This window comes from Triturus cristatus, chromosome 9 (assembly GCF_964204655.1).
Source record: "Triturus cristatus chromosome 9, aTriCri1.1, whole genome shotgun sequence".
In the NCBI taxonomy this organism is placed as follows: domain Eukaryota; kingdom Metazoa; phylum Chordata; class Amphibia; order Caudata; family Salamandridae; genus Triturus; species Triturus cristatus.
Genome location: NC_140592.1, coordinates 1,060,852,756 through 1,060,924,844, shown reverse-complemented (window position 1 = coordinate 1,060,924,844; position 72,089 = coordinate 1,060,852,756).

Sequence of the window (72,089 nt, the reverse complement as noted above, 5' to 3'; positions counted from 1 at the left end):
ATTTCTAAGGTTTTTCAAATTCTATTTCGTAACTATAACGTCCCTGTATACTTTGGTTTTTTAAGTGAATTTCTATGGTTTTTAACTAGTAGTCATGTTTGCAGAGTACTGGAGAAAGAGGGTGGGGCCTCCAACAAGCTCCCAGGAATCCTGCTGTGTTGGGCTTACTGGAGTTAACAGGAGGACTTATTGGCCCTCAAGAACCCTCAGCATCCAAAAGGACTTCATCCCACAACCAGCAGCGCACCAAGAGGCAGGTTTGCAGAGTGGTGGGGAAAGGGGGCGTGGCCCCCAAACACTCAGCAATTTCACTGTGTGAGACTTACTGCAAGGAACAGGAGGGCTTGTTGGCCCCCAAGGACACTCTAGAGCCAAGGGGACTTCATCTCCAAACAACAGTGCACCAGGAGGTGCGTTTCCCCAGTGATAGGCAAAAGGGAGCGTGGCCTCAGAAGTCCTCTCAGGAATCGAGCTCTGTGGGACTTACTGGTGGTAACAAGAGGGTTTGTTGGCCCTCAGGGACCCTCTGGAGCCAAGGGAACATCATCCACCAACCAGCAGTCAAGGTGTGTTTGCAGAGTGGTGGAAAAGGGGGCATGGCCTCAAAGGTCCTCTAGGCAATTCGCTATCTGTAGGACTTACTATAGGTAACAGGAGGGCGTGTTGCCCCCCAAGGACCCAAAAGAGCCAAGGGGATGTCATACCCCAACCTGACGTGCCCCAGGTGCATTTGCAGAGTGGTGGGGAAACGGGGCATGGCCTCCAAAGTCCTCTCAGCAGTTGAATCTCTGGGACTTACTGGAGGCAACAAGAGGGCTTGTTGGCCCCAATAACCCTCTGGAGTCAAGGGCACTTTATCACCCAACCAGAAGTGTGCCCGGAGGTGTGTTTGCAGAGTGGTGGTAAAAGGGGGCAGTGCCTCCGGCAACTTGCCTGTCCCTTTTTTTTGGGGGGGGGGGGCTGTAATTGGGAGGAGGCTGCATGGCTCCCCCTTCCCTGGGCTGATTTTGGCCCCAGAGACCCCATCCCCCCAGGCCAGGCCATTTCTGAATGAAGGACGGGGGTAACACCCCTCATCAGCCAGGCTAGCTTGAATCTAGTGGCACTGTGAGCAAGGGACCCACATCTGGGCATACCCATCCCACTTAGGGCAAAAAGTGCCCCAAAACCAGTCCCAGGATGCTTGGTTCTGGTCCAGGGTCAAGGCTGATTTGCATATGACTGTGGCCAAACTGGGGTGGCGTAGTGAGCAAAAGGGCAATGGATTTAACCCAGATCTCTGGACTCGGGGTGAATGTTTGATTCATTCATCATTCCGTCCTTCATTTGTTGCTGCAGCACTTTTTGCCCTAAGTAGTATGGGTATGCCCAGACGTGGACCAATTGCAGGTGACAGCCTCTGGGGCTGTAGGGGCCATGTGGCCCCACATTTTCCTTTTTACCATTAGCTCTGGGGAGGTAGTGGTCACCAGGGCTGCAGGCGGCCGCGTGGCACCTGCATTAATTTCATAATTTGCCCCGGGGATGTGGCGGCCCCAGGGGCTGCGAGAGGGTCAGACAGGCATCCTCACATTAATAAAACATTTGCCCTCGGGAGGTGGCAGTCCCTAGGGCATGGGGGTTGCCCAGGACAACCCCACATAAGTTATTAAGAATTGCCCGGGAAGGTAGCAGTCCCTGGGGTTTTTGGGCCTGCCCCTAGGACCTGGGACCTGGCCCACCTGGTGGCTGATTAGAAACAAAGCGCAGGAGCCCGCTCTATGTTTTAAAAAAATATTTCTGCGGGATTCGTGGAAACAGCGTGACTCTTGCTCAATTTGTTTTAAAAAATGATTTTTTGGCCCTGCAGGGTCCCTGTAGGACACCCCCAAGAGGCCAAGGGAGTCCAGGTGTTTCTACACTCCCCCTTTACTTTAAAAAAAAAAAAAATTCTGTGACTCAGTTCAACTGAGTCACAAGATGGCTGCCAACACTTTCTGGTTTGAAGTGTTGGCAGCCAATCAGATCTCAGCAAGAGATCAGTAGAGATCACGGTTCCACCACGTCCACCAGATATACAAATTTGGATTTTCCTTAATATTTTTTAAACTACTGAACAAATTTACACCATTTAACAAAAAGGTTGCTTTCTGGCCCAACAGCTATCTCTCTGCCAAATTTGATGTAATTCCGTTCCACAGTTTGGGCTGTGGGCATGTCTAAAGTTTCCTATGGAAATTACCATGGGGAAAAAATGTTATGGGACCCCGCTTTTTCTCAGCTCCCGTTTGACCGATCACCCTGAAACTTTCAAAACAGCAGTTGAAGTGAGTGGCAAATTTGTTTTGAAAATTTCGGGAGGATTCACATGATATATGTTAGAAGAAATATTACTCAGTAGTAGTGCGGCTAGTAAACTTTTTAAACTTTTGCAGTAGGTTAGTGTATATTTTATACCCATAAACTCTTAAAAACACTTACACTCACTTGATGATGTCATCAGTGATGTCATTTGAGATAATAATAATAAGGGAATTTTATAAAGCGCATGGTTACGCTCAAAGCGTGTCCCCGCGCTATAATCAGTGATGCCACTAACCATGTCATGAGTGATGTTATATGTGAGTTAATGAGCAGTGCATTGCGGGGTCCCGGTAACCTTTGTTTTTTCATGTATATATATATATTCACTGAAAAAACCATAGGTTTCACACATGTTATAGTTAGCTGGACATTTTACTGATAAAAAACCTATGAAATTCCCCCGTTATAGTTAGTGCAGGCAACTATAACTCACGCGACCGCAATCCTCTGCTGATGCTAATACTGTATTTAGACACTTATTTACCCATGTCTTCTTCCATAAATTTTTAGCTATACATATATTACAAATTTTTTTTTTACATAAAGACACATATGTCATCAGCAGAGGATTGCGGTCGCGTGAGTTATAGTTGCCTGCACTAACTATAACGGGGGAATTTCATAGGTTTTTTATCAGTAAAATGTCCAGCTAACTATAACATGTGTGAAACCTATGGTTTTTTCAGTGAATATATATATATATATAACAGTTACAATACAGGATCACTGGGGCTCTTCATCTGCTTTCCCTGTGGTTGTGTTTGTCGGGTCCGTGGGGCTCCTGAGGTCGCTGAGTCCTGGCCTCCTTTTTTAGGGTTCCTCTAGGCTTCTGTTTTGGAGCCCCAGGGGCACTTCTTCTGGGTCCCTTTGGCTCCTACTGCGGGGTCTTTGAATCTCATGTTCTGTGGTGCCCTCTGTACTTTCACTCTGGGGTCCTCCTGTATGTTCCTTTTTTGAGGTCCCACTGCACACCTCTTCAACAGCCTGTGTGTTCTTATTGTAGGTCCCCTGTCCGCTACACATCTTCGGTTCCCAACATATTCTCTTGTGTAATGGTTATCTGTTAAATACCCTTAGGTAGAACACTGGTTGAACCTTCATAATTCCAATACGTTTTTTGGGGGGGGTCCTTCTAGCCTGGATGACAGGGGGAGAGAGTGATGGTAGTAAAAGGGAGGGGGCGGCATTTTTCAATTCTCGCCTAGGGCAGCAAAGCACCTAGAAACGGCCCTGTTACGACCCCTAGTCGCAGGACCATGAAGACAGTGACAGAAACAGAAAGTGAAAAGGGCTCCAAGACCTTCTTACCAGACGGTCTGAAAATATGCTGTATTTTCCCTACACCCAAAGTTACCAAAACAGGGATACCGGCGGCGGTAACTCAGGAGATGGTGGAAATTCAACCCATGAGGAATTGGTCCTTGAAGGTCTACTAAGAAATGAAGGATCACTGAGGGAGTTGGTAATTCCTGGTGTAATTCCCTCAGTCATTCCTCATTTTGGGTCACTCCTTCACACTAAGCTTCCAGTTTCTGATAACTTCAAATTACAGTAATAAAAAACGTGATTCCGATGAGGCTGGTAATGTAATGCTAATCCCCCAGCCCTGGCCTTTTGCTGACCCATCGCTGATACCTCTGGCCCTGGCAAGTGTGGAGGCTGGCGCTCAGGTATTTCTTGCTTCTCCAAAGGATCAGCAACTTTGGGAACTGCGTCCCTGCAGCACAGGTGACTCACAGGTGAAGGTGTTTGCCTTGCCTCCTGGAGACACAGGTAAATACCACTATTTGAGCACAAAGGGATTGGAGCCCACACCTTATGAACATGATACGATTATGAGGCATACATGGATGAAAGAAAAATAAATTCCCGTCAAACCACAGCTCTCTCTCTCCATTAATTTCACATTTTGACCCTGACTCCCTCTGTTATCAGTTGTTAAACAAAGCTAATGTTTTCTGAGCTTGGGTTGTAAAATAAGCCTGAATGTATTATTGACAAAAGAGGTAGCCTTGTTTGACGTGTAGGTTTCAAATGTGTATGTTTTTCACAGATTATGTAAATATGTAGGGTGTCTTGCTGTTAGCGTATATATTTAAACCAATGTTTGCTCCTTTCTCTAATACGTGTCCTCTTTCGAAGAAACGCGTGAGTGATATTAAGATGATCATGGCTTCAAAGAATTGCAGTTTTGAATATAAACTGGCCCAAAAGTGCTTACATGACAAATAACCTCGGTGCACACTATGAGCTCACTTACAATATATCGACCATATTTCTTTTTTCTAGGATTATGGGGCAGATTTACAAGCCCCTTGCGCCACTTTTGCTTCATTTTTAACATGGGAAAAATGACGCAAAAGTGGCGCAGGGGGCTTGTAAATCTGCCCCTATATCTCTCCCTCTCCTGTCTTAAGTACTCCCTCATCATGGTCCCAGGGCCGTTTCTACCATTAGGCAAGACTAGGCGGCCGCCTAGGGCGGCAAAAGGGAGAGGGCGGCATAAAATATGAGTTTGGGAACCCCAGCCAAGTGAATCGGGAGTGGCGCCTTTCCTGTATTACTATTTTTCAGCAAGGAACTGCCTGGTGCTACCGCACCCACTCCTGCTTAGTGTTAGTGCCACTGATATGACACCTTTTGACGGCCCTGTGGCATTATTTGCAGAAGATCACACTGTTCTTTCATCTTGAATTGGCGCCCTCTGCCAGAGTAGGGCAGCTGGCGCCTGTCAGGTCGGTGCACTTGGACAGACTCTGTCAGACTATGACCCACCCCCAACGCATGGCTGCGCCCCGGAGACTACTGACTTCGTAAGAGTTGCAAGCAGCGTGACGCAGTCATGCAGCGAGTCGTGTTCGGACAAAGTGCGCTTTTATTTCAAAATGTCAGCCTGCTGCCTGAACCAAACCCCCTGTCTCTTCAGACTTGGCCGAGCCCCGAGGGAGGCGAATGGAGGTTCGTGCCCCAGGTGAAGCACCTCACCCTCCACTAAGGAGAGAGCGGGGGCGTGCGGGGTGTTTGGTACCCGGAAAACTGGAGCCGCTCACCTTGTACTGGGCTATCTTCCGCAACTGGGAGGAGGCGGCCGCGGATCTCCGGCGGGCAGGTGAGTTGAGGGCAGAGGGGCACGCAATGCAAGTATGTCCAGGACAGCAGGCGACGCAACGCAGAGTGTCCTAATGGAAAGCAGTGCACAGTGTGTACAGGATACGTGTGGCCTGCAGTGCAAGTGTGTCCAGTGCGCAGTGTGAGTTCAGGGTACTAGGGCATGCTGGGCCTGCAATGCAAGTGTGTCCAGTGCGCAGTGTGAGTTCAGAGTAGTAGGGCATGCTGGGCCTGCAGTGTAAGTGTGTTTAGTGCGCAGTGTGGGTTCAGGGTAGTAGGGCCCGCTGGGCCCACAGTGCAAGTGTGTCCACTGCGCAGTGTGAGTCCAGCTAGGGCCCGCCGGGCCTGCAGTGCAAGTGTACCCAGTGCACAGTGTGAGTTCAGGGTAGTAGGACCCACAGTGTAAGTGTGTCCAGTGCGCAGTGGGGGTTCAGGGCAGAGGGGCACGCAGGTCTGTATGTCCATGATAGCACGCAACGCAACGCAGAGTGTGTCCAGGATAATGTGGCCTGCAGTGCAAGTGTGTCCAGTGCGCCGTGTCAGTCCAGGGTAGTAGGGCCCGCTGGGCCTGCAGTGCAAGTGTGTCCAGGACGGGAAACAACCTTAACAACATAGTCATTACATCGCACTACATTTACAACGCAGTCATTACATCGCAACATCCTTTACAACGCATGTCACTACAATGCAGTCATTACATTGCATGTCACAACAACACATGACACTACAACGCATGTCACTACAACGCAGGCATTAAATTGCAAGTCATTACAACGCATACCATTAGAACGCATAGTACCCTTACACTATCCACCACTTACCCTACTATTGCACCCCCTGGAGTTAGAGTAGTCATTTTTACCCCTACACTATCCAACACTTACCCTAATGTTGCAACCCCTGGAGTTAGAAAAGTCATTTTACACCTACACTATCCAACACTTACCTTAAATGCAATGTAATGGTATGCGTTGTAATGGTATGCGTTGTAAAGGTATAATGCGATGTAATGGAATGTGTTGTAAATGTAGTTTTAAAAAATTTGTTATAGTGGCATGCGATGTAAATGTATGCGTTGTAAAGGATGTTGCGATTTAAAAACTGCGTTGTAAAGGCATGCATTGTAAATGTATGCGTTGTAACGTCATACATTCGTCCAGGCCAGCAAGGCCCGTAAGTACAGCGTGTGTCCAAGATAACAGGGCATGCCGGGCAGGGTGTCCAGGGTGTCAAGTCCCGCAGTCAGTGTGTGTCCGGGATAGCTAGTAAGGCAGGGCAGAGTGTGCTCAGGATAGAACATGAATTGCAGAATTTGTCCTGACTAGAATAAACGTGACGGCGGTATTAAAACGCCCTTGCATCCGGACAGGGTTCTCAGGGGACCTCCTCAGCAGCGCTGCCCTGCAAAGGCCCCTCTCGCATCTCACTACCCGGATCTGGCAGGACTTCCAGTCTGGAGATCTCCTCAGCGTGTGCAGGTAGGAGTCCCGTCACAGTGTGACACGCTCACGCTCACATTATTCTAATTTCTGCATCCTGTCTATCCTACCTGGACTTGGAGCACTCATTTTCACCTTTCTTATTAGGCGCTGCGTCCCATCACATGATAACCGCACCTCACCTCGGTGGTCATCACACATGACAGGGAAATACTTCCCACATAGGATAAAAAAACATCGACAAAACCCTTCCAACCACACACCATACATGGCTTAGCTTCTGCCCATGTAGATGAGTGCTTCAGTGCCCCACATAAGGGTAGTAAGCGCTATATATTGGGGAGAGGATGTAGCCTTACGGCTAGAGCGGTCGACCTCGAAGCTGGGGAACCGGGTTTGAGTCTCGGCAAGGACGCTCAACATCCTGTGATTCTGGGCAAATCACTTAATCTCCCTGTGCCTAACAGAAACAAAAATGAATGTGTCCATCTGTAACTAAACTGGCGCTCATGTAAAGCGCTCTGAAACCTGATATCCTCGGGTCTAGTTGTCTAGTTCGCGCTATATAAAACTCTAAAAAAAAAATATATATATATATATATTCACTGAAAAAACCATAGGTTTCACACATGTTATAGTTAGCTGGACATTTTACTGATAAAAAACCAATGAAATTCCCCCGTTATAGTTACTGTAGGCAACTATAACTCACGCGACCGCAATCCTCTGCTGATGCTAATACTGTATTTAGACACTTATTTGCCCATATCTTCTTCCATTAAATTTTAGCTATACATATATTACAAATATTTTTTTTTCATAAAGACACATATGTCATCAGCAGAGGATTACGGTCGCGTGAGTTATAGTTGCCTACAGTAACTATAACGGGGGAATTTCATTGGTTTTTTATCAGTAAAATGTCCAGCTAACTATAACATGTGTGAAACCTATGGTTTTTTCAGTGAATTAGCAAGGTTTTTTAAATGCTATTTCCTAACTATAACGTGTGTGAAACCTATGGTTTTTTCAGTGAATTTGTACGGTTTTTTAAATGCTAAGTTACTTTACGCCATTTGTGGCGTGCGCGCCCACTTAACGCAGTTCGTTCCGTGCACGGTTTTTATCAACTTTAATAAGCCCTGTACATTTGGTGGCCTTCGGCCACCAAAAGCACAGAGGGTGAGGTCAATGTGGATAGTGTTTTTTTTATTTCGATTTTATAATTTCATGTTGCCAAAATTACGTTTTTTTTCTCTATTAATAAGCCCTGCACATTTGGTGGCCTGCGTCCACCAAAAGCACAGGGGGTGGGGTAAGTGTGGATAGTGTTTTTTTTATTTTTATTTTTTTACCGTAAGCGTACGGTAAGCTTACGGTAAGCGTACGGTAAGCGTACGGTAAGCGTACCCCGCGAAATTGCCGAAAAAAAAATAAAACCGTTTTTGCTCTTGGGGGATGTTTGGGGACTCCCTCAACATGACTATGTGGGAGGGAGTTGTCAAAACAGCCCCGTAACATGTTTTTGGCCATCATGTTTGATAAACAACACTCAGTGCGGGAGACAAAATGGCGGACGCCGCTTCCTGGTTTCGGCCGATTCGAATGTTTACTAAGATCTAAGAGCCAATCAGAATCGCGCTCGCGCACGCCACCGTAAGCTTACGGTAAGCGTACGGTAAGCGTACCGTAAGCGTACCGTAAGCGGGCTCAGATATATATATTGATTTAAAGGCTATTTTCTCAGAATCTACTGAACAGATTTACACCAAACCTACAAAAGGCACTTCCTTGACCTAGGGACTACCTCTCTGCCAAATTTCTAGTAATTCTGTTCAGCCGTTCGGGCTGTAGCTCGTTCTAAAGGTCCTATGGAAAAATGCATGGGAAAAACGCGTTTTGGGACCCCCCTTTTATCTCAGCCCCCGCTTGACGAATCCCCCCGAGACTTTCAGGGTAGGAGCGGAGCGTAGCGCCCCACCTATTTTGAGAAATTCGCGAGGATTCGTCGACCGGCGCCAAAGTTATTCAAAATAGAATGTTGAGGTTTTCCTATGGAAACGTGGTCCTAACTATAACTACCTACTGGCGACCGCCAGTAGGTAATATATATATATATATATTCGAAAAACAACACCGCCCCACTCCGTTGCTCTCAGCAGTGCGGGTGCGCCACTTGCGCGGGCGATAGCGCAATCTATTACTGCCAAACACCACGTTTCTAGAAAGAACGTGCACCGCAGCAGTAGCGAAAATGCTACTTTTAGCCTTCCCCCCACTCACTTGTGATGGTGGTCCGCGGCGAGGTGGCAAACCTCTCAATATTCAACCGACGCTGTAATCCCTCCTTCCTCGAATCACCAGCAACCCCGGACACCGATGAGCTTCAAAACGGTCTTTAATTAGAGCATAAGGCAAAACAACTTACTCTACGCGTTTCGGGATAACACTCCCTTGTTCACGAGTAAAGTGAAAGTCAACCAGGAAGTATAATAAATAGTCATGTGATTTCCTTATGATAAACAAAGAAAACAGACTTAGAGAGGCTTCTCGTTACTTCACGAGGCCACTTTTTTCTTCAATGCAACTTTAACATGATTTGAATTCACAACTAATGCATTGCGAAGAACTGAGACAAAAAATGGTTTAAGACTGATACTATAGTGCATTGTAGGAAAAATAAATGGCAGTTATCATCCTTTTGGATCGTAAAGGTTAAGCATACACCTTTAAACACCAGTTCCAATTGAACCGTGGTTTCATTTAAACATAGTTCACAACATTGACAATTAGAGCCCATGTGGGCATTGATATCAAATGCCAATGATCTCAATTTTTACATCATGATATTGTCCTACTCGGCATGTTAACTAAAATGCCATAATAAATCAATGCATCTTTAGTTAATACTTCTTGCCCCAGTGGGCTTATAAAAGATACTCAAGATCTTCTGCACGTCACCAGAATAGACCAAAGTTTTGCATCTACAAGAAAAAACAAATAAATCAATCAACCACTGATCGAAAGGAATCACTAAAAATACATTCCCTGAAACGTTACACATAACAAAATATTAAACGCGCTGAAGCAGCAGACAGGATGTTTGACAATGCAGAGACTGTGGAGACAGTTGAAAACAGACCGTCAACAAGCAATGACATACCGACATCGAGTAAACGACAATTATGGGATCAATTGTGGAAGGCGTTAAAAACGGAGCAGAACAAATGGTGGGAAGCCACCACCCTACAAAAATACATCGACGTGGGTAGAATACCCAGAGGGTTACGTATCTTCATTACACCTACCTTCAGTGATCCCGACCCTGAATTGGTGAATGACTGGGCGAGCAACAACCATAACTGCTCAACCAACATGTTGACGTTATTGGTCAAATACGCCAAGAAAGATTGTGAAAGATTGGCAGACACTATTGACAATTTAACTGAACAGATCAAAGCGCTCTGTGAACATGATGAATTCAAAAAAGAAATGGACAAAATGGAAAGAAATTTGGAAAAGATAGAAGATGACATCAAATTAAAAAAACAGAGAAAGTTTCAAAGAGATTTGGTGGATTACCAAAAAGGACAAATTCTAACCTTTGCAAAAAAATATGACCAACTTCGGAAAAATCCCCCCGTGGAAAGGCCAATGGTGGAGAACACTAACAGAGGAACCAATATACAAGAAGAACTAACAGACACTGAACCCCAAACTGACGGAAGTATCGCTAGTAGTAGTGAAGTCTCGAATATTTCTAATTTCGATGGGGCAAAAACCAGCATTTTAACAGAATTCAACATGATGGCCAAGGGGAGACAAACCAACAACAAACAAGGAAATGCACGAGGTCGTGGAAGAGGAAACAAAGGCGCAAGAAGAGGAAACAAGCCAACACGGAAAGACACTATGAGCCCAGTGGGAAGTCGTACAAGGGGCCAAAGCAAGACGAAGTAATGGATAAGAAAACGGTAATTAATCTATCGGACAGAGTGGTTAGTGATTTCGAAGTAGAACTACTCTCCCTTGGACTCACCTTTTGTCCATCCAATGACTTCAATTACACGCAAAGTCGAATAGATCTTTTCCATTTTACCAGGAAATTACGTATAAAAAAATGGTTTGCTACCAAGGTTGAAACAAAAGTAAAAAACATCAGAGATAATCCAAGCACAGTGAGTATTAATGATGCCGAGTTACTTCACACAGCCAATGTTTTGGCTGGCATAGCAACGAATAACGATAATCCATTTTCCGATTTTGAGAATGATAATGTCATCCTTAATTTGAATGCTAGAAATCCTTTTAAACCAAAGTCCATTTTTTTGCCACAAATTAAAAACGATGCGATTGAGGTATTTGAGAGAGGAGTTACACAAGAGTTAATGAAACTTTCAAAGAAAAAATGGTATGGGTGGAATAATGTTACGTCAACACAAAGAGATGCTATTAACAGTTTGAAAAACGAGAACACCATAGTTATTAAAAAATCAGACAAAGGGGGAAATGTGGTTGTTCAATCACGGAAGAAATATATAGATGAAGGCTTGCAACAACTCGCAGACACTGAAAAATACCAAAGAAGCAATAGGATGGAGTATGAACATTCTATAAGATTGTTCCAGGCAAGCTTAGAGAAATGGAAAAAAGATGGGGTATTAGAGAAAAATTAATTTGATTTTTTGATGTGTAAACATCCAAGATTACCAGCTCTATACCTATTACCTAAGATTCATAAAAATCCAACAGACCCTCCCGGAAGACCGATTGTCTCTTCTAGAGGCAGCTGTATGGAAAACACTTCCAAATATGTTGATTTTTTCTTGCAACCTTTTGTCACAAAACTTCCATCATACATTAAGGACACGGGTCATTTTTTGAAAGTAATTGAAAATCTTGAGTGGAAAAAAGAATTTTCACTCCTATCCGTAGATGTTACAAGTCTCTACACATGTATACCACACGAGTTAGGACTTGCAGCATGCAAATACTATTTGAATGAAAGATCCATCTCATATCTCCGACACACTGAGATGCTTGTTGAAATGATGACTTCTTGTTTAACACAAAACTTTTTTATTTTTGACGGCAAAGTCTACAGACAATCCCTCGGTACTTCAATGGGGACTTGCTTTGCTCCTTGCTTTGCAGGTCTCTATTTGGGGTACTGGGAGGAAAAGGTTGTCAAAGAACATGAGGTTTTCAATGAAAAAGTAGTGAAGTGGGTAAGATACATAGATGACATCCTTTGCATTTGGAATGGCAGTGAGACCGAAGCAAATTTGTTTGTGGAGAGTCTCAATGATAATATTTTCAATCTTCATTTTACAAGTCAATGGTCACAAACTAACATTGAGTTTTTGGATCTTTCCCTCACCATCCAAAATGATAGCTTAAAAAGCTGTCTATTTAGGAAAAAAACAGCCGGGAATAGCCTTCTGCACGCACGTAGCTGTCACCCAAAACCTCTGTTAGACAGTATCCCTTTGGGAGAACTTTTGCGAGCGAAGCGCAACTGCAGCTCATTGGAAGACTATGAAAGGGAAGAAAAGGTGATGATTCTAAGATTTTTAGAAAGAGGATACTCCAAAACTGTTGTTAACAAAGCGAAGGCAGAAGTGGCTAAAAGATCAAGGGAATCATTATTAACCGATAAGGTTGAAAAAAATGATGAAGAGACAGAGAAAATAAGGTTCATTACCACCTACAATAATCAGGCCATAGATTTTCGCAAAAGCCTCAACACTTTTTGGCCAGTGTTACACACTGACAGTGACCTTTCAAAGAGTGTGGAAATGTTTCCACAGGTCACGTACAGAAAGGCGAAATCATTAAAAGACACATTGTGCAGAGCCATTGAACCGACACATGTCAACATTTTAGGGGTACAAGGTTTTTACACATGCAGAAAATGTAAGGCATGCAAACATAGCAAAAACTGCAAAGAATGTATTCTTTCCCCAAACAACAAGCCCTACAAAATTTTGAAGCACACATCATGTAACACAGATTTTGCGGTTTATGCCCTGTTTTGTCCCTGTAAGAAAGCTTACATCGGCAGCACCATACATAAAGCTAAAATCAGGATTTTAGAACATCTTCGCGCTATAAAACATGGCGACAAACAATACCCTGTTGCACGCCACTTCTTGAGTCACCACAGTCAGAACAGTGATTTGCTTAGTTTTTGTGTTCTTGACTCAATAAAGGTTAATGAAAGAGGAGGCAATAGGGTTCAAGATCTTAGACGGTTGGAGTCTAAACTCATAATTCAGTATGGAACTCTGGCCCCCATTGGTCATAACTGTGACGAAGAATTGGCAGTGCACTTAGGGTGAAAGAATTCGTAGGTATTTTTGTCTAATCTTCACAGTCCTGCATTGTCTAACGAGAGTCAGCAGCTATTCATTTTATGAATGTAATTGCCAAAAATGTTTTTAAATATTTTGTTATGTGTAAAGTTTCAGGGAATGTATTTTTAGTGATTCCTTTCGATCAGTGGTTGATTGATTTATTTGTTTTTTCTTGTAGATGCAAAACTTTGGTCTATTCTGGTGACGTGCAGAAGATCTTGAGTATCTTTTATAAGCCCACTGGGGCAAGAAGTATTAACTAAAGATGCATTGATTTATTATGGCATTTTAGTTAACATGCCGAGTAGGACAATATCATGATGTAAAAATTGAGATCATTGGCATTTGATATCAATGCCCACATGGGCTCTAATTGTCAATGTTGTGAACTATGTTTAAATGAAACCACGGTTCAATTGGACCTGGTGTTTAAAGGTGTATGCTTAACCTTTACGATCCAAAAGGATGATAACTGCCATTTATTTTTCCTACAATGCACTATAGTATCAGTCTTAAACCATTTTTTGGCTCAGTTCTTCGCAATGCATTAGTTGTGAATTTAAATCATGTTAAAGTTGCATTGAAGAAAAAAGTGGCCTCGTGAAGTAACGAGAAGCCTCTAAGTCTGTTTTCTTTGTTTATCATAAGGAAATCACATGACTATTTATTATACTTACTGGTTGACTTTCACTTTACTCGTGAACAAGGTCCGTGGTTGCTGGTGATTCGAGGAAGGAGGGATTACAACGTCGGTTGAATATATATATATATATATATATATATATATATATATATATATATATATATATATATATATAATCTACTGGCGGTCGCCAGTAGATAGTTATAGTTAGGACCGTGTTTCCATAGGAAATCCGCAACATTCTATTTGGAATAACTTTGGCGCCGGTTGACGAATCCTCGCAAAATGTTCAAAATAGGTGGGGCGCTCCGCTCCGCTCCTACCCTGAAAGTCTCGGCGGGATTCGTCAAGTGGGGGGTGAGAAAAAAGGGAGGTCCCAAAACGCTTTTTCCCCATGCAATTTTCCATAGGGACCTTTAGTCCAAGGTACAGCCCGAACGGCTGAACAGAATTACTTGAAATTTGGCAGAGAGGTAGTCCTCAGGTCAGGGAAGTGCCTTTTGCAGGTCTGGTGTCAATCTGTTCAGTAGTTCCTGAGAAAATCAAAATTAAAATCATATATATATGTGGGCGGAGCCTAACCACACATCTCATCCTGAGATCTGATTGGCTGTCAGCACTTCATCCAAGAAGTGTTGGCAGCCATCTTGGGACCAATATACATGATTGCACCTCATTAAAAAGCATTGCAGTTAATAGAAGGTTTTAAGACTTTAGTTACATTATAAATCATTTGTTGATGGTACCATACTCATTTTAGGAATTGTGGTATGTTCTAAGGTGATTTCACTATGTGAAAAAGCCTTCTGCTGGGATATCATGATTGAGAGAAAAATATTTTCTCATGCTTTTCCCACAGAGGTTTGGAAGGTGATCTATAAGCTAAACTGAGAGCTTATTTTCTGTAAATTCACATTATCTTTCTCAGTCATGTGAGAATGAAGTCTGACATTCTCAGTAAAACATGTACATCCAACAAGGGCAGAGACTGTCAGTTGATTCCTTTGTGTTCTACGGCAGCTTCCCAGAGTGTTCCAAAGAACAACTAGAGCGCTAACAGTCCTACTTATGATAAACGTATGGCACACCTGAAGCCATCTTGCTTGGATTAAAGTGGTAACTCTTAAAACATTTAATTTAAAAAGGAACAAAATGAGGGGGTCATTTTTCCATAAAAAGTATGATTAGTGCTGCAGAAAGAAAAATTAGGGCACATTTTGAGTGACTTCTCAAATCCTCTTCTATTTCATTAAAAAATTCTGACATGCAGACTGAAACATGCACTTTCAATACCAGCAGCAGTTTTCCCTGGTGAGCAGTAGCTTTACTACAGTGATCAAATGAGCAAAAAGAGTGCTAACATTCTGAATTTATGGCAAATGTGTGACACATCTGAATGCCTTCTTGATGGAATCAAAGTAAAAAACTGAAAGTATTTCCTACTGAGGAGACTGCAGTAAATGAGGAAATTAGGAAACTTCATAACAAATAAGTCTCCCAAGATGGCCACCAGAGACAAAAGAGCCCAAATGTAGCCCAAATATCACCCAGATATAGCCCAAGTATAGCCCAATGACAGAATGTCCCAGAGTGTTCTTAAAAACAACTAGAGCGCTTACTGTCTTCATTATGACAAAAGTATGGCACACCTGAAGCCATCTTGATTGGAATAAACTGGTAACACTTAAAACATTTAATTTAAAAAGGAACACAATGAGGGGGTTCATTTTGCCATAGAAATTATGATTAATGCTGAAGAAAGAAAATGAGGGCACATTTTGAGTGACTTCTCAAATCCTCTTCTATATCATTAAAAAATTCTGACATGCAGACTGAAACATGCACTTTTAATACCAGGAGCAGACTTCCATGGTGAGCAGTAGTTTTACTACAGTGATCTAATGAGCAACTAGAGTGCTAACATTCAGAATTTATGGCAAATGTGTGACATATCTGAATACCTTCATGATGGAATCAAAGTAAAAAACTGAAAGCATTTCCTACTGAGGAGACTGCAGTACATGAGGAAATTAGGAAACTTCATAACAAATAAATCTCCCAAGATGGCCACCGGAGACAAAAGAGCCCAAATGTAGCCCAAAATCACACAGATGTAGCCCAAATATAGCCCAATGACAGAAGTGTGCAAAACACTTATTATTTTGTGTTTTTGCAGTGTTATATAGTGCAGACTTGTCAGGTATTGGAGTGCTTTACATGAGCATTGGTTACATCACACAAGAACAAATTCATTTTGGTTGTAGACATGGGGAGACTAAGTGATTTTACCAGAATCACAGAATGTCGAGCTGAAGCAGAACCTCCAACCTGGTTCCCCAGTTGCAAAGTCTGCAGCTCTGGAACTAACACCACATCCTCTCCCCTAAGTGCAACATTTAATCAAGTGGTCAACTGGATAAAAAAACATAAAGATAACAAATAATTTAAAAGTGCTTTGTCGCTATTTGAAAACTCAGAAAATATGTCCTTATTTTAGTCTTTTAGAGCACTAACCATAATTTTGATGCCAATAAGACGCTCTCATATATGTAATTTCTAAAGGAAATGCTCTAGGTATTACAGTTTTGATTACATCAAGATGACGTCAGGCGTTCCACACTTTTGTAATAAATATAGAATGTTAGCAATCTAGTTGTTCATTAGGACCCTGTTGAGAGGCAGAGGCCAGGGGCACGGACTCTGAAAATTGAAGGCAGGTAGGAGGGTGCAAAGGCAACAATTTAACCACACTGAGCAGGCAGGAAGGGCCGTGGCAGCACAACAGACTATGGAGGGCAGTGGAAAGGGGGGCAGGTGCAACAAACCAACAATACAGGACTTGCAAGAGAGGCTGTGGCAATGTAATAGACCATTGTCGGCAGAAGGAAGAGGCAATGGTAGTACAACCATACATGCCAACAGACCCGATTCAGCCAGGAAACGTCCAATGTTTTTAAGCTCAAATGGGCTTTATTTGATCTGTCTCCTGTCTACAATCTCCTCTTTTTCAATGTAACTCAAAAGGGAAAATCAATACCCCAGTTTTTTTTCAAAATCTCCCTCTTACCAAGTTCAAAATGTTCGCAAGTATGGTACATTGGATCATGGAAGGAAATGGGGTAGGGACATGGACTTGGATAACAGAGGACAGGAGGGACATGGAGAGGTGCACCAAACTGACCCTGCAGGGCAGGCATCAGGGTTTGCAGCAGCACAATACACCACACAGGGCATGCGGGAAGGGAGTGCAGCACAACAATCCATAGAAAGCAAGAGGAAGGGGACAGGACCATGCACATGGACAACAGAGAACAGAGGGGCAAATGGCAATGGTAGCTAGCTGACCATAATGGACAGACAGGAGAGAAAGCTGCAGCATAACAGACCATAAAGGGCAGGAGGGACGGATCAGGGGCATTACAATGGAACAGACAAGCCAGGAGGGAGGGAGTAGGGGTCTGCACATGTAAACAGAGGGCTGGGGGCAAGGGGGCAGGAGCAGCAAGATAGCCATGGAGGCCAGGCAGGATGGGCACTAGAAGCAAGACACACCATGAAGAGCAACAGTGAGACTGTGATGGAATACACACAGACCATGGAGGGAAGGTGGGAGGGGGTCAGGGGCAGCTAACTGACCACACAGGGAAGGTGGGAGGGGCCATGGCAGCACAGAAGACCATGCATGGCAAGTGGGAGGGTTAGTGGCAGCACAATGGCTATGATGGGCAAGAAGGAAGGTGCAGGGGCATGCACAAAGGACGATGGCGGATAGAAGGGAGGGTCAGGACCTGTGCACAGACAAGAAAGTTCAGGGGAAGGGGCCTCACAACAGACCGCACGGGGCAGGCAGGAGGAGCAGTTGCAGTACAACAGACCAGGGAGGGCAGAAGGGTGTGGCAGTATAATGGACCATGTAGGACAGGAGGAAGAGGATAGGGGCATGGCATGTGGACAGGCAGGGTGGAGGTGGTAGGGACAGGTTACAGTCATCTGACAATGCTAGGCAGGTGGGAGGGGAGTGGCAGCTCAACAGAACACTCAGAGTAGATAGGAGTGGCAGGTCCATGGAACATGGTGGGCAAAAAGGATGGAGCAGGGGCATGCACAAAGACATCGGAGGGCAGGTATTAGGAACTTTATTGTTTTTAAAACGTGTGTCTGTGCGATCTACTTAAAATATGAACAAGTATGCAGCATGATCTCACTTTTATTCAGGAAGAAGAGGACGTTTGTGACTGTGACTCCGAGCTCACTTGGCAGAAACACCCCCTGACCCTCCACCCCCTATCGCAAAATGTAATGCCCGTGAAAAGGGTAGGTGAACACAGTGTTATATAGAACATAGTCCTGAGAGCACGATTGAAAATGAAAACTAGATATAGTGTATGGTATAAACTATGCACCAAAAAGTGTGATATAAGATGAACCGGGCGTGAAATATAATATGCAATACATTGTGCGCAATGACAGATTCATTGGAGAGCGCGAGATAGCACAGGCACTAGCGCGTGCTATGCGATATGCGCCTTGGAGTGTAATATGCACAGGGCAGTGTTGTGTAACCTAACTAGTCTCTAAAGTTGTAATATAAAATATGTGCTGGGGAGTGTAACGTTGCATATGCACTGTGACAAAGATATGGATCCTAGATTGTAATATGTATGGCATAGCACTGTGCGTTGTAACATAGGCATCGAGGAAGGCACGTTAGATGGGGCAATATAACCCGTGCGAAGACAAGTGTGGCATGACATATTCACGGGGTGGTGTTACAGTGCACATGGGCTAGAGAGTGTCATAGCATATGCACTAGCTGGTGGAATACAACACAGAGGTGTGTGGCACTCAGCAGGCAATGGTGGGTGTAACACAGCATTGGGCTCTGCCAGGAGCGCGCTGTGACTCTCAAGTGATGTTCGTCCCCTTTTCACAGAGTAAAATAAAAAGTATTACACATCCGGCAGTGGATGTGTGTTTTATTAACCGTGAGGGGGGTTTCTTGCATAGTTTTGGTCGAATTTTTGTCGAATCCCCTTTGAATGGCTTGGTGTGCATGTGTATTAAATGTGCCCGTCAATAGCTACCCATGTTTGTATAAATAAACGACAAACGGGATTAGGCACGGTAGGGCATCAGACATGTCAGAGCTTCACTAGTGGTGTAAATACATTCCACGTGGATTCATTGTATGCATAGTCGCCTTTTAATGAATATCACGCAAATCGTCATGGTGATAGGTACGTACGGTTTGTCCAGCATGTCCTATGTGTGTCGATAAATATATATTTTTTTAAAATAATAAAAAACAGTGGCCTGCCCTGGGGATTGGGGTCAAAAAAATATAATTAGGAGACAGGCCCTGGGGGATGGGGTCATCAGGGCCAATAAATTAGAATAAGAAGGGGAACGACACAGCCCCCCTTCTTAAAAAATTAAAATAAATAAAATACTGGCATCGTGCCGGAGGCCACGCCCCCTCTTTGCAGCACTCTGCAAACGCGCCCCCTGGCGAGTTGTAAGTTGGGGAATTAATTCCTCTTCAATACTGAGGGTCCCTGAGGGCCAACTAGCCCAACAGGCATCTCCAGTATGCGCCAGGGAGCTGCGCTGCAGACAGGTGTTCTGAGGCCAAGCCCCTTTTTACACCTTTCTGCAACGCAGCTCTGTGGCGCTTACTGGAGGTACCTAGTGGTCTAGTTTGACCCTAGGGACCCTTAGGATTCAAGGGGACTTAATCTCTCAACTTAGAACAGCAACAGGGCGTGTTTACACAGTGGTGAAGGGAGGGGACGGGGCCTGAGGTGACGTGTGCAAACACGCACTATGGCACGTTTTAAATTGGGGATATAATTTCCCTTCAATACTGAGGGCCCCTGGGGGCTAACTAGCCCACCAAGTGCTTTCAGTAAGCGCCACTGAGCTGCATTGCAGAGAGGTGGTCCAGGCCGTGCCACTTTTTACACCTCTCTGCAATGCAGCTCTGTGGCACTTACTGGAGGTACCTAGTGGGCTAGTTGGACCCTAGGGACCCTCAGGATTCAAATGAACTTAATCTCCCAACTAAAAACGGACACAGGGCGTGTTTACACAGTGGTGAAGGGAGGGGACGGGGCCTGAGTTAACGTGTGCAAAAACGCCCTGTGGCCTGTTTTAAGAGGTAGTTTTAATCCCCCTGCCCTATTATATACTAGGGGCTTACAGAGGAGGTCATGCTAATCACAGGGGGACCCCAACGCATAATGTTCCCTAGTGTATGTAGGTGTTTTCACTGTATTCTAAGTGTCTTTTAACATAGCACTGGCTCTAGGACTGGTTAGTCAGACTCAGTTACCACCAGTATCCGTCTGAAAAAGTTGAGGGTACAGGATGATTTTGCAACAAGGCTTCTTTCTGCTCTTCTTTTTGTTCTTTCTGCACGTTATCCTTCTTCCTGCACTTTTCTTCGTCTTTGAGGACTTCTGTTGCTTCTTTCTGCGCTTCTTTTTTTTCTTTCTGTGCATTTTTTCTTCTTTCTTCACATGTCCTATCTCTGTAGGCATAGTTAGAAATTAGCATTTAAAAAACCTTTGAAATTCACAGAAAAAAACATAGGTTTCAGGCACGTTATAGTTAGGAATTAGCATTTAAAAAACCTCAGAAATTCACTGAAAAAACCATAGGTTTCAGGGGTGTTATAGTTAGCTGGACTTTTCACTTGTACAAAACCATTGAAATTCCCCTGTTATAGTTAGTTCAGCTAACTATAACTCTCGCGCCCGCAATGCACTGCTGATGACGTCACATATTACATCACTCATGACATGGTCAGTGACATCACTCATGACATCACTGATGACATCTCAAATGACATCACTGATGACATCACTGATGACATCATCCTTGTGATAGAGCGGCAGACCTCCTCTCACCCTAATATAACCTTTGATACACACATTTAAAAATAGAGACTAAAATTTTCAAAACAATGGACATACCAATACCAGTTACAACAACCTCTTCAGTAATTCTAAGATCCACATACACATCCACTCATTCACCCAACAGTCCTATACAGTCACTCCTACATGTACTCACTCATCATATGTACTCATACACCTATACATCCTGTTACACAATGCCACTCATCCATAGAGTTACTCACACACATAGTCACTCATGCTAATAAAGAATCAAACATACATTTACTTGCATATACAGTTATACACACACCACCACACTTACTTCTACGGAAACTTACACATACTTAGTCTTTTAAACAATCACTTATAGAAACACATACTTATTCATACAGGAACTCTTTCAATCTCTCACTCTCACATATACTCACTTATATACACCAATAGTCACATATACTAGTTTAAAACATATGTAGTTACTCATAAAGACACTATTGAGACAGTGATTCACTCACTAACACACCCATACACACACTCATCCACCCATACAGTCCTGCACACATGCTGTCTTCAACACATACAAACAGTGAGTCACTCATTCATGCACCTATGCACTACGTAATACCCCCCACCGAACCATGCAGACACTCAGACTGATACTCAAAAAACCAACTAATAACCTATATAGACACCCATGTAGCTACTCACCAACCCATGCAGCCACTTATACACAAAGTGAGAGACTGATACAGATATTTACATATTTAAACATTACTCACTAAGCCATGTATTCACTATGATACACTTAATCAGTCAGTTACACAATCAATTTTTCAAAAACAAATCATCCATTTAGACACTTATATACCCATTTATTCTTCCATCGACCTTGAGATATACATATATAAAACATATTTAATTTTCACAAAAACACACATTCACTGGATGATGTCATCAGTGATGTCATCAGTGATGTCATTTGAGATGTCATCAGTGATGTCATGAGTGATGTCACTGACCATGTCATGAGTGATGTAATATGTGACGTCATCAGCAGTGCATTGCGGGCGCGCGAGTTATAGTTAGCTGAACTAACTATAACGGGGGAATTTCAATGGTTTTGTACAAGTGAAAAGTCCAGCTAACTATAACACCCCTGAAACCTATGGTTTTTTCAGTGAATATATATATATATAACTGTTACAATACAGGATCACTGGGGCTCTTCATCTGCTTTCCCTGTGGTTGTGTTTGTCGGGTCCGTGGGGCTCCTGAGGTCGCTGAGTCCTGGTCTCCTTTTTTAGGGTTCCTCTAGGCTTCTGTTTTGGAGCCCCAGGGGCACTTCTTCTGGGTCCGTTTGGCTCCTACTGCGGGGTCTTTGAATCTCATGTTCTGTGGTGCCCTCTGTACTTTCACTCTGGGGTCCTCCTGTATGTTCCTTTTTTGAGGTCCCACTGCACACCTCTTCAACAGCGCCTGTGTGTTCTTATTGTAGGTCCCCTGTCCGCTACACATCTTCGGTTCCCAACATATTCTCTTGTATAATGGTTATCTGTTAAATACCCTTAGGTAGAACACTGGTTGAACCTTCATAATTCCAATACGTTTTTTGGGGGGGGTCCTTCTAGCCTGGATGACAGGGGGAGAGAGTGATGGTAGTAAAAGGAAGGGGGCGGCATTTTTCAATTCTCGCCTAGGGCAGCAAAGAACCTAGAAACGGCCCTGCATGGTCCCTTGTCTTGAGGATACGCTCTGTGTTGCCTTTTTCTCTCCTAACTACGGTGAAGTGCCTCGAAGCATCAGGGATTATAGGGAATGTTGCAGTGGTGCTATGTATGTTGTGGGTCAGTTAAAGAGCTGTCCTGCAGCCTGGATCTTGCTGGTCTGTCTCCTTCACAGTTAATCCTCTGAGTTCTGCTTTGCACGGGGGGACTGATATAGGAAACAACAGTCTACCCTTCATAAAACCATTACCATGGCTGAATGGGACCGCCAGGAGGACAGAGACTGCTAGGCCTCACAGTGTCCTTAGAGAGAGAGCTGGACACGTTGATCTCCCAGTCTGTAGTGCTGCCACCAGAATTGATGTATCTGGGCTTTCATCTCTTGTGCTGTCCTGGCTACTGATTTGAGGTTGTCCTGTAGTAGCATCATGTGAGTCGTGGTGTCACATTCGACAGATAGGTCAAGTAGCAAACACAAATGTATGCATCAACTGATAAATACGTGGTTAACAACTGAGAGCCCTAAGTGGGATTAGATCCAATGTTCTAAGTCAGCAGCTTAGCTACTAGACCTTACCACCTTCCTTGCCATTACCATCAGGCTCTGCCGGGTATGACGTAGAAGCCAACAAGAGGTATGTTTTGTTCTTATATAGTGTTCAGTACTGCTCACGTCTATCTTAAAGCGCAGTGAGACAACCGCAGTAATGAAGACGCAGGAAGGGTACCAGCTACAGGTTAGGTATCTATTTTAGAGGCAGTGGAGGAGTTTGTGAGCGTTCACAGTGCGGCTGAGATTCCTGTGCTAGCTATTGACATTGTGCTGCTTTTGCAACAGTAAAGATCACCCCTGATAGATCTGAGGATTAGGCCCTGGACTTCAGTTGTGCTGCCTCTGAAACCTTTCGCTTTCTATATCCGAGAGGGAGATGATGCACCTACAGTTGATTAACTTGAGTGTACTCCAGCATACTAACTTTGTGACTGAAGTAAGCCCACTGAATCTGCTCAACGCCCACTATACCATGAATTTTAATTGTCATCGAGACAAGTGGTAATCTTAGTGTGCTTCTGGCTGCATTTGTTATTGCTTTGTGTTTTTTCAGTGTTATTTCTGGACCACTGGCAAAGTGGTTAGCGCAGTGATGGAGGTCACAAATTACTAAGGTCTGCATGCATAGGGTTGTATGTGTTAGGGGAGGTTGTCATGTCATGATAGGTTTATTTCATTAAGAGCAGTAAACCAGCCCCATACAGGAGCTAACATCAATCTAAATACAGTAGAGGAAGGAGTAGTCCAAGGTTCTCTTCTCTGTGAGCAACATTGTTTTTCCATAGTCAATAACAGTAAAAGGCCACTAGATAGCAGAGTAAGGTAGAGGTCTAAACAGAGAGTTTTTAAAACAAGAAGAAACGTGAGGTGATGGTACAACCATGCAGTGTAAACATCACAGTCCAGTACTGTGATGTGTACTGACCGGCACCTCTGAGACATTATGACTAGACCTTGATGCCTTGCCGAAAGTACTGCTATTAACGTAAGGTGCTACCTCTGGCATTTTAAGTCCCAGTCCAGAGCCCAAAACAAGAATATTGAGTCTGGTCATTGAAGGTACATTTAGAGTATAAAACCAACTGATTGAAGCTAAATATGGAGTAGTAGTGTCTATTTCTTTTAGCACCACCTGGCGTGTTGGCATTACATACCGTCCATCTATCCGGAGGCCATCTTGACTATCAAAACATGCACCATAACTGGAGAAACCTACAGGGTATTTGCAATGCAGCGATACACCTTGAAGTGTCCTCTCACAGGCCAGGGCTCTGGATTGAGGCTAAACTTTTAAACAAAGGGTTTTCCCCAGGATAAAAAAACACGTTTGTTATGCATCAATACACAACTAACTTCACACTACATTCTCGAGGAACAGCTAAGATGCATTTGCCCCTCTGTTTAATGTAAACATATTTCGTAGGACTAACACAACGAGCTGCTATGAGGTAACATCGTCCAAAGATACCAACAAGTGCCTGCTTTGAGGCTAGTTACCAATAGACAAAACTCTAAAACTTTTACACGGTAAGAAAGTTCAGCTCTCAAACTATTTATATTTGTAGAACACCATTTGCTCCACATTGAAACTATACTTTAAACGTTCTTTAAAAGAACTAGATAGTTGGTTACGTAGTTGGGATTTGTTTGTCAATAGCCCTTAACAGAATTTGCATTTAACCATTCCAGGCAGATGAAGATTGAGGGGTGCATTCCAACCCTAGAGCACCAGCTGAGGCGCTGGCCTGCCTCTAAATGTTCAGGGGAACTTCAGAAGAAAAGGAAGGACAGAACATCTGTCTGGAGTGGAGGGACACTCGTGACTCCTGCTTGCTTAGGCTCTGTTGGAGCCTTGCTTCCAGGGCCAGTGCCACCTACATCTCCACTCCCTCTGAGGGACAGGTGAAGATGGGCTTACTGGGGACTTTATAAAAGAGGGTTCCCCTGGAATGTCTGTGGACGATTTCTGGCTGGAGGTGAGTTAGGAGGGGACCTCACAATGCTGAAAGGCACATAGGCGACCTGCAGGTGGTCAGGAGATCATGGGACCTGGGGGTGCAGCTTGGCAGTGTGGGCTGCCTCATGAGATCCAGGGTGCTGCTGCTGGAAGACACCAGGTCAAGGAGAGTGCTGAGGAGTTGGGGCTGGAGGGCAGGTCCCTGAGCTCTCCCTCATTCAAAGTAAAGCAGGTAAAAAACAAGACCTGCATAACACACTCCGAGTGGCTGGACTGCACAAAATACATCAACCCGTCTTAAAAATGGCCCATGGGCCTGGCGATATCAGAATTTGTAGTAGCTGCTCCAGTGCAGGGGCGTCCTCTGAGGTCTTTAGGGGCCGCAGGGCAGAAGTGGGATTGAACAGCACAGAGAGGTGTTTGAAATATATCCCCAGCGAGGTCCTGTGCCCCCGATTGGGATAGCAAGGACCAGGACTGGGTGTCATGTCACAGTGCGTAAAAGGAATTATTTGAGGGGGGCGGCCAGTGCCCCAGGATAACCAGATTGCCATCGGACCCAGGGAGCGGCCGGGTCTACAAGAGGAGGTCCGAAAGGAGAGGGACTCCCCAAACAGATATATCACATTGCACCCTCCCACACAGGAGTGGGGAAAGCACAAATACCAGTCTACCACCTGCACTGCCAAAGGACCCTGCTCTTGGGAGAAGGCGATAGAGAGCAACCAGCTCCCCCGCCGGCTCCAGACAGAATGGCTGGTAGGGCAGAGCAAGCTTGGCTGCTCAGGCTCCGGTTCCTGCACCCTCAAACAAAAGTGAGCGGGTGCCACACATGAGGTGCAGGAGCACCCAGTGTGAAGAAGGCTACAGGAACCAGCAGGTGCTTTTAGTGTTGATACCAAAAAGAAGAAGGAAAAGTGAATGCTTTCATTCCACAGGGCGGCATAAAGGCGTCATCTGAGGGAGAAAACTCCCCCTAAAAGCCCACCTGAACCTCAGTTAAAAAATGCATAAGCTTTTGAAGCGGTGCCCCAGGAGAATATAGATAACCTCCAATTAATTGAACTTACTCGGCTGGCTGCCATGTGAGCAGCAGTCTTCCACAGGATCAATACTTTGTACTCTAAGTTCGGGGCCATAAGTTTCCCAGGGTAAGAGTGATCTGGGAGATTTCCTGCTTTTTCAATTTTCAAGTAATCCAGGAGCAGCAGGCCTCCACAGCCTTACTTTGTATTTACAACTTGGCACCATGTTTCCTAGGTCACACTTTCAGATTCCCTGTTATTTCAAGCACTCCAGGAGCTGAAACCTTTGACCAGTGGCTCTGATGTCCATGGACCTTGGATATTAGGTTATGTGGTTGCTTTGCAGCCCAGTGGAAGAGAAAAGAAATTGCTTAATATTGAAATCTTTATTGCTATGTCTATGTTGACAGTAAATCATTGTATATGCTTTCTTACAAGAAAAGTAGTATCATTTGTAAAGGTTTTGAATACTGATTTCTATTGTGTTTGAGCTTGTATTTGGCCTTTGAATGTGATGGTGACACCCTGGCAAAGTCTGTATGCCTGTCTTTTATTAATGCACCCTTCATGTTGTGATAGGCACATGAGAGTAGAATGGTGCATCTAGGGACTAGGGCTTGATGGTGCAGACTGTCAAAGGAGCCTCCAACACATGGGTTCCAGGGTACATTTAGTGGGTTCACCTTAACCTGTGTACCTTTCTTTAGTGCATGCACCATGTTGGTTGTGAGGCCCTTTAGAGGTGTAATCAGCAGTTATGATACATTGGGCACTGGCAGAAAGGTCATGTTTGGCTTTAGGCAGGATAATGACAATTTTCTAAAAGTGTAATTTCCAAAATAGTAATATAAATTCTGACTTGACCAGTTTAAATTGCCATCAAAATTAGCCTTTGAATCATTTTTCTAGTTGCTCCCAAACTGAAATTAAGCACTATAAGTTGTTATGGTGTAAACCATAATTTTCTTATGGGAGAGCCAGCCTTGCCACAGCAAACTACACCTTTGGAGAGTTTTCTCTGCCAGGACATCTAAAATATTAAATATAAATGCCATACTTTTAAACACCTTGCACCCAGCCCTAATGTCATTTAGGGTCTACCCTAGGGGTGTCTTAGAAGTATTAAAATAGAAGTTTTAGGGCTGGCAAAGGTTTTGTTTTACAGTGCTAATTTAGTGGGTGGGACAACGACAGCTTCAGCCTGTTAGTAGCATTTAGTTTATGTTACTGGGTACAAGTGGAACCATATACTAGGGGCTTGCAAGTATATTAAATATGCCAATTTGGGGTATGACAATTCTAACATGTTTAGAGGGGACAGCACAAGCACTTTACCACTGGTTTGCAGGATTAAAGTATGCAGAGCTGGCAAAAACAGGTTCAGAAAAAGAAGCCAAAACTCTCTGATAATACAACACATAAGATGGTCATTTCCAACAATAGGTATTTAAGCTGTAGTATGTCAACATTTTGTCATCTTTCTTAAACGGAAGCAGCAAAAATAAATTAACTTTAACTTACCCAGGATTAATGGGACCACCCTGGCAGATGCTTCAAGAATATGTAGGTTGAAAGTCTTAGACACTATTGTTCCATGATAAAAATTAACCCTAAACCTAACTAGATAATTTCTGGCCTCCTATTAAGAGTGTCCATAGCACCAGAGTTGCAACGGAAACTGCCTGAATTGGGTATCAGAAGAAAATCAACAATTAAGAGAACCTGAGGGCCTCTCTTCTTTGCTCATAGGCTGAGAGGCAATGCATTGCACCAAAGGTCAGCTTTTTTGATAGCCAGAAAATAATCAATTATAAAGATGATGTTTTACAACTTAAATGAAAAGAATAGCTGCCCAGAGAAGCATAGATCTTACATTGACATCCGAAGAGACACCCAATACCCTACAAGAAATGTGACAGAAGATGATTGTCAACTTAAGGCCCAGAGAATAATTTTGTGGCCAGGAGGACAAGGCTAATATCGTATTAGAATACACTATAGCTGTTAGGTAACCAGGTGAACAAAAGGGAGCCCTACTGTAAATCAAGGTCACAGTATCAAACTGATAATTAATCTATATCGGTGCTCTTAGGGGAAGAAGAGTCGGTTACCTGACAACCCTACCTGAACCTGCAAACGCAGATAACTATTTCAATAAAATACCCTCCCCGATCACACCAATCTCAAAATTATATTTGAATGTCTGTAGGTTTATTCATCTTCTTTTCAAATCAAGTTTCCTTCAATCGGTACAGCACTCTTGTCCGTGCGTCCAAAATATTCAATGTAGTGAATTCATCCAACATAAATCATATCATTGGCAGCCAACACGTGTTTCGTCATGCTATATCAAGCATCTTTGACTTCTTCAGGGCTGAAATGTAGTTGCCAAGTAATGAAACAATTTGTAAAATATGTATATTTTATCTTATAGATTAATAAAACAATTCATAAAGCCTATTTATTCAGAAAAGTTTCAATAACCGTGTGTTCAACAATATATAAAGATAGACATCACCCAGTGATAAAAAATATGTAAGATCCTTAAATCCATTTTCAGAAATCAAAACACAGAGTGTGTTTAACACTAAAGTAAAAAAGGATGTCAGCCCAAGAGCAAAGATTATGTTAATTAATGTGTGATTGCCAAAATTAAAAATAAATTATTTATTAGTCATTATTAACGTCACCTGAAATGTAGTTGTCAAGTTCACAACTTGTACCTTGATCCGTAATATTAAAACAACGTGCAACTATCTCACTGTATAATCAAAATCAAACATCCAATGTAACCCCCATAAGAAATCAGTTCTAATCGAAACAAATGTTGCCTCATCACAAATTTTCACATATTTCAAGACTAATAAACCAATTCAAAATTTGTTTTCTTTACTCCTAATATAATATTTTGTATTCAATCGATATATGCAGCTAGCATTTATCAGTCTCATCAAAGTTATCCAGACGATGGAGGGTTTAAAATTCTGAAAATAGCACCAGACATGAACCATGTATAATAAACAACGTAAATAATGTTAACTAAACGAGCACTATTAAATGATTTCATCCGCAGTATAAAGCATATTACCCTTGATATCATTCTGATGTATCTCCACGGATTAAACAGTATAATCATACGGAAACGCGTCCATATAATTGAAAGTTTCAGTTTCTATAAATAACAAAAAACACAAACCCATGTAATATACAACTAAGGCACACGTTCTAAACGCACATAATGAATAACGCGTATATATAAATAAATGTACACGGACTGAAAAACTAATAACTCCTACTAAGAAATGCAGTTATCTCACCCCATTTCCTCCGAATTCAAGTCCACGTATTCTTGTATCTAGAGCAATATTTCAATCCCAGAGTTGAAAATCTAAAACGGAGACCCAAAATTAGTAAATCATGCTCCTCAAATGATATAAAGGACGTACTAATCAAACAAAAAGTAAAAACCAAAAGAAAACCCTCACCGACTCACCAAGTATCATAATCCGTATCCTATCCAAACGGGAAAACCGGCGTTCTACTCGGGCGCCATTTTGTCCATGCCTTATATAGATAACAAATATGGGCGCCATCTTGAAGTGTGCAATTAGTCCTTAGCAACCATCATTTCTACTGAAATATCGTATTGTAAATTAAATTTAAAGTTAAATTAAGCACTGCTCATATGTAAATATTAATTGTCAATAGCGTTTAACTTCGAACTGCAACTCGAGCGTCACTTCGTTTAGTGTGCCGTTAAGTCTCATATAGTATATTAACACCGATGGCCTCTTTAAATATTCAATAAGTATTGCCAAACTAAATAAAGTTTAATTTAGCACTGCTAATATATGTCAATATATTGATTGTCAATAACGTTAAATTTCAAAATTAACCCGGGTATCACCTAGTTATGTGCGCCTAAAGCGTTATATAGTAAATTAACACCGGCGCCATCTTTAAATATGGAATTAGTACGTGCACCCGTCATTGTTACCAAAGTTGCGTATTTAAACAAAAATAAAGTTTACTATAACACTGCTCATGTATATCAAAATATTAATTTACAACAACATAATGTCAAAATTAACACGAGCGTCACCTAGTTTGATGTGCTATGTAAAGCACAATGTTTCGACATCTTAATATATATAGTATAATAAGGCACAATAAGTATATTAAGTATATTTACCCGCAAATGAAACCTATTATGTCATTCTGCCTTCTTAATGTTCATGTGTGTAATATAAATAAAGTTACATTATATCTCAACTCTCACAATTATTATGGTGAAATCTACGGTCAGATCACAAATTCCAATTGGTTCCCAAATATCGCAACATATCCTTAAAAATATTTAATAGTGCACGCATGCATCCACGTATCTATAGAGCAATGAAACCTCCACCATATTAAACAAGAAGAGAAAAAACAAAAAAGACTTTAAAAAATTTGTTAGATAAGTAGGTTATTCAAAAGAAGAAAGATAGAGTAGAAAGGAAGTAGCACAATAATATCAACATTCAATAGTATTTCTATATTACTGGATCATTTTCCCAGGAGTCAAGAAAATAAAGCCCCATTCATTAACAAAGATATAAAGAACCTTATCATGTGTACGCAAGGATTGTATGTCATCTTCGTTAATGTTACCCTGACTTGAGTCATACATAATTTGGTTGACAAATATACATCCAATAATGATATGTACAAGTAAAATCAGTATCTCTTCTTAGTGACTAAAATTACAATCACATGTATCAATGGTAAATGGAGTACCACTTATCGTAAACAAACTATTACGTATTATCTAGGGCACAATTGAGTTCAAAGGTAAATATAATGCATACAAAAGAAGAAAAAAGGAAAAAACTTCCTTATATTTTAAGTACATATTCACCAAAACAAAATCCTCCGTTTATACAGATAGTAATAACTTAAATTACTTCCAGTATATCTCACGAAAATTTTATTACGGAAATTTACTGCCCCAAAAAATACTGAAATTCGCTATCTATATTCATCTCCATTTCTAAAATCGTATTAGCATCCCAAACCGAGATGTAATTAAGCAGATGAGGTCACTGTAAACAAATGTATTCAGGCTGGTGACAGCTAAGAGTGGCCCAACCAAAAGAACACTAATGTCAGGAAGATGTCCAGCACAAATCGTCAACTTATAGACATTAATGGTAGGTTGCCCTTGCCCTGAGCAAAAACATTCAACAGAAAATTGGTCATGGAAACTAAAGGAGACGATTTTCAAACCCTTTGCACACACCAATAAACCTGACCAAGCTAATACTTAGGGTACAAGAGGTCTCAGCGTATTCAATGAGTTCTATAACTGCTGTCAAAAGCCCTGGTTTAAGCCAGGAAGGTCTTAAATCTTCCAAGCCACCAACTTGAGATAGCTTTGACTACCCCATGGGATTCCCCATGGGACCCATCAAAATGGTAAGAGGTGGATGAGAAGTTCTATGGACAATTCTAAAATACTAGGGAACCAATAAAGAGATTGGTGTTTCAGTAAAGGCCCTGGCTCTGGCTAAGAGAAAAGGAATTATGCTAAAGGGACGACAGTCATACTATCTTTTACTTTTCGGAAGTTAGTGCTTCCAACACCTTAACTTTTCTCCATAGTTTCCCAATCCATACATTTTGTAATTGATTTACTTGGTTACAATGTGAAATTCAGCCTTTGTCAATTCACTAAGGCCATCAAGGAAGTTGTTTTAGTCATTGAAAGGACTTTGGAATTGCGACAGCACACAAACTAGGAGTCTCACAGAGGGATGTATGACATTACAACGCACACTTTTACAACGCATGCACTTACAACGCATTTTTTACAACGCATAATCCATTACAACGCACTACACTTACAACGCATGACACTACAACGCATTTTTAAAAACTACCTTTACAACGCATACCATTACAACGCATAATATAAAATTGCATTTAAGGTAAGTATTAGATAGTATAGGGGTAAACATTGCTATTCTAACTCCAGGGGGTGCAACAGTAGGGTAAGTGTTGGATAGTATAGGGGTAAACATTACTATTCTAACTCCAGGGGGTGCAACAGTAGGGTAAGTGTTGGATAGTATAGGGGTAAAAATTACTATTCTAACTCCAGGGGGTGCAACAGTAGGGTAAGTGTTGGATAGTATAGGGGTAAAAATTACTATTCTAACTCCAGGGGGTGCAACAGTAGGGTAAGTGTTGGATAGTATAGGGGTAAAAATTACTATTCTAACTCCAGGGGGTGCAACAGTAGGGTAAGTGTTGGATAGTATAGGGGTAAAAATTACTATTCTAACTCCAGGGGGTGCAACAGTAGGGTAAGTGTTGGATAGTATAGGGGTAAAAATTACTATTCTAACTCCAGGGGGTGCAACAGTAGGGTAAGTGTTGGATAGTATAGGGGTAAAAATTGCTATTCTAACTCCAGGGGTTGCAACAGTAGGGTAAGTGTTGGATAGTATAGGGGTAAAAATTACTATTCTAACTCCAGGGGGTGCAACAGTAGGGTAAGTGTTGGATAGTATAGGGCTAAAAATTACTATTCTAACTCCAGGGGGTGCAACAGTAGGGTAAGTGTTGGATAGTATAGGGGTAAAAATTACTATTCTATCTCCAGGGGGTGCAACAGTAGGGAAAGTGTTGGATAGTGTAGTGTAATATTATGCGTTGTAATGGTAGGCGTTGTAATGGAATGCGTTGTAAAGGTAGTTTTTAAAAATGCGTTGTAGTGTCATGCGTTGTAAGTGTAGTGCGTTGTAATGGATTTTGCGTTGTAAAAAATGCGTTGTAAGTGTAGTGCGTTGTAAAAGTTGCGTTGTAAAGGTTGTTCCCCCTCACAGAGTGATATTTATGCTCATGTGACCTTGGAAACTGCTGTAGATCAGCATAGGGACATGCAAAACTTAAGTCAAGTATACAGTAACACCCTCCTTTTCTTGTAGGAAAGACTTACCCTGGTTGTGATAGATTTGCAAAAGATAAGATGTCAGAATCGTGAAAAGATAACAAACATTCTGTTCAGAAGGGAGCATTTTCAGCACCAGAACAAGCAGGGAAGGACAGAATGATAATGAGTGGGTTTAAGTCAAGGTTTCATATATTATTTGCTATTTTGAATGACAAAGCGCAAAAACAGAGGAGATAGTGTAGACACATATTGCTATATTACAGAATTGTGGTTTGTAAGTGAACAGGGTCACACATTCTGACATGTAAAGACACAGCTTTTGCTTTCCCATGTTTGTAGACCTCTTCTGTGAGCATGTTTCCGTAAATCAGCATTACCCACTGTAAGCTTCTTTCAAAATTATGTTGACCAGTAACCACCAGTAACCACCTTTTAAAATAAGGCCAGCTGTTAATCAGTTGGGGTAAAAGGTTACACATGAATAGGGATGCACATGCATGTGCACACATGTGCAGGCTGAGCAAGGACCACTGTTGTTTAACTCAGTTTAGTATCTTTGCACAGGTAGCCTTTTCACAGATGGGACCAGGAGTAAAATAATATAATCATCATAAGTACTTGAAAATAATTTGATTGGAAGTCCAACAAGAAATGTCTTGTTTAACTTTAAAATGAAATCTTTTTTTACACCAATATACAAGTTTTGATAGGCACAACATGGAAAAGTCACTTATGTGCCTTTTTGTATATTTTCATAGTGCCCATAAACTACCCTGCAGGGCCAAGGTAATTACTCTACTAGACAGCTGGAAGTTTGAAGCCTCCCCTAAACAAAAGGCCATTTGGCGAGGTTAGCCATCTCCTGGCAGAGGAAGGGAGCAGGGGAGAAATCTGCAAAAGGTGATTAGTTACATCTCCCAGATAAACCTGGCATGTTGTTCCTACAATAAGCAAAGAAGGGGCAAGCAAAACTCTGGCACTAGCCACTCAAAGGTTCCCTTTATATCTTGGAGGGACTAGACCAGTTCTGGCTGGGAGGAGTCAAGCTAAGTGGAGAAGTCTTTCTCAGTCTTAGTTGAACTCACCATATTGTATATTCCCACAATGGTGTGCCCTGCACTAGCCTGCGGGCAGCTGCCAGGAAATGTAAGTTAGGGGTGAAGGGATGGTGTGGCATCTATGGATCTAGTAGAGACTCCCACAATCTATAACTCTCCACCTCCATATTAAACCCTTGCACAAAGGAAGGGACTGAGAGAAAAAATGATAATTAGAAGAAGGACAAACTAGCTTGCTACTTAACTCCTTCTCTAATTGAAGGAATCTAGACTGGTACTTTTAGGGCGTCTGCTGGACTCTCTCGCTAGAAACAGTGCATTGTTTCCCCCACTCCCTTTGTAGAAAATTAGATGGTGGAATTCTAGGTGATGCTTAAGGGAGAGGGCCTCGTTAAACTTCTGTGGATTTGTTCTGGCCAAGAGTGCCCTTGAAGTGGACATCCCAGAAGGGCCATAGGGCGATGCTGCAGAAAGAACCGGGGCAAGGCGATTACCAAAAGCTGGGACCCCCAAAGTTATTTGCATTTCACTGCTGCTAGGAGGATGCTGTTCTGTCCAAGGGTTAACAAAATCGTTTTTATAAAGCAAGGAGTAATCCCAAAAATGTTAGAGACACTAAATTAACATTCCTGGTAGATGGAGTGTTCCATCAAAAGTAGGGAGCAGCAACCACTGTAAAAAAAGCCTATTGGTGCCATAGATAGCTTAATTTTATTCTGCTGCCCATGTTTGGCATTTTTTTAAATCAACAGTGGTACCATGGGTATGAGAGGCCCTTCCCTCCACAAGGCATATGATACCGGGTCAGAGATTATAATCCTCCCACAGGAAGACCATGGCCAGTTGGGTCCCCCAGAGCACAAGTGAACCCTGAATGTTCCCCTGCATTAATGAAATTGAGTTTGCGTGGGGTGTTACCTTTTCTAGAAGCCCCCAATCCTGTGATCGGAGACACATGGCTCATACACTCTCCCCTTCTCACCCAATGTCTGGAGAAGAGGCGACACAAGACAGATCCAAATGCCAGCTCCCCCACCAGCATGGGAAAGAAGAGCACTGGGTAGGTGGGAGCCAGCCTTGACAGTGTGGGCTCCTGGTGTCACATGGAAGTAGCACTTGCTTAAAGTCATAAAATCCAGGTCAGCTCCTTAAATAAAAGGAAACAAAAAATAACAAGCAGTGGCAAGTGCAATAGGTTTCACCTATCTGATTTATAATTTGGTCTTATTTTAAAGCTGAAAACAGAAATATGTTAACGGTTGTTAATAGAGTTCTGTTGATGCAAAATTACTCTGTAGATTATTGTTATTTAGCTAATGCACTAGTCTGCCCAGGGCATGCCTTCCCTGGTGCTGCTAATGCAGGGCATGGAGTATCATTAATAAAAGATGTAGAGCCAGAGACAATGTGGTAGGGTCAGTCGGGAGTTCTTAGGTTCTCCTGGGTCCGTGGATGGCTCCTTCAGCAACAGCTTCACGTTAGCGTATTTCCATTTCTGGAATAAGTGGGGCATGGTGATTGAGTAGTTGAGGACCTTGGTAAGTTCCTTGATAATGGGTTGATTGCTGAAGTTGAATGTGTAGTGGGGCAGGGGTCTATTGAGGCTCCCCAGTGGATGGACGCTGTTTCCTTCTTCATTGAGAGTGTTCCATGAGGTGGGCTGGTGTGGGTGGGCATCGGTCAGCGTGAGAAAGTTGATGCTGTCCTTGGCGGGGGTTGGGGTGTAAAGTCTTGGTAGATGGTGTTGATTTTGTGGTGGAAGAAGTCCGACTGGATGTCGCAGAGAGCTTGTGAGGGTGTGATGTTGTTTTTGGTCACTCAGGGGTTAGTAAACTCCTTGACTATATTGAAGAGTTCCTTGCTGTTGTTGGAGCTGTCGCTGATGTGGGTGAAAGGATGACAGGATGATAGGGCAACCCTCTTGGTGTTTATCAGGAGGTGGTGGTATTGGTTGCAGGCATCTTTGAAATGTTTTCAGTCCTCAAAGATCTTACTGGCACATGGGCTTCTTTCCTTCTGTCTGCAGTCACATTTCTGGGTTTTCTGCCATGAACCAGATGGGGTGTTGTGTTCATTCCTTGGGGTTGGTGGGTTTCTTTGGTGCAAATTCATCAGCGCTTGCCGTGATCCAGTCCATGAAGTAGTCAGGCAGTTGTCCTGTGTCTTCAGTGGTGATGGGTAGTCAGGAGTTGAGAGCATTGGTCCATCATTGCTCTGATACCTTTGGCCAGCTGATCTGTATCTCACTGGCGGTAGAGATGGGGTTGTTGGGGGGTTCCGAGATGCTGAAGTGGACACCTTGGTGATCAGACTAGGTAACCTCCTCATAGTGGGAGTATTTTAGTCTATTGCTGGCTGAGAAAATATGGTCGAGCCTGTGTCCTGCAGTGTGGTTGGGGTTGGTGACCAGCTGTTTAAGTCTGAGGTTGGCCATACTTTCTAGGAGGTCAGCCGTGTTGGCATTGTTGGTGTTCTCAAGGTGGAAGTTGAGGTCTCCTAGGAAGATGTACAGATTCGAGTTGATGGCGATGGTAGCGATGAAGTCAGGAATGGCGTGGCAGAATGCAGGTCGGGTCCTGGAGGTCTGTAGGTGAGGGTGCCTCTGATGAGGGTTTTGCTGTTAGATTAGAGTTGGAAGTTGAGGTGCTTCATGAATGGGGTGGAGTCATCTGTGGTAGTTGAGCAATCGTGGTTCTCTTTGTAGATTATGGCAATGCCACCACTGGTTTTTTTATCCGTCCGGTGCACAATCTTGTATCCATCCAGGGTGTCTGTGGTGCTGTCCAGAGCAGATGCAGGGTTCAGCCAAGTCTCTGTGATGAAGACGGCATCCAGGGCGTAGGTCTTGATGGCATCCCAGATTTTGTGGCGTGTATTCTGAGTTAGTGTGCATTGATCAGCAATTAGTTGATCTTTCCAGAGGTGTTGGCATCAGCCTTGCTGGTGGGTGTGTGTGAGACGTGGTGTGGCTGATGGGAGTGGCATGGGTGGGATCCTTGGTGATGCAGGTGAATCAGCAGTTCCGGTGGGAAAAAAGGCATTCAGTAATTGTGGGGGTGACATGGGCACAGTTGTTGTTGTCCTGGCATCCGGAGTTGAGGGCTCGAAGTTAGTCCGAGGTGAAGCAGTGGCAGTCCGTGGGGTGGGGTCCTAGTGCTGGGCATAGTCCAAGTGCATCCCGCCAAGCCCTCTGCATGCACCCACTTTGTGGACACGCTGCAGCCTCCATACCAGAGGGAAGAGGGGCAACCTGAGAGGGGCAGAGAGGAAGTGGCAGTGGACCTCCGTGGGCAGAGGAACCTGCACCAGTGGAGAGGGGCAGGAGATGAAAGAGCAGTGGACACTGGTGGTGCTATGGCACAAGAGACAGGACTGGGGACAGGTTCAGGCTAGGCGAGCCCAAAGGAAGGACAAGCAGACAGAGAAAGGTGCATGTAGCAGCTGCTGAGAGTGAGCAGGTGCCAAACAGGCAGAGGGACAGATGCTGAGTGTGGGGGCAGGAAAGGGGAGCATGAGGCATAGCTGGAGGCAGGGTGACTGTACTTGAAACTGTGATGAAAGAGGGATGGCCCAGCCCAGCCTCTTCCAGGTTGTGACAGGCATGGACAGGCCCACCCTTTGACTATGCACCACCCACATGTGTCATGCGATGAGGGAGTTGGAACCCTGCTATATGGCGCTTGGAGGTGGGAAAAGGCAGGCAGCAAGTCTCCTCCCAGTGGCAGAGGCTGCTAGAAAGTGTGGTCTTGCTGAAGTGTCTGGAGAAGTGTTGCGATGCAGAAGCTGGCACCTTTCTCTCCATTTGAGAGCCGGTGCCCTTTTTTTAAGTTCAACTACGTTCAGGGTTTTCCCTTCTCAAGAGTGGTGAAGTGCTCCTCTTGAAACTCTTCCTGTGGTGCAGATTGAATTCTGCTGCTGTCCTCCCACACTATAAGGGCAACCTAATACTCAAACTTGGATGTACAGTTAAGTAAATGGGCGTGTGAATGGTCTTATGGGTGTGTGATTGAGTGTCACAGTCACTGTCAGGCTATATGTGTGATGGGCACATAAGTGCCTTTATCGGAGTGTAACTGAGTCTGTAAGTGCCTGCCTGACTGTATGGGCATATGCAAATTACATACTATTAAATTACATACTATAATCAAGCACCCACATCTAATTTCAAACACATTCATTTATACTGGCATACTAACATTATAGTTTATTCAGCATACCAACTTCTCTTTCTCCTTTCCTGCTCACTGTATTTTTACTTAATGTTCTCATCTAAGCACCCTTCTATCTTTTCTTCTAGTATAGTGTCTGTAATAAGCTGCACATTTTCTTTCAGGTTACATACACTCACTAATTTTTTTAATAAATATACAATTATGTTCAATCAATCAATCAATCAAAGCATTTATATAGCGCACTACTCACCCGGAGGGTCTCAAGGCGCTAGGGGAGGGGGGGGTCCGCTACTGCTCGAACAGCCAGGTCTTGAGCTGCTTCCTGAAGGCAAGGTGGTCCTGGGTCAGGCGGAGGTGGGTCGGGAGGGAGTTCCAAGTCTTGGCGGCGAGGTAGGAGAAGGACCTTCCTCCTGTGGTGGCTCTTCGGATGCGGGGGGCGGTGGCGAGGGCGTGGCCGGTTGATCGAAGCTGGCGTGTGGGAGCGTAGAAGTTGAGGCGGCTGTTGAGGTATCCTGGACCTTGGTTGTGTAGGGCTTTGTGTGCGTGGGTGAGGAGACGGAAGGTGATTCTATTGTTGACCAGGAGCCAGTGCAGAACTCTCAGGTGTCCGGAGATGTGGCTGCGACGGGGGATGTCCAGGATGAGTCGTGCTGAGGCGTTCTGAATCCCGCTGGAGTCTCTTCTGGAGTTTGGCGGTGGTTCCGGCGTAGAGGGAGTTGCCGTAGTCCAGACGGCTGGTGACGAGGGCCTGGGTGACCGTCTTCCTGGTCTCGGTGGGGATCCACCGGAAGATCTTACGTAGCATGCGCAGGATGTTGAAGCACGACGAGGAGACGGCATTGACTTGTCTGGTCATGGAGAGGGAGGAGTCCAGGATGAAGCCCAGGTTGCGTGCGTGGTCTGTTGGTTTGGGTGCGCTGCCCAGGGCGGGGGGCCACCAGGAGTCGTCCCAGGGGGAGGGTGAAGATCCCAGGATGAGGACTTCCGTCTTGTCCGAGTTCAGTTTCAGGCGGCTATTCGTCATCCACTTGGCTACGTCTGTCATCCCTTCGTGTAGGTTGGCTCTGGCGGTGGCGGGGTCGTTGGTGAGGGAGAGGATCAGCTGGGTGTTGTCGGCGTAGGAGATGATGTTGAGGTTGTGTTGGCGTGCGATGGCTGCGAGGGGGCTCATGTAGACGTTGAAGAGGGTAGGGCTGAGCGAGGAGCCTTGAGGAACGCCGCAGATGACTTCGGTGGCTTCTGATCTGAACGGGGGGAGGCGGACTCTCTGTGTCCTTCCGGCGAGGAACGAGATGATCCATTCCAGTGCCTTCTCCTGGATTCCGACGTTGCTGAGGCGCTGCACTAGGGTACGGTGGCAGACAGTGTCGAAGGCCGCGGAGAGGTAAAGGAGGATGAGGGCCGCTGTTTCTCCGTTGTCGAGCAGGGCTCGGATGTCATCGGTGGCTGCGATCAGGGCGGTCTCGGTGCTGTGGTTGGCCCGGAAGCCAGACTGCGAGGGGTCGAGGGATCCGTTCGTCTCGAGGAAGGTGGCCAGCTGCTTGTTGACGGTCTTCTCGATGACTTTTGCAGGAAACGAGAGCAGCGAGATGGGGTGGTAGTTCTTGAGGTCGGTGGGGTCGGCTGATGGCTTCTTTAGTAGAGCGCTGAGTTCGGCGTGCTTTCAGCTCTCCGGGAAGGTAGCGGTGTCGAAGGAGGTGTTGATGATGTCCCGCAGGTGGGGTGCGATGACAGCGTCGGCCTTGTTGAAGACTTGGTGAGGGCAGGGGTCGGTCGGAGATCCGGAGTGGATGGAGTTCATCGTGCGGATGGTGTCTTCGGTGCTGATCGGGGTCCAGGCGCGGAGGGTGGTGGAGGGGAGCGGTGGTTCCGTCGTGGCGTGCGTCGGTTGAGTGCTGAAGCTGTTGTGTATGTCTGCAATCTTGTTGTGGAAGTGGGAGGCGAGGGAGTTGCAGAGGTCTTGTGAAGGGGTGATGTCGTTGTTTCCGGCGTTGGGGTTGGAGAGCTCTTTAACGATGTCGAAGAGTTCCTTGCTGTTGTGGGCGTTGTTGTCCAGTCGTTCCTTGAATGCAGTTTTCTTGGTGGCGTGGATCAGTTGGTGGTGTTGTCGGGTGGCGAGCTTGAGGGCAGTCATGTTGTACAGTGTTGGGTCTCTGCGCCAGGCTTTCTCGAGGGCTCGGCAGTTCTTCTTGGAGCTCTTGAGTTCGTCGGTGAACCATGGGGCTTTCTTGCTGCCGGGTTTGCTAGGCGGGGTCTTCAGAGGGGCGAGGTCGTCTGCGCAGTTGCTGATCCACTTCGCGAGGTTGGTGGCCGCCTGGCTTGGGTTCGTTGCGCTGGTGGGAGGGTTCATGCTCAGGGAAGTCGCGAGTTGGTCGGCTGTGATCTTGTTCCAGCTTCTGCGTGCAACCTGTTGCTGGTGGTGGTGGATCGTGGTCCTTCTGAAGCTGAAGTAAACGCAGCTGTGGTCCGTCCAGTGGAGTCCAGTGGCGTGGCTGAAGGCGATGTCCTTGCTGGATGAGAACACGGGGTCGAGTGTGTGTCCGGCGTAGTGGGTGGGGGTGGTCACCAGCTGCTTGAGACTGAGGTTGGCGAGGTTGTCCAGCAGGGTGGTGGTGTTGCGGTCGTTGTTGTTCTCCAGGTGGAAGTTGAGGTCCCCGAGGAGGATGTAGTCAGCGGAGGGGAGGGCGTGCGGGCTGATGAAGTCGGCGATGTCTTCGCTGAATTGTGTGCGTGGTCCCGGGGGTCTGTAGATGAGGGTGCCTCTGAGGGTGGTCTTGGGGTTGATGTGAATCTGGAAGTGCAGTTGTTCGGCGGGTGCGAGGGTGTCGTCGGTGTTGGTCGTGATGCGGATGGAGTTCCTGTGGATGATGGTTCTACAACCAAATTAGCATACCTGTAAAAGAAAAGCTCTTTGCTGTACTCTCAGTTTTATTTCCATGTCTGGTGGACTTGCGAATCAATGCGGGAGTCCATTAACCATTTAACATTATACTACTATAAGTTTTCATCTACATTGAACTTTATAAGATAGTACTGATTTAGAAAATAACTCCTCCATAATACGGAATGCGTCTAAACCACTCTACTTTTACTTTTGAAAGTATTGTCTCTTCAGAACGCTCCGCCCACAATGCTTTAGATCAGTTTTTATAGCAACTACCTTTGGAACATTCTCTTGTACTTGTAGGTCAAAAGTTCATAGCTCTTTCTGTGAGCAGTATACTGACTTCAAATTCAACTATGGCAGGAGTGGTTGACTGTTTGGAAATATAAGCATATCCCAAATAGCATTAAAAAAATATTTTTTCAGAACCAATCACAAATGTAGTTACATTTTTTCTCAAAATCAATACCTAATTTTAGCTACCTGCATATTTACACCATGCAATCAAATTTGTTTGTTTTTTTAATTAGGTGCTGTCCTCCATTTTAACTGACTTTCATTTTGAAAACAATCTCATTCAGGTCCAGCCTTCTTCTGTGTCTCCTTGCCTATAAAATGGTTAGAGTGTGGATGATGGGTCATATGTTTGTGTTTTGGGCTAGAGAGTGTGCTAGAAAGAGTGGCATTGACTGGGACTTGGGTTTGCCTAATGTGGACATTACTTGGGTTGGCCAGATGGTTAAAGTGGCATCAATTGCTGACTGTGGTTGAAAGCATTGCAGTTTGCCAACACCCAGGCCCCATGATTATGCTCTGTAGTGGCAATGACCTAGGCATACTTACTGGGGTAGGACTGGAAATCCTAATGAAGGATACCTTTGCTCAACTCATGGCACATTTCCCTCACACTGCCTTGGTGTGCTCTAACATTTGTCAAAGGTCGAAATGGAAGTGGTCAAATTAATTCTGTCCACAGATAGACAACGCCAGGAACATGTCAATAGAACTGTTTCTGCATTCCTCAGAGACCACAACCTGAGCCCCATCTACAACAACAATGTATGCTTTGACGTAAAGGGCATATATAGAAATGATGGCGTTCACTTGATAGAGAAAGGAAACAGGGTGTTCCTCAAGAACTGCAAAGACTGCATTCTGTATTATCTGTCGTTATCATCTACATATCATAAATACAAAGGCTCTTTTTAGAGCCAACCCTTTCACTAAACACAGTTTTCTTTATTTTCCATTCTAATTTCTTAAATCTCATGCAAATCCTCAGATCTGTTGTGGATTCACAAAACAAAAGCACCAATACACACCAGTAACACTATAAAATCTCTTATTGGATATGTGATATGTGTGTGCATCACTTTAACAGTAGGCGTGTAAGTAAATATGTGTGGGTGTGAGTAGGTGTGTAAGTGTGTGTCTGGGTCTGTTAATGGGTGTGTGAGAATCTGAGTAGGTCTGTGAATGAATGTATGACTGTCTCTGTCAGTCTATGAGAGGGTGTATGAGGGCGTGAGAGTGTCTGTGTGTGTGTGTGAGCGTGAGAAAGTTTGTATGGGCATCAGAGTGTGTGTGGGAGTGCCTGTCTGTGTGTGTGAGAAGGTGTGAGAGTGTATGTATGGGGTCAGGGTGGGTGTGATAGTGTCTATCTGAGTGTGTCGCTGAGTGTGAGAGTGTATGGGCATCAGAGTAGGAGTGAGAGTGTCTGCCTGTGTGTCACAGTGGATGTAAGAGCATCTGTATGGCTGTGTGACTGGGTGTGAGAGTGTCTGTTATGTGTGACAGTGGGTGTGAGAGTGTCTGTATGTGTGTTAGAGTGGGTGTAAGAGAGTCTGTCTGAGTGTGTCACTGGATGAGAGAGACTTTGTATAGGCATCAGAGTGGTAGTGAGAGGGTCTGTCTCTGTGTGTGAGCGGGTGTGAGAGTGTCTGTCTGTCTGTCACAGTGGATGTAAGAGCATCTTTCTGGGTGTGTGACTGGGTTTGAGAGTGTCTGTTTAGGTGTCCAGTGGGAGTGAGAGTGTCTGAGATTGTGTCGGTCTGAATGTGTCACTGGATGTGAAAGTGTTTGTATAGGCATCAGAGTGGAAGTGAGAGTGTCTGTCTCTGTGTGCGAGTGAGTGTGAGAGTGTTTGTCAGTGTGAGTCGGTGTGAGAGTATCTGTATGGCACATACGAATGGATGTGAGAGTGTCTGTCTGTCTGAGTGTGTGTGGGTGTGAGACTGTATGGTTGTCAGAATGGGTGTGAGAGTGTCTGTGCATGTGACTGCGTGTGAGTGCCTGTCTGTGTGTGTGTGAGTAGGTGTGAGTGAGAATGTCTTTATATGCATCACAGTGGGTATGAGTGTGTCTGTGTGTGTGAGTGGGAGTGACAGTGTCTGTATGGGTGTCAGAGTGGGTGTGAGAGTGTCTTTCTGGGTATGTCACTGGGTGTCAGAGTGTTTGCATTGGTGTCAGAGTGGGTGTATGAGTATATATATATATGTATATTTATTTATTTTTAATTTTTATTCACAACGCGATTCACAGATCCATCGCAGATTTGGATGGGGGACCACGCTGAACCCCGCAATGAATCTGCAGATCTGGTGCATGGCCAAACAAACATTTGCTGAAATTTTACTGCCCATTAAACATGTTTTCCCCACATTTATGACACGCACATGGGGTCAGGAAAGCTCTCACCTGACTCCTTCATTCAGTTTACATGCAACATTTTAGCCCGAAAACCGTCTCCCAATATATAAAATGGCAGTTGCAACTTTTCTTTTAGGTTGGCTTAGCCAATCAGGGCCTTGCTGTGGAGAGTGGAGCCATGGATTTACTGTGGGTGGATACCCAGAGGGTCCACATCCCTAGATATACACATTTGGTTGTTTTTTAATATCTCAAAAACGACTGATTTACACCAAATAATAAAAAGCTAATTTTCTGGACCAAAGGGTAGCTTTCTGCCAAATTTGGTGTAATTCTGTTCAGTAGTTCAGGTCGTAGGTGTGTTCAAAATCCCTATGGGAAATTGCATGGGGAAAATGCTTTTTGGGACCCCCGCCTCATTCTCGGTCCCCGCTTGGCGAATCAGCCAGAAACTTTTAGGGCAGTAGCTGGAGTGAGTGGCATTCTAATTTTGAAAACATTGTGAAGATTCGTCAAACGGCACCAAAGTTATTGGCAAAACAAAAAACACTTTTCCTATGAAAACTAGGTCCTAACTATTACTACCTACTGGCAACCGTTAGTATGTAATATTTATGAACCCCAAAAAAACCCTACCTCCCTCTGCTTGTACCCACCTCAGAACTCAGCATCTTTACCTCTACCTGTCACAGAACTTTAAGAATGCCCTACCTCCCTTTACCTCATCCATCAACCCTAAAAATCCTTACCTCCCTTGACCTCTACCTACCCCTGTACCCTAAAACCCCTTACCTCCTTCACATCTACCCACCCCAGACAACTTAAACTCTCCCTTTTATACATAACATAAAAAGACATAAACATTGTCATTTAAAATAAAGGGCCCTTGTTAACCTTACCTGCATTGTAAAGTCTTGTGTTGTAATGTCCATTGTGGTAATCACCACATTGTAAACATTGCATAACCTGTGGTATAAGTAGCAGGGTTTGGTGGTGTGGAAGAGTGGCCCAGGAACAGTGAATAATAATTCCTTGTCATAATCCAGATGACTTTATTCCACTATTATCATGCAACTTCATTATTTTGGAGCAGAGGCACCATATAGCTTTCCTCATGCTCATTAAGCGCATCGCTCGCCGCGCTTGATCGCAATCGCAATCACTTTCACTTTCGCCGCGCGACAGCCGCGCATGCACCACTCCCTGTATACTCTCCTTTGTTCCTTTCACCACTCATTCCCCCCGCCTCTTACACCCCACCATCTTTCTGCCTTTCCCTGCGCTCTCTTGTTCCTCCCCTTTGTCGTCGTTCTTTCTCCCTTTCATTCCGTCCGTGGCTCCTATTCTTCTCATTCCCTCTTCATTGTCCCTCCTCTGCTGATTCGGTTCCTTGTTGCTCTTTCCGCCTTCCTCTAGCTCGCTCTCCCTACTGTTGTGTTCCATTCCTCTCCTCCCGCCGCTTTTTGAAATCCCAGCCCACACTTGACTCAGGGACTCAACCTCTCCACTTCTGAGGTAAGAATGTAGCGTTTCTGTGCTTTGCAGGCAAAACACACTCAGCTGGTGGCATTAACATTTTACAACATTCTGTGCTTTGCGGGCAAAACACACTCAGCTGTTGGCATTAGCATTAGCACTGCACAGCGCTCTGCTCCATGGTCAGCGCACAGCCACCACAGCAGCCCTGCTGCAGCCCCGGGCTCCCTCTACATGCTGAGCTTCGTGGGAGCCCCCACACCGACGCCAGCCAGGTAACTGCCACACTCTGCACATGGGGTCTGCATGTGTACATGGCAGAGCACGGACAGGGCACTGGGACTTGCACTCTCAAAGACCATGCATGTGCTTAGGGGATACGTCTTGCTTGTGGTGTCTCGGTGTCACGTTTTAGAGGTAAAAGGGGCTTGCTGCTGTGAGCACCCTCTGCTCTGTTAGAGCCGCCGCCTGAGTGTTAGAGTCCCGTGCGGGGGTCAGCGAACTGGCAGCAGAACAGCGTAAATGGGAGCTTGGGGGGCAGCCGAGCACAGCGAGGTCTGCCCCCCGGGCAGATTGGGAGGGGGGAGGGGGGGAGTGGCCGGAGCGGCCATTTTGGAGCATTTGGGCTACATTTGGGGATAGCCCAAATGTAGCCCAATTTAGTAAATATAGCCCAAGGGGTATAAATCTCATTTTCGTGCTTTCCCAGCCACCATTTTAGGTTTGGTGACCTGGTGGCTGGGAGCGCTAGTAGAGGTAGAGAATTTTTGTTAGGGTATGCAGTTAGCGATTTTGGAAGTTTTTGTGGCTATTAGGATGGCGAGCGGAGATTACCGAGTGTTGGAAGCGATCCGGCTTCTGAGCGAGGCAGGGAGGATGGACTTGCTCGTGGCAGGGGCTCCGACGACCGCGCGGCCCGTGAGGCGTGCGTCCGTTGGGGTGGCGGCCGCCGTTGCGGCATGTTCGCCCCCCAGGAGTGCCGGCGGTATTATGGTGAGTGGCGGGGGCCGCGCGTATGTGAGGAGCGCGGCCCCTGTGTGTGTGGAGGAGGGGAGCGTCGGCGCGGGCGGGGTGGTATCGGGTAAGGTGGGGGGCCGGGGAAGAGCGTCTCAGCGGGGGAGGGCGCCGGGTGTCACCCCGATGCGGGCGCAATCTGAAGAGGGCCGCTCTGCTGTCAAGGGAGCGGCCAAGGAGCGGGAGGGCGCGGGTGCGCGTATGAAATCATGGCAGGGCCGCTCGTATGTCAGGGGGGCGGCCCTGGAGGCGTTGGCGATACGCGGGAGGTCCGGGGAAGGCGGGGACGATGGGGGTGTGTCAGCGCATGAGGAGCCGGCGGCAGGAATTTTACGGGGCAGCGTGGAGTGGAGGAGCGCTGCCCTGGCATCAAGAGAATAGGGGGAATGCGAGGGGGTACGGGGTAGACCAACCATGGGTTATGAGACGGGGGCAGCGAAGAGGGGAGGAGCACATAGGTCGTGGGACCGGAGCGCGGGCGACAGGGCCCGCTCCGATGATAGAGGAACGGGGATTAGGACCGAGTTAGACCAGCAGTGCCAGCGGGGACTTCTGAGTGCGGCCGGGGAGCGGCTCAGCTCGGGGGAGTTGGATCAGGCGGCGTTTGGCAGGGATTTACCGGCCCAAAACAGTGTGGAAGGTGGTGGGGTTGGGGGCAATGCTGGCGGGACAGGAGACAGGGGGCAGCAGGGGGGGAATCCCCGGTGCTGTTTGACTCGGAAGGGAGCGAGCGGGATTGGGAAGGCCTGGACATATTTCCGTCCTGGGCAGAGGAGATAGGTGGGGCGCCCGGGGCACGGGATGCAGCAGAGGGGCTTGGGGGTACGGGGACGGAAGGGGCCCGGGGGTCGGTTGGCGCGGCGAGTGAAGAGGCGGTGGGGGGGTCCTGGGGACGGGCAGGGGGGGGATGAGGGGGCAGGGCCGAGCGGTCGGGAGATGGGGGGACGGGCGCGTGTGAATGGAGCGACGGGGAGGACGGGGACGGTGAGGAGGGAGACGTGGCGGATTTGAGCGCGGTGGGGAGGGCGTGGCGCATACGTTGGGGGCAGGCAAGCAGGGATGGGATGGCAGGCAGAAAGGAGGTCGGCCCAGCACACCAGACCGTTCCTTTTCTTTGCAGGAGGTGGCTCAACAATTTGACCGTCGCGGGGTGCCGGACTTGGTAGGGCTGGGAGCGGCTCGAAGGCACCAAGGAGAAGGGAGGGTGGAGCCTCGGGCGGCGTATCCTGTAACGGCGAGGGATCACGGCGCAGCTGGCACACGTAGGCCCGGTACGGGCTCGCCAGCCCCAACACCCACGGGATCACAGCGCCCCGGGGGACAACGCCAAAGGAGCAACGCAGCGCAGGATGTTTATTTGGCACGCAGGCAGGAGGCGCCACCAGCGGGGAGCGCTGGGGGTGTAGGGCAGGAGGAGCTGGATTATGAGGAGGAGAGCATGGAGGAAGGAGAGTTGCGTGATGTGGAAGATGACAGGGAGGGGGGGCCGAGTAATGCTGTGGCTAGTTTGTTACAGGTGTCACGACGCCCGGCGATGCCCACGGGTCGGACATCAAGGTGGGAGTCCAGCTCGGCCCCGCGGACAGGACGCCGTGAGGAGCGTCGGACGGAGTTATTGGCGCCAGGTAATAAGCATTTGCTCGGGCGCCCACTGATGGTATCGGTGGGGGTGGGGGAGTTGGAGGGAGCAGGGGGGGTTGGGGGGAGGCTATGCAAGGGGGCGTATGTCATGGATGTGGCCGTGGGTACAGACGGTACAGGTAAAGAGGAGGGAGAGAGTTTGACGGACGCGAAGAGTGTGACGGACACGAAGGGGTCAGTTGACGCAAAGGCGGGGGACGGGGAGACTAAGTTGGAAAGCAAGGAGCTGAAGATAAAACGTTTACCTTATATGGGGGTAACAAAGCCCTTGGGGCGCATTTAATGCTGGCGACGAAAGAGCGGATATGGAAAGGGGAATATGTGGAGATGCTCAAACTCCTGCACAGGGAAGTGCGGGCGAAGGAAGGGTCTAAGGAGGAGGAATTTGAGTTGGCAAAGCGGCCTAAGGTGCCGTTAACGATTGAAAATTGGACGGCGGCTTTTCTCATATATGCCAGTGTTTATTGTGAAAAGTTCCCAGAGAGGTCCGTGGCCATGTTTAAGTACATGGACGTTATACGGAAAGCGCAACTTACCGGGGGTGGTTACGCGTGGGCCCAATATGACGAAGAATTCAGGGCACGCATGGCTTGGGATACGGAGGCTAAGTGGGGGGAGCTGGATACAGACTTGTGGCAGCATACGATGGGTTTAGCGGGGTCTGGGAAGACAATTTACATGGCCAGCGGGCTACCGCTCGTGTATCAGCCCTTTCGAGGGGGCCCCACCCGCGGGGGGGTGGGGGGAGCAGGCAGGGGTACGGCAGGTGAGAAAGGTGCGTGATGGGACTATAATAAAGGAATGTGTACAAGAGAGTACTGCCGTTTTCGGCATGAATGCTCAGGATGCGGTAAGCGCCATGCTTTGGTCAAGTGTTGAGGGGCCCAGGGTCAGGCGCAAGGAGGTCAGCAGTGGCAGTCAGGAGCCTTTAAGGCAGGGGGCCAGCAGCAGGCACAGCAGTCGGGAGGGGGGAGGGGGCTAAGGGGCCTGGGCCAAAGGGCTCATACTCCGGTTAACGTGGAGAATTTGTTGAGGGCCTTGCAGGGGTATCCGGAGAGGGAGGCAGCGAAGCGTTCACGGTTGGGGTTTCTGGAGGGTTTCAGGCTGGGGTATGAGGGCCCAAGTGTGCGGCGATGGGCAGACAATTTGAGATCAGTGCGGGAGCACCCGCAGGTGGTGCAAGCAAAATTGGATAAAGAGGTGCAGGAGGGCCGCATGGCGGGCCCCTTTCAGGATTGGCCGTTGCCTAATTTGATTGTGTCACCCATTGGTGTGGTGCCGAAAAAAGAGCAGGGGCAGTTTCGCCTCATACAGCATTTGTCTTGGCCAGAAGGAGGGTCGGTCAATGACTTCATTGAGGAAAGTGCGGCCACCGTATCTTATTCTTCTGTTGACGTGGCTATGTCACTGGTGGTGACCGCGGGCGCAACAGCTCAGATGGCAAAGTGCGACGTAAAGTCAGTTTTCCGGCTGCTGCCAGTTCATCCAGATGACTGGGATCTGTTGGGCATACAATTCGGCGGTCACTGGTACGTGGAAAAAGCGTTGCCGATGGGCTGCTCCATGTCTTGCGCACTTTTTGAATGTTTCAGCACGTTCCTACAATGGTTGTTTACGGAACGGACGGGTCACCAAGGAGTGACGCATTACCTGAATGACTTCTTTTTTGTTTGCACCTCAGACTCCACGGACTGCCAGAAGGCTCTGGGCAGTTTCAATGCGATCATGAGGGAAATGGGCGTGCTGCTGGCCCCAGAGAAAACAAACGGGCCCAGCACGGCATTGGCCTTTTTAGGCATTGAATTGAATTCAGGTTTGATGGAGGCACGCCTGCCGGCGGATAAGAAACAGAAAATGTTGGAATTGCTGGCAAGTGTGTTGACAAGACAGAAAGTGACGGTCAGAGACATCCAAGTATTGCTGGGCCATCTTAATTTTGCCTGTAGGGTGGTCAGAGTAGGGCGGACGTTCTGTAGGTGACTGGGGCGAGCGTTGGAGGGGGCAGAGGCCCCCACACCATCATGTTCGTCTGTCAGCCGGGATGAGGGAGTACTTGAGGATGTGGCAGTTTTTCTTGCATCAGTTCAACGGGGTGCCTTTGATGAGGGAAGTGGACATGGTGTGGGATGTGCAGATTTTCTCGGATGCAGCGGGGAGCAAGGGATTTGGGCTGTACTGGCAGGGGAGGTGGTGCGCAGAACCCTGGCCCGCAGAATGGTTGGAGGGGGGCAGGAGTATTGCCTTCTTGGAATTCTTTCCCTTGGTGGTGGCGGTCACGCTGTGGGGGGCTCTGTTAGCCCACAAGAAGGTCACGTTCAGGATTGACAATATGGCAGTGGTGCAGGTGGTCAATCGGCAGTTGGCACGGGACGAGCAGGTGCTCAAGTTGTTGAGAGTCTTTGTGTTGGGGTGTCTGCGGCATGATATGGCTTTTCGCGCGGTGCATGTGCCAGGTGTGGACAATGACATTGCGGATGCCTTGTCTCGTTCACAGTGGGGGAGATTCCGTGGGCTCGACAAGGACGCGGACGTGACTCCGACCAGAATGCCGCACCAGCTATGGGAAGTAGGCAACACAGGATGCTACAATTGGTTTTAGGTTCATTGGCACAGTCCACGCGGTCTGCATACAGAGCGGCTTGGGAGGAGTTTGTACGCTCGGGGGCACAGTGGCGGGCTTCCGGGGTGGCCAGGCAGGAGGACGTGGTCCAGTTCATATTGGATCTGGTGGAAAAAGGTCTTACGAAAATAACGATTGTGGGCAAGCTGGCGGGAATTGGGGAATTGCTTTCGTCAGGAAACTATTGTGGGGCTACGCGCCTTCCGCGGGTGAGCTAGGGGCCTGGATCTTGGAAGGGTGGGCGCGGGAATGTGGGAGCACTGAGCGAGTGCGGAGACCGCTGTCTTGGGAATTGTTGGAGGGGGTGATCGGGGTCTTGCCAGGGGTGTGTTTTGATGAAGGGGAGTATATTCTTTTTTCAACACTCATGTCCTGGATGTTTTTTGGGGCCTTTAGGGTGTCTGAGCTGTTGGGGTCAAAAGGGGATCGCAGCTTGTCCTGGGGAGAGGTTTCGTTCGGGACGGAAGTGGTCAGTATTTGGCTCAGAAAGGCGAAAACGGACCAAAAAAGCAGAGGGAAGTGGGTCTCTCTGAAAAGGGGGCGTGCGTCGCCAGTTTGTACTTTTTGGTGGGGTTTGCGGTGGAAGTCATGGTCCGTGGGCTTGGGGGACTTGGTGTTTTCGCATAGGCAAAGGCGAGGCGTTAAAGCTTCGCAACTGCTGGCAATACTGCGCAAGGCGCTGAGGAGATTGGGAATCGAGGGGAAGGGTTTTGGCACGCATTCATTCCGAATTGGGGCGGCGTCGGAGGCCCATGCTAGGGGTTGGGAGCGAGGGGACATCATGAAGTGGTCGTCGAATTGCTATCAGCGATATGTGCGCAGCGTCGGAGGGGGAGGGGTGTTGTAAAAAAAAACAAAAAAAAAACCATGCAGTTGGTGTTTTCCTTGTCTTCATTCTTGTTTCTCTTTTCAGGTTCGGTTATGGGTCCCCTCGCCAGAGAAATGTCCATTTGGATCGTGGGTCATTCGTTTGTGAGACGGGCGCAGGTCCAGGCCCGCGCGAGTTACTTTGGGGACTGTTTGCGGTTTAATAAAGATTTCTTCTCCGTGGCCTGGAGGGGTAAGGGCGGCATGCGCTGGCAGGAACTGGTGTCCGTATTGAAGGGATTTTGAGGGCTGGTAGGTGCCCGGATGTATTGGTTTTACATTTGGGGGAGAATGACATGGTCAGGGAGACGGGTTTGGCACTGATGCGGGCGATGAAGAAGGACCTGGTGCTGATTAAGGAACGTTGGTCAGGGTGATCCATTGTTTGGACCGAATTTGTTCCCCGGAGAGTTTGGAGAGGGGCGGTTAACCCTGGGGCAGTGGATAAGGCACGGAGGAAGCTCAATACGGAGATGGTGAGGTTTTGTCAACATTTAGGGATTAGCAGGTTGGCGCATAGGGACATCCGCTACGATGCGCAGGAGCTTTCCAGGGATGATGGGGTACATTTGTCTCGGATGGGGATGGATCTGTACCTTATGGAGTTGCGGGAGGTGCTGGCGCGGCTGCTGGGGGTTTATCTGCGTTAAGGACGACAAGGTTTTCAGTTAGGGTCGGGGGGGCAGAACAAAAGGGGGGGAAGCGGCATACCCGCCTACACTTCCCCCCCCTTTTTTGTTCTGGGTGGCGGGGTGGTTGACAGTTGGCCGGGATTGCCTAGAGTTTGTTGTTATAGGTTTGGTAGTTTGGGAGCAGGAACAGGGAAAGGGTAACCAGGTTGGATAAGTTTAGATTAGAGGTTGGCTAGTTACAGTTGCACAAAGGCAGGTAGGGGTTACGGTCAGGTGAGTTTAGGAGTTAGAAAGGATACTTGGTGTAGGATTGGGTTATATGTTGGTTATGGAATGTTATGTTGTATTTTGGGGGATGGGGGAACTGATGTGGGGATCGTAGGGGTGGGGGAAGAAACAAGGGGTCAGGAAATTCGTGTATAGTGAGGTTTAGTTTTGTAAGGCAGTGGCCAAGGAATTAAATTGTGATATGCACCTGTTTCAATAAAGCGGCCTTTTTCACACACAAGAAAGTGGTCTGGTGTCGGCTTGCCCCCCCCCTCCCCCCTTAATCTCCCAATGGGAGTGTGGGGGGCAGCCGAGCACAGCGAGGTCTGCCCCCCGGGCAGATTGGGAGGGGGGGGGGGGGGGTGGCCGGAGCGGCCATTTTGGAGCATTTGGGCTACATTTGGGGATAGTCCAAATGTAGCCCAATTTTGTAAATATAGCCCAAGGGGTATAAATGTCATTTTCGCGCTTTCCCAGCCACCATTTTAGGTTTGGTGACCTGGTGGCTGGGAGCGCTAGTAGAGGTAGAGAATTATTGTTCCCGCCCTCCCACCCTAATGGCTAGGGGGTTTTCAGGGGCACCTTTTTTTTTTTTTTTTTTGAAGGGGATAGTAGTTCGAGTTGGTAACATTTTGGTGGGCAGCATTTGTTGGAACAGGTACATAGGGGCAGTTTGTATGTATCGTCGCTTGGAGCAGGTGCAGGCGGGGTGGTTGACAGTTGGCCGGGATTGGCTAGAGTTTGTTGTTATAGGTTTGGTAGTTTGGGAGCAGGAACAGGGAAAGGGTAACCAGGTTGGATAAGTTTAGATTAGAGGTTGGCTAGTTACAGTTGCACAAAGGCAGGTAGGGGTTACGGTCAGGTGAGTTTAGGAGTTAGAAAGGATACATGGTGTAGGATTGGGTTATATGTTGGTTATGGAATGTTATGTTGTATTTTGGGGGATGGGGGAACTGATGTGGGGATCGTAGGGGTGGGGGAAGAAACAAGGGGTCTGGAAATACGTGTATAGTGAGGTTTCGTTTTCTAAGCCAGTGGCCAAGGAATTAAATTGTGATATGCACCTGTTTCAATAAAGCGGCCTTTTTCACACACAAGAAAGTGGTCTGGTATCGGCTTGCCACCCCCTCCCCCCTTAATCTCCCAAGCTTTCTAGCAACCAACCCAATGCCCTGCTCCGCTGAGCGGTGCAGGCTCCTCCCACACACAGAGGTCAGCATCCGCCGCACCTAATCTGAGTGCTCTCACACACTGAGCTGGTTCGTTTCCTAGACATCTAGGATCGGGGTAGTCATACACAATTGGTATTCCTGCTACAACAAACAGGAGCTACAAAATCGTGTGCGCACTCATTACTGAACAAAGTATGTCCCAATATGTGTTTGGTTTTCCATACAAAGGCAAGCACGTTTCATTTACTGTACCCTCGTGCACACGCTGCTGCGCCTTTCATGCACCTTGCACTTTGCTATAGTGCACACTGCTGAGCAATGCATGCTTCCTTGAGCGCCTTGGTGAACCATGCATTCTTTCTTTAAATCACGAGTGTGGCCGCATGGCTGGAGATTGCATGCTTCCTTAGACAATGATTCACGGGCACTCACGACGGAGTCTTGTATACTTCTACATACTGTAGTTGGGCAAGCACTGCTAAGTCAAACATGCCTCGAAGACTGGGGGTAGTTATAAACACTGCTGAACCAGCCATGCGTCATCTTCATTTCAGTTGTGCCCACACTGCGGAGCCTTGACTACCTTCAGTCAGGTACAATTGCACAGACGCGCACACCCTCTGGTGTGCATTTTCTCCCCCATATACCAGTTAGTTCTGCATATTTCTGCACTTGTGATACTGTGCAGTTGTGCACACTGCTGAGCAATATGTTTTTCCAATACGGATCAATTGTGTACATTTACACTAAATGCTTCCTACAACTGTACACCCTCTCTCTCACACACATTGCATACGTGGTTTACTGTTCAGTTGCGCTTAGTGTCAAGCCTTAATTGCTTGCTATGAAAACAATGTGTGCATACTGTTGAGCCATGCTTTCTTTTTGCAAAGTACAATTGTACACACACTTTTGTGCCATAAATGCTTTTATATAAACTGCTGTGCTTTCCTAGTATTGCCTCTGTTACACCTTGCATGCTTCCTATGTTGTGCAGTTGTGCCCATTGTTTAGTCCTATATGTTTTGTTGTACAGTGCAGTTGTGCACATTACAACACCCTATTATTGTGCACACTGACAACAGTTGTGCAAGTACGCTCTCTCTCCCTCTCACACATTCCCACTGCGTGTCTGGTCCTGATACCATGCAGTTGTGCACAAGACTGTTGAGCTATTCTTGCTGTGTTTGCATCCTATACACTGTTCAGCTGTGCGCACACAGATGATCGGTGCATGGCTTTTACACAGCATAATTGTGAGCACCGGCGCGCATAGTTCACCCCCCTATCTTCCTGTCTACAGCATAATTGTGTCTCAGGAATACTGCTGGCTGCATGCATCTTAACAGTGTAATAGTGCACACAACTGACATTCTTCAGATATATTTGTGCATGCTGATTGCTGAGTCGTGCATGCATGTCTCTTGAGGGTTTTTGCAGACAGACTGCTGAGCCATGCATGCCTCAGTGCATGTAACCTACTGTACCTTGCATGCCAGTTATTCAAGGTTTTCACACAACACGCGCAATCCGGGCCAGGGAAGGCGTCGGCGCGTGCACTGATTTGACAAAGACATTTATCCACTCACAGCAGTGGCTGCTGCCGCCTCTGGAGCTTGGAAGTTGATTGCGTTGTTTTTGTTGCAGTTTGTCCAAGAGTGTTGCTCACACTGGGGCATGAGACAGAGTATTGTTTGCTGCGTGCTCTTGGAAGACAGCAGTGGCTGTGAGGAGCAGATAATCGCTTAGCGCTTTGATTCTTCTCGCGACACCTAGCGTATGCAATAATAATTGTACACAACAACAATAACAACAACAGAAATGTTTTTAATAACCGTAACAAAAAACACAACCCATAACAAAAAACACAAAGAGAGATAGGTTTACATGTCCTCACATTTCGAAACCAGGCTGCTTTGAAGCGCTCACTACAGCTAATAAAACTGACATGTTTATCACTGTCCCCATTTCTGGTCCCCTTATCTTTTTAGGTCTCGCCTGACCCAGCGCATGGTGTGCCCATGGAAAGCCTGTGTTGCGTTTGAAGGGGCCACGAGGCTTCTAGCATAACTGTGGGCGCTAGTTTACATGTATTTTACACTCATTTCCTCTTTCCTGTATAGTCATTTCTCTCCCTTTCTCACTTCCTCTGATGCACTTTCTCTTCTTCTTCTTCTTTCTCTCCTCTGTTTATCTCTTTCCACTCTTCCTCCCACCATTTCTCCCTCCTCTTGTCCTTTCCCTCTTTTCTGCTGTTTTTTCTCTCCGTATATAGTCTTCTGCCTTATCTCTTTCTCTGTCTAACCATCAACCACTCACTCATCCTGTGGTCACTCTCATAGAAACACGCACTATCTGTTCCCCCCAGGGCCGGACTGGCTACCGGGCTTTTTGGCATGCTGCGAGCTGGGGGCCGGTGTCACTGAGGTGTGGGCTAATTTCGTTGATGGAGACCTGCGTGTGCTTCGAAATAAACAAAGCAAGACGAATTTCATTCAGCACACGCAGGTCCCCATCAATGAAATCAGCCTCCAGCTCGGCAGCATGTCAAAATGCCCGGTAGCCAGTCCGGCCCTGGTTCCCCCTCTCTCAGTTTCACTCATTCTCACTCTTGCATCCTCTATCTCTCTCTGAAGTGCATCCACTCACACAATTTCTTGCCAAACAGCTCTGGCTAAACACATAAAGTCCCCAAGGCGAGGCCTATTGGCCTGTGTTCTTACCCCATAAGCTCTGCACTGTGCCTTGCCTTCAGTGCAGCTCACCTTGCCCCTGGCAAACTATCCCCCTGGGAACGCAACCCTTCCCTTTCACTCCGGGCAAGCCTCTGCTTCCAGCCCGACCAGGTAACCTTTTTACTTCCGGTTGCCACACACTCCTTGGGTAAGCGTCTGCTTCCAACCCAGCCGGATGACCCTTTGCCTTCCGGGGCCCACACACTCCCGGGTAACCAGCCGGTTCCCACCCGGCCGGGTGACCTTTTCACTTCCGGTGTCCACACATTTCCTTCCGGGTATGCGTTTGTTCCCAGCCCAACCCTGTGCTTCTTCCGTCCCGGTGTGTACCCTCTTAATTACCTGGGCAAGCCAATGTGCTTCCTGCCCGCCAACCTGTTTGACTGTTCCCATACCCCTCTCTGCGAAGGTGACCCGGTAACAGTTACCCCACTTCTTCCATGCCACTGGCTCTGCCCTCCGTTGCGTAATTAATTTTTTACTTCCGGTTCACCGGAACAAAGGGGCTTGAGGAGCTTGTCAGTGCCCACTGGGTCCTGACTGCCCCGTTTGCGGTCTATGCCCCCTTCCACCCTGTTTCTTGTATTCCTCTTGGATCGCTTTGCCTTGTCATTACCACCTTTAATCGTCTAGGATCCGTTGCCATTCCTCACATCCGACACCCGATGACCTCTTGTAAGTCCGCTATGCCTCTGCGACAATTTCCCAACCCCCGCCCCCCCATTGACCCACCGCCTCCCCTCCAATTTTTGCTCCTAAGCGGGTGGGTGGGCGGGTCTTCTCTTTACGAATTCCCAGGAGAAAGAGGGCCTTATGCCCGGTGCCCACCTTTAAATACCCCTGCCTCCCTAACACATTCCTACCCTAGATTTACGGCTGCTCTGGCCCAGCCCTAATACCAGCCCTATCCTCTGGTGGTCCCACTTCCTTGCCCCCCATCCCTTATCTCTACCCAATCCGGTCCTTGGTGTTCGGGCTCAGCTTCCCGGGATGGCCTCCACTGAGGCCCCCGGTCCAGCCACTATCCCCCTCCCCCTGGGGAGCGGGGGGCCGAACCAAGGGGCACAGCAAAGGCACCCCCCACATGGTCGCTCCACCCGAATCCCAATAACTTCAGACCACAACGAGTTTGTTTTTTATGGAAGAATTGAGGCCGCAGTTTATTAGGCATTTTCAACTTACAAGCGATCCTTTACACATCCTTACTTTGTCCAGAGAGCCTGTGTCCTTACCCCATAAGCTCTGCACTGTGCCTTGCCTTCAGTGCAGCTCACCTTGCCCCTGGCAAACTATCCCCCTGGGAACGCAACCCTTCCCTTTCACTCCGGGCAAGCCTCTGCTTCCAGCCCGACCGGGTAACCTTTTTACTTCCGGTTGCCACACACTCCTTGGGTAAGCGTCTGCTTCCAACCCAGCCGGATGACCCTTTGCCTTCCGGGGCCCACACACTCCCGGGTAACCAGCCGGTTCCCACCCGGCCGGGTGACCTTTTCACTTCCGGTGTCCACACATTTCCTTCCGGGTATGCGTTTGTTCCCAGCCCAACCCTGTGCTTCTTCCGTCCCGGTGTGTACCCTCTTTATTACCTGGGCAAGCCAATGTGCTTCCTGCCCGCCAACCTGTTTGACTGTTCCCATACCCCTCTCTGCGAAGGTGACCCGGTAACAGTTACCCCACTTCTTCCATGCCACTGGCTCTGCCCTCCGTTGCGTAATTAATTTTTTACTTCAGGTTCACCGGAACAAAGGGGCTTGAGGAGCTTGTCAGTGCCCATTGGGTCCTGACTGCTCCGTTTGCGGTCTATGCCCCCTTCCACCCTGTTTCTTGTATTCCTCTTGGATCGCTTTGTAAGTACCGCCATGCCTCGCTGGGAGGTATCGCTGCCAGAGAGGCCCCCTCATGCCATAGCTGCGGCCCAATTCTTGAGAACTACCAACAGCCCCTTGCATTCAATGCCGCTAGCATATTCCGTAGCAGGACATCTGTTCCAGTGTCTGACAGGTGCACCCCCTCTGCCCTGTAATAATGCGGCTGCCGCAAGTTAATCAGGGTGTGCCTAATAATGCCTAAACCTGCCCCCCCTAGAAATTTGGCCATGAGGCTGTTAAGCCTCTTCCGTGACAACTCCATGCCCTTTTCGGAGCGCGCACCAGCCCATACCCTTCTTGGAATGATCTCGGACCACACCACCTCCGTGTTATCCATGCTCCGAGCTAAATTGGTGACATCCTTCTTTAACATGTAAAGTCGTTTTTTTCTCCCTATCACCGGAAGGTCATTTCCCCCTAGATGAATTACTAGAATATCCGGGTCCTTTGAGCGGGAGCGGAAATCTGCAATGACGCTCCCCAAGTCTCTCCAGTGTAACCCTCGGCTTCCCAAACCATCGCACCATTGTTCGTTGAAAGGGGAACGTTGCATCCCACCCCACGGCGTGGGCTCTGTAAGCAGCCATGGATACGTAAGAGTGCCCGATGACCCACACTGTTTTGCGTTCTGTGGAGTAGAACAGAAAGACAGAGATGTTGAGTTCAGTCTTCAACCAGCCTTTTATTATACGTTTAACGTGGTGTACATAAGTGTATCAAGATCCCGACCCAAACCCCAACTTGTTTAATCCTTTAACTGCTGGGTGTTGGGCGAATGTAAACCCGGAACCTGTCAGATTCCCATCTTCCTATTCGTTTTATTGCTGTTGCCGACATACCCTCCTGGAACGCTGTTGTGGCTGCCCCAATGTGGAAGGAATGTGTAGTGTAGTGATGCCCCTGGAGCCCAGCCCTTTGGACCGTTGCTGCTAACACCCTTTTAAACTGATAAAGTGTTACTGGGCTCCCGTCTTTGTGGGTGAGAAGGTAGTTGTCGCCATTGACTCCCTCCCGTTCCTTGATGTACCCTGCTAAAAGCTTAACTGGGCAATATGAGCTGTGCCCCTCCATCCTATTCAGTGTAATGTACTGTCCCCTTCCCACTTGATCTGTCTTAGAGTGACGCACCAGTAAAGTTGCCTGGTGTGTGCCCAGGGATAAATCTTTAACCAGCAGGGCCCTGCTGCTTTTGTCGCCTTTTGCTCTCGCTACCAGTTCGCTAATGCGAAAGGCCCCAAAGAAGGCCAAAGAAAAGGTCACTTGAAACAGCCTACTTTCAAATTCCGAGTGGCAAACCAAAGGGAGGTGGTCCATTAAAATTTTTAGTGTGTTAAAATCAATTGGGGACCTGTGATCCTGTTTTTTGCTTTCAACTTTGGCCCAACCTTTCAAGGCTTCCCTAAGCACAAAACCTTTAGTGGGATCGTCCAAACCCTTAAGCTTGGAATGGTATGCTATAGCTGAAAGGTGCTCTATAACCCATGACCTAGATTTACCGGCTCCCTTGGCCCACACCACGAACTGTTTGACCCTCCATCCCAGTTGTTGGATATTGTCTGGAAGCCCGGAAACATCCGCTGTAAAGTTCCGAAACGTGTCTACACAACGCCGATACCGCTGTCTTGTTCCCACCGCTAGAGCCTCTTCAGCCATACGCTGTAGTTGACCTTCTAATGCATTAGCTTCCAATATTCCTCTTTGAAGGGCGTCATTTCCTGCTGCGCCTCCGTCCATTCTGCTCGAAATCTTTCCCACTGCAAGCGAGAAAGAGCATCAGCTGCCTTGTTCTTAAACCCTTGCACATGCTTTGCTGTTATCTGGATATTATACTTGAGACACCCGCTCACCAAATGTCTTAGTAAACCTAATACTATGGGACATGACGCCGCCTGATTATTAATTGCCTGGACGGCTGCCATGTTGTCTGACCGGATGACCAGAATCTTGTTAGCCAAGGTGTCAGACCACAGTGACAATGCCAATACAATGGGAAAGAGCTCTAGCGCTGTGACATTGATGGTAAGGCCACGTTGTCGCCATCCTGTTGGCCACCCTTTGGCGCACCACTCGGAACCCAATATTGCTCCAAAGCCCCCTTGGCGGGAAGAATCTGTGTATAGTTGCATCCTCTCATCGGCTGTCCATAGCGAAGTCCATATTCTAACCCCATTGAAACTTTGGAGAAAAGACAACCACATGCGCAAGTCCTGCTTCAGCCCCTTATTCAACCGCACAAAGTGATGTTTTTGTGTAATGCCCGCTATAGCCCCTGCCAGTCTTCTTGAAAAAACTCTCCCCACCTGAATGACCCTGGACGCAAAATTGAGCTTACCCATTAACTCCTGTATATCCCGTAATGTTGCCTTCTGTTTTGCCAATACCTTTACAGTAGCTGCTGCAAAGTCGTGTACTTTTTCCACTGGGAGGCGTGACACCCCTTCCACCGAATCCAACTCTATTCCCAAAAAAGTCAGCTTTGTTGTGGGGCCCTCTGTTTTTTCTACCGCCAATGGAACTCCCAAAACCTGCGTCACTACTGTGAAGGCTGCCAATGCACGGGCACAATCTGGGGAGTCTGCCCTGCCTACAAATAAGAAATCGTCCAGGTAATGGAGCTTTCCACCTACTGGCTGCACCTTGTTTGTTGCCCATTCCAAAAATGAACTAAATGCCTCAAAATAAGCACATGAAACAGAACATCCCATGGGCATACACCTGTCATAGTACAGCTTATCCCTGAACTGGAACCCCAGCAAATGAAAACTGTCCGGATGCACAGGTAACAGCCTGAAAGCTGATTCAACATCAGCCTTCGCCATGAGGGCTCCCGTCCCCGCCTGCCTTACCAACTCGATGGCTTCATCAAATGTTGCATACGAGACGGTACAAACCTCCTGGCTTAGCCAGTCATTTACTGAGTTGCCTTTGGGATAGGAGAGATGGTGGATCATCCTGTACTTGCCTGCTTCCTTTTTTGGAACGATCCCTAGTGGAGAGATAATAAAATCGCCTAATGGGGGGGTGTCAAACGGTCCTGATATTCTTTGCAGCTGCAGCTCTTTTTGTATCTTTTCCGCCACTACTTCCGGCATTTCCTCCGCAGAGCGAAGGTTCTTAGCCGACATGCCTGCTAAAGGGCCACAGTAGGGTATTTTAAACCCTTCTTTGAAACCCCAAAAAAGTAGTTCCCTTTCCTCTTCTTTTGGGTAATGATTCAAAAGTGTTGCTAGTACTTCAAAGTTTATTGGGGATGGGCCTTTGGTTACCCGGCCCAGACTATGGCTGACCCATGAAAGTGGCTCCTGGTGTACCTCTAACGAGGGCTTTGCATGCCACAGCGGGATGGTCTCCACCACACCGTGAGCACCCATGTCTGAACCTGCAATGAACCCCCCAGGAGCAACTGCCCGCATTGAACAGGCGACAGGAATTGTCCCTCTGTTTCCGCTGCAGAGGCTGCTTGAATTCGTCCGCCACTTTTTGCGCTGGAAATGCCTGCAGTTGGTCCTGGAGCGGCTGCTGGTGCCGCCCCATGATCGGTCCCTGGCCTAGAGTTGATCCTGGAGGAGTGTGGGTAGTTGCCATGCCGCCCTGACCTTGTAGCCCTGTTGTCATCTGCACCACACCCGTTGGGAACCCCACCGCAGTCAAGGGCTGATGACCCCTGCCCCCGTTGAATTGTGCACTTGACAGCCCATTGTTGGCCTGTGGTAGCTGCCCCCCGGCCTGGATGTTGGAATTTGGAAAAATCGTGCCTAACTGCTGGCCATGCCCCACCTGTGTGAACTGTGGTACTAAGGCTCCCAATTGCTGGTGTAGCGTTTGTCCTCTACTTGCCTGTTGCTGCATGTGACCTAACCAAGTCTGCTGCTGCCCCCCACCAACCAGAGAAGACTGCTGTCCTGACCCATCCCCCGCTCCTTGATGCTGTGCGCCTCCCATCATCCCATTCCCCGCATAGGTGATCCCAGGTTGAAATGGCAACTGTCCCAATTGCTGCTGAGGGAAACTTGCCCCCAACTGTTGGCTTGCCCTCGTTTGCGCATTCGCCCCAGGATGCGCCTGTGTGTTTGCCTTCCAACCTTGCCCTGCCGGTGGTGCGCTCCACTGCTGTACCACACTCCCTGCCCCCCCTTATCCTAACCCAAAACTTGCCTTAGACCCCATCTGGTCCATCCATTCACTCGCCTCCCTTTGATCCCAAGACATCGTAGGTGACTCTTCCATGCGTTGGCGGAAGCTTCGATCATATTGCAGCCACCCCATGCCCCCGAAGCGCTTGAACCTGTCCAGGATAGCTTGGTTGTACCCATTCAATGCCGGACCTTGCTCTGGAAATTTCTCCAACATTATGGCTGCCAGTAATGCAAAGGCGTCCAACCAGTTGTTAATATTTTCCTCGGGCCTGATCCTCTTTCTATCCTTGTTGTCTTTGCTGGGCCCGGCTATCCGTAATGTGTCTGCCCCCCTGCGCACATGCTCCAGTAGAGTGAAAATATCCAGGAATTCCCTCCTCCAAACTCTCTCTTTCACCTCCAGTGGGATATGCCATGCTTCTGACCGTGTCCCATTCAGCCCCCCTGCCCCTTCCCTACTGGACAGTGTTGTATTGGTATCACTGGCTTGTGTTACCTTTGGCATGGGATCTTTTCCATAAGCAATAGTGTCACCCTTCACCAACTGAGCCGAAGCTTTCCTTCCTGCCCCCTCTTGTCCCTCTTGCTCTCTACCCCCCACTTCCCAGACTTGTACTGGGGACCCCTCATGTGTAACGTCCAACTCCCTCCCTTTATCTCCCCCTCCCGCCTTCCCATCGTTTTCGCCATTGTGTTTATGCCAATTATTGACCAATTTTTTAATGACTTCCGTCAACTCACCCAAGGAACCAACCTCTGCCGTTAAAGCCACTTCCTTGCTTGACCGGGCTTTGTCCTCTCCCATTAGGCTACCTGGCTCAACTGCCTACAACACTGCTCCCGCTACCTGTGCGTGTTCCCCCGTTATTTCCTTTGTTACTTCCTCTGGTGGCATCCTTGCCTTTTTAGCTCCTGCGACAGCACCACCCTTCCCCCTCGCCTTCTTTTCCACACCCCGCTTTTCACCCCGTGTTGCTGCATAAGTATGGCCATTAATTGTAAAGCCTTCCCCTTGCAAGTCTTCCATGTCCTTGCCTCGTCCATCTCCTTCAGGGGCGGATGATCGCATTTGCGCCATTGCCAGCTCCCACCCTTCCCAATTCTTGGCCTTTGCTGTTGCTGCAAAGCGGGCCCAAAGCTGCTGAACTTCCTGGCCGCTGCGGTACTCTATTCCTGGGATCACCCCGCTAGATCCTGCTTCTTCGTTCGCCGCTAGTTCCAGGCTGCCGCCGTGAGAAAGTCCCTCCTCTCCCATCATGCTATGGCGAGTCCAGCACTCCTTTTCCCAGGCTGACCTAAAAAAGGATGTTAGCAGCAACGGTCCAAAGGGCTGGGCTCCAAGGGCATCACTACACTACACATTCCTTCCACATTGGGGCAGCCACAACAGCGTTCCAGGAGGGTATGTCGGCAACAGCAATAAAATGAATAGGAAGATGGGAATCTGACAGGTTCCGGGTTTACATTCGCCCAACACCCAGCAGTTAAAGGATTAAACAAGCTGGGGTTTGGGTCGGGATCTTGATACACTTATGTACACCACGTTAAACGTATAATAAAAGGCTGGTTGAAGACTGAACTCAACATCTCTGTCTTTCTGTTCTACTCCACAGAACGCAAAACAGTGTGGGTCATCGGGCACTCTTACGTATCCATGGCTGCTTACAGAGCCCACGCCGTGGGGTGGGATGCAACGTTTCCCTTTCAACGAACAATGGTGCGATGGTTTGGGAAGCCGGGGTTACACTGGAGAGACTTGGGGAGCGTCATTGCAGATTTCCGCTCCCGCTCAAACGACCCGGATATTCTAGTAATTCATCTAGGGGGAAATGACCTTCCGGTGATAGGGAGAAAAAAACTACTTTACATGTTAAAGAAGGATGTCACCAATTTAGCTCGGAGCATGGATAACACGGAGGTGGTGTGGTCCGAGATCATTCCAAGAAGGGTATGGGCTGGTGCGCGCTCCCAAAAGGGCATGGAGTTGTCACGGAAGAGGCTTAACAGCCTCATGGCCAAATTTCTAGGGGGGGCAGGTTTAGGCATTATTAGGCACACCCTGATTAACTTGCGGCAGCCGCATTATTACAGGGCAGAGGGGGTGCACCTGTCAGACACTGGAACAGATGTCCTGCTACGGAATATGCTAGCGGCATTGAATGCAAGGGGCTGTTGGTAGTTCTCAAGAATTGGGCCGCAGCTATGGCATGGGGGGCCTCTCTGGCAGCGATAGCTCCCAGCGAGGCATGGCGGTACTTACAAAGCGATCCAAGAGGAATACAAGAAACAGGGTGGAAGGGGGCATAGACCGCAAACGGGGCAGTCAGGACCCAGTGGGCACTGACAAGCTCCTCAAGCCCCTTTGTTCCGGTGAACCGGAAGTAAAAAATTAATTACGCAACGGAGGGCAGAGCCAGTGGCATGGAAGAAGTGGGGTAACTGTTACCGGGTCACCTTCGCAGAGAGGGGTATGGGAACAGTCAAACAGGTTGGCGGGCAGGAAGCACATTGGCTTGCCCAGGTAATAAAGAGGGTACACACCGGGACGGAAGAAGCACAGGGTTGGGCTGGGAACAAACGCATACCCGGAAGGAAATGTGTGGACACCGGAAGTGAAAAGGTCACCCGGCCGGGTGGGAACCAGCTGGTTACCCGGGAGTGTGTGGGCCCCGGAAGGCAAAGGGTCATCCGGCTGGGTTGGAAGCAGACGCTTACCCAAGGAGTGTGTGGCAACCGGAAGTAAAAAGGTTACCCGATCGGGCTGGAAGCAGAGGCTTGCCCGGAGTGAAAGGGAAGGGTTGCGTTCCCAGGGGGATAGTTTGCCAGGGACAAGGTGAGCTGCACTGAAGGCAAGGCACAGTGCAGAGCTTATGGGGTAAGGACACAGGCTCTTGCGCCAGGGGGGGGTGGAGAGGCCGGGTAGGGAGCGGCCAGACGCCCAGCAGGAGATGCGCCAGGCCCCAGAGAGCTGTGGGGCGATCGCACCTAGGTGTGGACGGACGGTTGGGGGTCCCATCGATACTGCCCTCCGCCGGGAGTGGAAAGGATTCACGTGGTATCCCCCGGGCCAGGGGTTGGCGCCTCGATGTCGGGCCTCGCTGGGACCGAGGCCGGGGGGAGCGGGGTCACGGAGGTGGTCACGTGGAGTGATGTATAATCCAAAATGGAGGAGCCCCGAGGTGCATGGGACCTCGTGCGGCTTAGCGAGGGGAAACAGGACCACGCCACGAGGCCGGCTCCAACACGCGTCCCCCCCAGCTGAAGGCAGGGAGAGTCACCCATCTCCTTGGGGGTTCTCCTCGCCGAGGCGGAAGAATCTGGACAGGCCGTCAGCATTGGCGTGGTCGTTGCCGGGCCGGTGCTCCACGGTGAAGTCCATCCCTTGCAGCGAGATGGACCATCGCAACAGCTTGGGGTTCTCGCCCCGCATTTGCATTAGCCACCGCAAGGGCCGGTGGTCAGTTTGGACTCTGAAGTGGGTGCCGAAAAGGTAGGGCCGGAGCTTCTTGAGAGCCCATACCACAGCGAAGGCTTCCCGCTCGATGGTGCTCCACCTCTGTTCCCGTGGCAGCAGTCGGCGGCTGATAAAGGCCACAGGTCGGTCGAGGCCCTCGGTGTCCATCTGGGAGAGGACCGCCCCGACCCCGTACTCTGATGCATCAGTCTGAACCACAAATTCCTTGCTGTAGTCAGGGGCCTGTAGCACAGGGGCAGCACACATGGCCGCCTTGAGGGCTTCAAAAGCGGTCTGACAGCGGGGCGTCCAGTGCACCGCCTTGGGCTGTTTCTTGGAAGTGAGCTCCGTAAGGGGCCCCACAATTCTGCTATAATCTTTAATAAATCGCCGGTAGTAGCCTGTGAGGCCTAAGAAGGCCCGGATAGCTGTTTGGGTTGCGGGGGGGTTCCCACGCCTGGATGGCATCGACCTTTAACTGGAGGGGCGCCACCTGGCCACTCCCCACCTGGTGGCCCAGATAGGTCACGGATCCATGACCGATCTGGCATTTGCTGGCCTTAATCGTGAGCCCGGGCCTTTGGAGAGCGGCCAGGACTTCTCCGAGGTGTCCTAGGTGCGCGGCCCAGTGGTTGCTGAAGACGGCAATGTCGTCGAGCTAGGCCGCGCTGAAAGCTTCTAGCCCGGCCAGGACCTTGTTCACCAGCCTCTGGAAGGTCGCTGGGGCGTTCTTCATACCGAAGGGCATCACCCGAAAGTGGTAGTGCCCATCGGGGGTGGAAAAGGCGGATCATTCCTGGGCGCCGGGAGTGAGCTTGATCTGCCAGTACCCAGCGGTGAGATCAAAGGTGCTTAGGTAGTGAGCGGCCCCTAAGCGATCGATCAGCTCGTCTGCCCGTGGCAGGGGGTGGGCATCGGTCTTGGTGACTGCGTTCAGGCCCCGGTAGTCTACACAAAATCTGAGTTCCGGGGAGGTGCCAGGGGCAGCGGCCTTCGGCACCAAGACCACTGGGCTGGCCCACGGGCTGTCTGATGGCTCGATGACTCCGAGGGCGAGCATCTTGGAGACCTCGGTCTGTATGCAGGCTCGGACTCGGTCGGGTACTCTGTAGGCGCGGTGCCGCACCGGGGGGCTGTCCCCGGTGTCCACGTCGTGGACGCACCAGGGGGTCACCCCGGGCGTGAGAGAGAAGAGGGCAGCGAAGGGTTGCAGCAGCTTCCGGCAGTCATGGCGCTGTTCTGGGGTCAGGGTGGCGGAGAGGTGGACGCCCTCCAAGGAGCCGTCTTGGCCCGAGGACCCCAGGAGGTCTGGTAGGGGCTCGGAGTCGCTTTCGCCCCCATCGTTGGTAGCCAGCAGCAGGCTTAGTTCAGTTCGGGCAAAGTGGGGCTTGAGCCGGTTGGCGTGTAGGACCCGGAGGGGGTTCCTCGGGACTCCATGTCGACCAGGTAGGTGACGGGGCTCTTCCTCTCAACCACCTTGAAGGGCCCGGTCCACTTGTCCTGCAGGGCGCAGGGGTCCACGGGCGACATGACCCAGACTTGCTGGCCCTGCTCGAACTCGATGGTCGAGGCATTTTCGTCATACCAGCGTTTCATGTCTTCTTGGCTGGCTTCGAGGTTGGCTTCTGCCAGGGCCCGGAACTTCCGAGTCTGGTTCCGCAGGGTCAGGAGGTACCGGTAGACGTCGGGGGGGGCATCTTGGATGTTCGCCTCCCAGCCCTCCTTGACCAGGCTGAGGGGCCCTCGGACGGGGTGCCAATACAATAGTTCGAAGGGGCTGAAGCCCAGGGATTTCTGTGGTACCTCTCGATAGGCGAACAGGAGGCAGGGCAGCAGGACGTCCCATCTCCTCCTCAGGGGCTCTTCCAGACCCTTGATCATTCCCTTCAGGGTTCTGTTGAACCGCTCGACCAGTCCGTTGGTGGGGTGGTAAGGGGTGGTAAGGGGTGGTGAATTTGTAGGTGACCCCACATTGTTGCCAGAGGGATTTCATGTATTTTGAAATAATGTTCGTACCCCTGTCGCTCACCACTTCTCGGGGGAACCCCACTCTGGAGAAGATGCCCATCAGGGCCCGGCCCACCACTGGAGCTGTCACAGTGCGGAGTGGGATGGCCTCGGGGTATCGGGTGGCGTGGTCGACCAGTACCAGGATGAAGCGGTGTCCCAGGGCGGTCCGGGGGTCGAGGGGCCCCACGATGTCGATCCCTATTCGTTCGAACGGGGTGTGGACGGCTGGAAATGGTTGGAGGGGGGCCTTAACTCGACCCCCAGTCTTTCCGCTAGCCTGGCAGGTCTGGCAGGACCGGCAGTGATGGTCCACGTCTCTCCGCATTCGGGGCCAATAGAAATGGGTCACTAGGCGGCTGTAAGTTTTGTCTCGCCCGAGGTGTCCGGCGAGGGGCACGTCATGCGCCAAGTTCAGGAGGAACTCTCGGAATTGGAGGTGAACCACCAACACCCGGCCGGCTCCCAGTTCAGCGATTTTCTGCTCGCTATACAATAAGTCATTGTCCCAATAGATCCAGAGGGTTCCTGTGGGGTCCCCCGAGGCCTGGGCGGCCGCTTGCTGTCGGGCCCCCTCGAGGGATGGGCAGGCCTTTTGCTCTTGCTGGAATTGTTCGCGGGTGGGGCCCCCGTCGTGGCGCCTCTGGGCCAGCTCGGGGATCTCGCTGAGGGAGGCGGCCTCGTCGGGAGGAAGTTCGGATGGCCCGGCCTCATCGTCAGGTTCCTCCGTGCCGGAGGAGGGTGGTAGTTCTGGGCCCGTAGGCTTGTCGGGGGCCGCGGCAGCGGCAGGTTGGGCAGTCATGGACCGGGTGGTGGCGCAGGCCCACTCGGGCAGTCCTAGCATCCCCAGATGCTCTCGGCGCTCCACCTGGGCCCAGGGGGAGCTCTCTAGGTCATTCCCCAGGAGGCAGTCCACCGGGGCGTCGTCGCGGACAGTCACTTTGAGGGTGCCTGACACTCCTCCCCACTCGAAGGGGATCCTGGCCATCCGGCACATGCTTTCGGTGTTGTCCGCGGTAGGGACAGGGCATAGGACATGCGGCAGGATTTGTTCGGGGGTCACCAGGTGGCAGCGGACAGCGGTCACACTGGCCCCAGTGTCCCGGAGAGCTTCGGCCCGTTGTCCATTGATGGTGACCCACTGCTGGTACTTCTGGGTGTTGCTTGGGATGGCAGCCCGGGGCACCATTTCTCGGGGGCCCAGGCATATGAGTGACATGGCAGCTGGTTCCCACTCGGGGGACCCGTCCCCGCGGTTTTCCTCCTCTTCCTCTCCTTCCCCCAGGGCTGCGGCGGCTATTTGTCGGGGAGGGGGCCCAGCGGTCCCACTCCGCCGGTTCACAGGGCAGGCCGGGTCGCTCGCATAGTGGCCGGTCTGTTGGCAGCCGAAGCAGGTCACTGTTGGTCGGGGTCCAGGCCTGGCGATGGGGGTCCCCCTTCGGACCAGGGTCGGGGACGTGTGGTTGGCGGCTTGGCCTCGTGGCGGGCTTCTGGGTGGCCCGGTCGGGAAGTCTCGACTGCGGTGGGACCCCCCTCCTCCGCCCCGCTGGCGAGGAGGTCCCGTGGTACTCCGTTGGTAGTCCCCCACAGTGTTCCGGGGGACCCGGGTGTTGACCCATTGGTCGGCTTCGGCGGCGAGCTTCCGGGGCTCGGTCAGCTTACTGTCCAGGAGGTGTTGCCTTAGTTCCACAAAGCAGTTGTTGGCGAGGTGCTCCCAGACAATGAGGTCGAACAGTTCGTTGTACGAGGTGACCTTGCTCCCTTTTATCCACCCTTCAAAGGCCCGGCTGAAGAAGTCCACGTATTCAACCCATGTGGTACCGGGGAGCTTCTTACAGTCCCGGAAGCGCTGCCGGTACATCTCGGCTGATAGTCCGTAGCGTGAGAGTAGGGCTTCTTTCATGTGGTCGTATGAGGTCATCACCGCGTCGGGGAGTTGCAGCAGGGTATCCCGGCCCTCGCTGAGGAACCTCCCCCATAGGCCGGCACCCCAATCCTTCCGGGGTACCAGATGGGAGGTCATGGCTACCTCGTAGGCTCGGAACCACTGCTGGATGTCGTCGTTTTTGTAGTATTCCTTGACGACATCCTTGGGGATATGAACCTTCGGCTCGGTTAGTGGCGGAGCGTCCCGGTCCCCGGGGGTGCCGGTCGCCCCCGTTTTGGATTTCAGTTCGAGTGCCTTGAGGCCCCTCTCGTGCTCGAGGGTTAGCCGTTTCTCTTCTAGTTCTCGCTGCCGTTTCTTTTCTTCGATTTCCTCCTGCAGCCAGAGTTGCTCTAAGGCTAGTTTCTTCTCTGCCAGCAGGAGTTCCCCGTCCAGCCGGAGTCGGGCGAGGTCCATTTCGTGTGTCCGGGCCCTCTCCCGTTCTTGCATCTCCTTGTGGGACAGGCCGGCTTCCAGGATGCTTCGTCCCCCATCTGTCGGGGTTATGGTCGGTGACAGGTCTCCGCCCCGGGCCGCGGTTCCTTCGGCTCGGGGTGGAGTGGTCTCGGATTCTGCCCAGGTTTTCAGGGCTTTCTGCATTTCTTCCTTGGTGCCCAATCCTGTGGTTGGGATCCCTTTGTCCTTGCAGAATTGTTTCAGTTCTTTGTGGGTGTATTCTTCCAGCTTTTCCAGTTGGAAGGTTGCGGCGATGGTTGCTTCTTGGTCGTTCATGGTTCCCTTCTTTCCGTCTGGTTAGGTAGTGGTTGCGTTACTTGCTTGTATGATTGCGTCTGGCTCGGATCCCGTCGCTGGCCACCAAATGTTGGAGGGAGGACCACCGGGGAGTCGGGGGGACTGCTCCGGCCACCTTCCTTCCGCAAAGTTATAGCCGAGCGCCGCTGAGAAGCCTCCGAGGAAAGGTCCTTCTCCTGAGATTGTACTAGGCCCAGTAACACCACACAGGACTCTGTATCAGTTGCTTATCTTGGTTCTTTATCAAAGGTAGCACATTCAATATTTACAGGGGGATCGAGTGATCCAAAAAGAGTCTCAATGCCTTTAGGGGGATAGGGTAGCGGGTCAGTCTCATTACCAGCCAGGTACGGGGAGGCTCTGCGCCAGACCTTGCGTGCTGGCCTCAAAGTAGCTCGGACGTGGAGAGCCGCGACGGCGTCTGCAGGGCTCGGTTGGTAGTACCTCTTGGGTCGAGCCGCGACACAGTCAGCAGGGCTCCGGTGGTAGGTCCGCTTCGGTCGAGCCGCGACGAGGTCAGCTGGGCTCTGATGACAAGTTCAACAAGGTCGGGCCGCGACAGCGTCAGCAGGGCCCCAAAGGTTCATGAAGGTCTTTAAGCACGGTGGAGCCGCGACGTCGTCAGCAGGGCTCAGGGTGTAGTTTCAGGATGAGTTTTCTCCGTAGGGTCAGCCGCGATCCGATCAGCAGGGCTCTTGACTCCGGGATACAACTGTCGTCTTGTTGCCGGGTCGCCCCAGACATAGGTCTGGAGCCCTTTGATGTCCAGACACCCAGCAGGAGAGGCGCCAGGCCCCAGAGAGCTGTGGGGCGATCGCACCTAGGTGTGGACGGACGGTTGGGGGTCCCATCGATACTGCCCTCCGCCGGGAGTGGAAAGGGTTCACGTGGTATCCCCCGGGCCAGGGGTTGGCGCCTCGATGTCGGGCCTCGCTGGGACCGAGGCCGGGGGGAGCGGGGTCACGGAGGTGGTCACGTGGAGTGACGTATAATCCAAAATGGAGGAGCCCCGAGGTGCATGGGACCTCGTGCGGCTTAGCGAGGGGGAACAGGACCACGCCACGAGGCCGGCTCCAACATCTCGCCTTCGGGACCTTATAAGTGTTTAGCCATGCAACGGTTGATATTGTGGCACCAAAGATTTTGTGCTGCATAACTAAATACTTGTAAGGTCCCAAAAGCAAGACCTATTGGCTATGCCAATGCTTGTTTTGCTTGCTCCTTGGTACTCCATTCTATTTCCCTGTAAACCTCCCTGCCGCCCAGTGCCCAGGGTGTTCGTGTACTATATCAACAGTCTAAATAAATACAGTAATACCTAAATAAATAAGACCACTCTGTAAACTGTCACCAAAAAAGAGAGCTTAGTGCCACGGTGATGTCACATATTTTCTAGAGGGACAATTATGATATGTACCTTCTGCTGGCGATGTTTGAGGTTGTATGTCTATCAAGCCATATTTCCTCAATAAAAATTAAAAACGTTTTTACATATGTGTGGTTAAGGGATAGTAAACAAACCTGATCTGATCCCATAGTCCTGGAATGAATTTTATTGTTATATACAATCAGTCTTATAGATTACATGCAGGCTGCTCACCTGTGTGTTCTTTTTTTTCTTTTATTTGAAGAAAAAATCTATACAGAGAAGGAAAAATAACAACATCTGAGAAACATCTGAGAAAATCGGCGTATGCAGATGATAATAAGGCAAAATAAATCATAGTTAACATAATAAAGGAAGTGTTTTAGAAAGAACATCAAAGAAAAAACCATGGT